The sequence below is a fragment of the Apteryx rowi genome, unplaced genomic scaffold (genome assembly GCF_003343035.1).
Source record: "Apteryx rowi isolate R43461 unplaced genomic scaffold, aptRow1 scaffold_83, whole genome shotgun sequence".
NCBI lineage: Eukaryota > Metazoa > Chordata > Aves > Apterygiformes > Apterygidae > Apteryx > Apteryx rowi.
Window position 1 is genome coordinate 2611880 of NW_020451127.1, and position 71929 is coordinate 2683808.

At 45.6% G+C, this 71929-nt stretch overlaps 1 protein-coding gene across 1 annotated transcript; it reads left to right on the top strand.

The window, feature by feature from the left end:
- Nucleotides 1-8121: 8121 nt before the first annotated feature.
- Nucleotides 8122-46218, top strand: WNT3A (Wnt family member 3A). Its single transcript, XM_026089782.1, has 3 exons — nt 8122-8592; nt 41623-41888; nt 45226-46218. The coding sequence occupies exons 1-3, from the start codon at nt 8466-8468 to the stop codon at nt 45703-45705; spliced, it is 873 nt and encodes a 290-aa protein (XP_025945567.1). The 5' UTR covers nt 8122-8465; the 3' UTR covers nt 45706-46218.
- The last annotated feature ends 25711 nt before the right edge of the window (nt 46219-71929 follow it).

Sequence of the window (71929 nt, forward strand, 5' to 3'; positions counted from 1 at the left end):
CATCTGGCCTATTTCCATCTAAAATGTGTTTCCAATGCCCAAGATATATGAGCATTATTCCGGGTATAAACAGGCAGATTCTCTTCCAGGCCAGCCAATCTTTGCATTGCAAACACACATACATACATACTTTCCATTTGTCATGAAACCCTGACATATTGTAGACTGGGAGAAGTCACAAGTAAGGCAGCAAAGGTGTTTACATGAAACTTTAAATTACTCTTCTTTCATTTGCAAGTAACTGTTGTCCCTCATCCCAGGTAAATTTGTCCATCAGCAATATCATTAGATGAGTTCATTATAACCACGAGATTTACAGCTCTCATAAACTGCAGTGTAGGTGGCAGATTAAAATGTTAAGGCTTATACATCTCTAATACCCTGTACGGAGATCCTGGCAAATTTTACAAGATAAATGGAGATGGATGGAGGCAGCTCTCAGCAGGGAGACCTCCGTGCAGAAGCCCCGGATGTAGGATGTGGTGTGGAAACAATATCAGGGTCTCTGTGTTCTTGAGCCAGGCTTGAAAATAATGGTTTGAGGGGCCATTATTCTGCTGGATGGGTTGTTTTTCTGATGGCATGTGTAACAGAAGAGTTAATTGCCTAGGGTAATTAAAGAGTTCCTGAGACTTTTTGCAAGGAACTGGGTTGTTAATACTCGTATTCTATTCTGTTCTATTCTATTCTGTAGATCCTAGGGGAAGACAAAGTCAAAGAAACTGGTCTTGCACTTAGAGTGGAAGGTGCTGAGTGTTGTGGTGTGCCTTAGTTCCTGTGGGAATTAACTGTCCTGGCCAAAACTCAACTCGGATAATTATACACAGCTGTCTTAGCATCCACTTGAAGTTACCATCAAGTCTGCTATTTTCCAATTCCAGACCCAAACTGTTGCTGTGTGTTGTAAATAAGCTGCCATACTCTTCATTATAGGTAGCTGCCTTCTGCTGCTCAGCAAAGACTTCCTTGGTGCCTTCTTGCCAGCTTTGCAGGGATTTCTGAGATTCAGCTAAAATGGGTGAGATTCCTGGTTCCTAGCTTTAGCTAGCTAAAAACAAGGCATCTAGTTTATGCTCCTCACCCAAGCTTCTCTACAGCCAGTGCAGCCTCCTAGGCATCTCCAGTGATTCAACCCACCTATCTGAGGCACCTATCTTAGGGTAGGCTGAATTGCCCTCTGGAGGTGCTGATCTCGCTCCACGGACTCTAGTAGACAGCTACCTTGGCCAGGATGCCTCACTTTTAAATGGTCAGAGTCGGGTGAGAGGAGTCCCACGCTTAGAGATCCTCTGATGAAAGGTACTAGAGAAATATAATGCTGCATCATCATCAGCAGCATTATTATTAATGCAGGGCAAGGGTGAGGGAATTATACATGGGAGAAGAGTTACTTCCATGCCTGTGTGTTTGCAGGATCAGACCCAGCTACAAAATTATGTGCATACTTTATGGGCTAGAACAGAAAAAGAATTTAAATATAGCTCTTATGCTCTACTTTAGGATGAAAGAACAGATATCTAAGAACAGAAGTGAAAAGAACAGTAAATTTCATAGTTTTCAGTCCTTTTTTCAAGACTTAAAAAAAAAACAATCTGGAAGGACAGACACCTGCACAGTGAATTTTAGCTGACTCACAAGAGACTTAGATTTCTTAGTTCTTTTTGTGGACCTCTTAGAAATAATCTGTGGATATCTAAAAGCTCAGAGACCAGAAGTTGAAGACTCGCTAGAATTAATTGCACAGACACTTATAATTTCTGAACTACAATATGCCACTTCTGGGTTTACTGGTAGAGAGCTAAGGCCTTTACTGGGCAATAGAGAACTAAAAAGTCCAGACTGAAAAATATTTTTTCCTGATAATCAGTTACTTGATTCATGTCTTCTAGAGCTAATCCAATCACTTTATTGATGTGTGTTACGGTGGTTTTCAGTTCTTCAAGATTTCAGCTAAAACATTTTGAACTAAAACAGTAATTAAAATTTTTATTATAGCTCACGTTTTGTGATTGTTTGGGTTTGGGGTATGGTTTTAATGCTACAGAAGAAAATAAAATCCACTTAGTAAGGACATTAGTTAGCAGAATGATTCCATTTTCCATTTAAAAAGATGGGATTTGACATTTTCCCTTCCCTTTCTTTTCCACCCCTTCCCTTCCCTTCTAAAATTTCTCCAGGTTTTATTTTCATTTTATTGTGAAGCTAGAAAAATAATCACAATATATTCTAAAATATTTATATTTTCTGGTAAAAAAAAAAATGCCATTAAGTGAATGCAAATTATTAATTTTTCTAAGTCCACCAACCTGACCTCTGAGCTGGTGGTTCGAGTCTCTGCAGGAGGGTTTCAGGGAGACTGATGTATGTTACGGGAATGGAAAAGAAGACGCAGTAGGCTCAATGACCTCTCCTAAGCATGGTCTCTACCTCTGATGAGGTTGAGATGCTCTGGGATGTCATACCCAGCCTCCAGCTGTCACATCATACCATAGCCACCATGACCATAGTCGAACCATGTCATGGTCTACCATATCTCTTCTGTCATGCATGCCAGCCCTGTGCAGTGTCCTGGGTGCGAGGGGACCAAATCAAGACTGACAGATAGATCCTATCCTGTGAGTCTTTTGAACATTCAGGTGCCGTTGTCCATTCGCAGCAGTTTCCATTTGGAGAAATTTCGCAGCCTTCTAGTAGCTCAGTTTGCCCCAAGCGTGTTCTTACACATGTCCTCAGACGTGTGAAGTTCACTCTGCTTGATCTTAGCAGCCCACAGGAGATTACGGTTAGGGCAATGCAAAGGGCCTAATTCTGGTGCTCTAGAATGGAGTAAGGGCTACCTGCTCATCACCGGCAAGCAACTTTCCTCTGAGCCCTTCTGGCCTAGTACCAGGAGATGTGAGACAATAGTTGCTGGGTTTTGCTTATAGCTTGGCAGGGCTTATGAAGACTTCTCCAAGCCACATTCTTCAACCCCAGAGGCTCCTTCCCATATTTAGTGTCATAATACCAAGGGTGTGTTGTGAATGTACATCTTTTGGATCAACAGCTCTCTTCAAAACTTGCCCCCTTCTTCATAGTAAGGGTGAGATTTGTCTTCAGAAGTTAGGTGTTGCACCATGGGGAGGCAGCAAAAATGAGAGAGAAAGGAAAGGAGTGGGAGGTGAGCCTCTTGAAATCTGAATGGATTATGGGAAAGCATTTGGAGCTGGCATGACATCCTCTTGTAAGGGGTCACCATGCAAAGGGAGCAGCAGAAGAACATAAATGACTTCTACCATAAGGAGGTGGACATCTTTTAACATAAGTCAGCCTCTGCACCAGGACTGACTGCATCTGTGCCTTGCATCTGTGTGAAAAGACAAAAGGAGCAGTGCCACTGCTATTGCTCAGTTCTCAGTATTCAGCAGGAAGTCAAGTATTCTCTGCATCTTAGGCTGGGTCATTGCACAGACGAGCTTCACTCCTGCTGTACAACATTAATAAATGCAATTATTTTACTTGTGTCTGGGACCCCAGAAGGACCTCCACTGAGGAAGCTCTCAGCAGCACTCAGAGCTGGCAAAGGGCCTCTCCAAGATGAATAGCAAAATAGACCTCCTAGAGAGTTCAAGAATAATGGAGTTCAGGAAGAAGCAAGTAGGTGTACGCCCCTGTACATGCTGCTACTGATGTGTCAAGGGCTTTTGACAACCATATTGAGAAGGTAGGAATCTTGAAAAGGCAGTAGAGTGGTGCCAAGAAATTCTGCTGTACAGCAAAGTCATCCAAAACTGAAGTCTTCTCTTTTCCTGAAGAAACTATGAGCATATATTTCTTGCATATTTTTCCTCATAAACTGGCTGTGGTGTCCATTCCAAGAGGGAGGGTACATGTAATTTATTAAGAAAGTGACTGTGCACTTACTTACAACTGCTGTGTTGAAGGAGCAGGTAGACTGAGATAAAGGAAATGAAGAGCTCTCTAGGTGTGTTGGCAAAGAAAAATGCTCACTGAAGGCTGAATTAAACACTTCAGGGCATGCAAGGCTTAAAGATAAGACAAGAACCTTGGCTGTGGACATACAAAATAGTACTTTCATGGTTCCTCCTGAGCTCATGGTAAGAAAAAACTAATTGGTTTGAAAAAACAGCTCTTTGCCCCTTTGTCTTGCTTCAGACTTAAGCAGTACCTGTTGGGCATAAATATTTTTGAAAACTCGAATGCTTCATGAATCCCCAGTGAAAAAGAAGAGGGTGATGGCAATGTGTCCAGGAAGTGTTGGTACTTAAGAAGTTTGAAGGCGATGTCTGCTTACATCACAATAGTTGACACTTGGCCCATTTCTCCACAACACAATTTCAAAATTACCAACATGCAGAAGACAGTTTAGAAGCACATTGCAGGAGAGTGGAAGATGCAAAAGACAGATTTGATCAATGGAAACAGTGAGAGAAATGAATGATGGGAGCTACTAGAAAGTTGAGTAACAGTGAAATGAGATTCTGATCTTTATAGGCTTTCCCAATCTTTTCCAAAGGTTTGAGTTTTGTTTTGGGGTGGGTTTTTTCATATCTCATGATCAATAAAAATAACAGAAGGCTGAAAGAACTTGGTTCTCCTAAAGATAAATTGACTTTAGAGAGAGAGAGAAAGTGTTTTCATCTGGATGCTGGAAGCAAAGTAGAGACCAAAAGAAGGCGCTCCGGTTGATGTTGTTGCACTTTGGAGTCTGCAAGTGAATTAGGAAGAGGACTGCGCTTAGCTGTGTTTAACAGCAGAGGCACTGTTCATGGAGAGATGTTCTGAGATTCCACCCTGTATCTTCAACTGAAAGTCAAGTGACTACACTCTCCTCCATGAAATGCCAAATTTACATTACACTATCTTAGTGCCTGATGACGCCTTGAGAACAAGACTCTTGCTGGAGATTGTCTTTTGCAGATTAAACTTTCCAGACTGTAACACAGATCAAAGCAAGGTGTGACTGTTTCCCTACTGTATTGAGAAGGGAGTTGTGTGAAAAGCAATTAGAAATATTTCTACTTTTTATTTTTTTTTAATCTTAGATGATCTTCCCAGCAATGGAAACGAATGGTTTAGGGCACCAGCTTATAAACTGCTTTTCCTGTGGCTGGTCTTTTTACCATACCTTTGCTAGCCACTGAAAAACATAGACATGGGCATGAGTACGACTGTTCACATAAATTAGAGTTTATGAGACTGGAATCCTAAAACTTCATCCAGGTCCTATTGAAATAGATCTAGAAATTCCTCCTGACTTCACAAGGTGATGGATGGAGCCTACAGCGGGCTGGTTCTACCTCAGTGGAAACTTTGCCTTCAGAGGGAACTGGATGAGGCTCTCTTGAATGTTTTGGAAAGGATGCTGTTGGCTTTAGTTGATGTGGGAATAGGCATTTGAAGTAGCCATCCTAGCCTCCCTCTAATCCCTCCTTCTAGTGGAGGAACTATTCTCTGAAGGATGTCAGAGCAACTAAGTTAGCGCTTATTAACTTAGTTAATGCTTATCTATGGATAGTTCACTGAAGGTATCTATTTCTCCCCAGTGTTTATAGAAGGAGATTAAGACAATCTAATTTTCAAGCCTAAACTTAGCTTCAGTGAATAGCTCCTTGCTCCCAGTCCTCAGGGGGTTTTATGGGCTGAGACTTAAGACTCCACATATGCAGCAAGGCAACACGCAGCAGGTCCTCTGAAGCCCAAAGCAGAACTTTAGACCACTTTCCTTGGTCCAAGAATGTTTTGTATATAACTTACCAGTGAAACAAAAATGTCACAGTGAAGTCAAAGCAGAAGCACCCTTTGGCCTGGCATGGGATGTATTACACAGATGCTTTTCTGTCACTAGTGGTTCCCTTAATCCAAAGCTCAAGAGGACCTGCATCAAGCCACATTCATAAGGAAAACAAGTTAGCTGGTTCCCCTCTTGTGGGCTCCTGCAGGAACTTGCCTGTTTCCTACAACAGAACTGAGCTATTTGCATGGGATCCAACACAGCACTTAGCTATCCTGGGTAGGACTTTTTTCATCCAACTTAGCCACCCCAAATATTAGGTATCATGGCATGATTCATCTGGAGACTTTTGCAGTGCAGACATATCCTACTCAACCAGTCACCCAGGCTGTCTTAAAAGCCAATGACGTCTAGTCAATACGGTCAATGGAGTCAAGTGCATGATTCACCTCATTGTACAGCAGACATCTAAAATAGGGCAGATGAATCGCGCTCTAGAAGTGCCTGTTTCTCTCCACTGATTACAAAAGCAGCCTGGGGTGAGTAGTTCAGCTGGTGATGTCTGTGCTGCAGAGATCTGAAGGTAGGTGAGATGAACAAAATTCCTAGTCAACATGAGCTGCCTGGGTTCCTTTTTTAATGTGATGGAAAGAGAGAGGCACTTCTAGAAGGCAGTTCATGCTACTTGTCTCATACGCCTTCCCTAAGTTAGGATAGATTTTCCTCTAATTTTAGACGAGATGAATTTTTCCCCAGAAGTGCAGCTGATGTGGAATATAGGTGACTAAGTTTAGGAACAGAGCTGAAAACCCTTTGCTTTCCCAGGCACCTTTTGTGTCTGAAGTTCATTTACTGGGCAATGTCTTGAAGGGCACCATCTTGGCGGAGCTGATTATCTGGGTGTCAGTCTACCTAGGAGCATTTGGGATCCAGAACTGGATAATCCCATGTCCCACCTGCCTGGAAAGGACTGATTTGTGAGGCCTAGTCTATGCACACCTAGAAAAGCCACTGAGCTCAGCCTAAAAACCTTTGAAGTGATGCTGGCAGCTGAGCATCTGGATGTCGATCTCCTTTTCACATCTGTACCTTCATGGCAGGGTACCCACCAGGAGGGCAGTTAACTGGCTACAAGTACCTTTCTCCCCATAAAGGGACTGACACTTTCAAACAACTTTTACCCCTGTCAAGAAAAGTTCTAAAGTCAAGTTAATTTTCTTCTGTACTCTAACACTGAGAGAACTCTTCTAATTTTTTTTTAGTTTGTGCAAAACAGAGTAAAGGCATATTCTTTGACTGCCCTGTTGATAATTCAAACACACTAGGCTGCTCCCAAATGAAAACCACACAGCAAACAATTAATGTAAACAAAAACGCGTACTGCCCAAGCAGGTTTGTTTGTCATTAATTCTGAGCAGAAAAGTCAATCAAGAGATTTAATTAGAAGAAAAGGAAATTATATTTTAAATATCCCTTCAGTTTTATTAATCAAGGTTATTATTAGAAGCACCAGGAAAAACACTTTAAAAACTATCTAATTAGTTATATATCTGCTGGTCTGTCTGCATAGCTGTCTTGTCTGTCTCTAAGGCTTCAGCCAACATAGTGGTTCATGGACACTCCATTCAAAGCACATGCCTAAATTAAACATGTATGGAAATACGTTGATAAACAGCAGAAAATCTTTTCCAGACCTTACTTTCAGGGAGGTTACAAATATGCCAGCCATGGCCCCAACTTTCATGCACCCATGCATGAGTATTTCTAGTAACGAGTACCATTTCTGACACAAGGAAATAGCATTGATATTGGACCTGCACTGAGCCACAGAAGAATCTTTCCTCAAATTATTTCCATTCCAGCAGGACTGTATTTCCATCCCTTTTCCTCTATAGCACAGGAAATTTAACTGCTTTTAAAAGTGTCACGGGGTAGTGAATTTACATATCCCTCCTGCAGTATCTGTCTCAGAGCCAGTCTTTTTAAGCTCTTGAGGTCGAAACTGCTTGAATCTTTAGGGGCAGTTTCAGTGCACAGAAGTTACTTGGTAAGCTTAATACACATAGGGCACACTGGTGAATTTTAAGAGAGTTGTTGTTTTTTGGTGTTCCCCTCTCCAAAGACTTGGAGTTTGGTCTCTTCTACTGTTGGTGTTATTACCTTGTGTAGCTCTGAAAGCACTTTTGACTTTCTAATCCCTGGGCTTCCTCATCTGCAAAGATTTTTTTTTTGTAAAGCTCACCTGCTCTTGTACAGATGGGCTTGGCTTTCAAAAAAAAAAAGTATGGTTTCTGCCACCTGTCTGCAAGAGAAACTTACTGTGTGAGCAGAGCGTCTTTGGGAAGACAGAGCACAATGATGGATCAGGGCTTTGAGAGGACGAAGGAAAGGGAAGGAAGGTGTTGAAGGCGGAGTTTCTTGCTAAGCCCGTAGGAGATTTCAGAAGATAGATGATTCTGTTTTGGGGAGGGATGGTGGTGGGAGGGATGCTCTCTGCAGAAAAGGGAGGTACAAACGAACTGAAAATGTGGATTTTCTGTCCTCATAGCTGGGAACCAAGTATGAAGATCAGTCAGCCTGATAGCATCCCTTTTTCCTTGTGTTTTTTTTTTCCAGGTCCTTGGCAATTGGTCACCAGTATTCATCCCTGGGTACTCAGCCCATCCTCTGCGGGAGCATCCCAGGACTGGTCCCCAAGCAGCTGCGCTTTTGTCGGAACTATGTGGAGATCATGCCCAGCGTGGCAGAAGGGGTGAAGATTGGGATCCAGGAGTGCCAGCACCAATTTCGAGGGAGGAGGTGGAACTGCACAACCGTCAATGACAGCTTAGCCATCTTTGGGCCCGTGCTAGACAAAGGTGAGTAAAGTGCTACAGGTCTGGTGGCAGCAATGTCCATGGAGGAGTAACAGCGGAGATCTCTAGAAGTCAACTGTGACTCATGTTTGCTTTTCATAACGTGTGAAAAAGGACCATGTAAAATGGACTAATGAGGGCAAGCGTTGAGCTTGGAGAAATGTGACACAGGCAGGGAAAATTTTGTTCCCCCCGGGACCCCATCCAAGCAATTCAGGCTTGATCTAGAGGGCCTTTTCTAGAGGCAAGGTAACTAAGCCTTCTCATAGAAATAGCTAGTAATTCTGTGCCTCCCCAATGCAGGGAGGGTGGCGACCCACCCCCTCTGTTACAGGGTGAAAATTCAGTCACAGGTAACAACTATTCCAATCTCCAAACCTCTGCTGGGATCGTATGGGTAATGTGGAAAACTGGGTCATCGCTGACCCTGCTTGGAGCAGGAGGTTGGACGAGAGACCTCCTAAGGTCCCTTTCAACATGAATTATCCTGTGATCCTATGACCTGCCCATTGTGAGGAACACAAAGGAACGGGCTGATTGTGTTTTCAGTGGTCAGGCTGGACGTCTGACTTCTTTCCTGACCCCATGGCATTTCGTGCTGCCTTTTTAGGCTCTCTCAGTGACTGCAGAGGGGAAATGATAGGTGGTGACACACTACATTGCAGGTCTAAACTCCGTCCCAGCTGGAGATGGTTCCTAGGGACTGGACTTAGTGTTGACCGTCAGCACATCAGTGTTGATACCATAGTGGGATACAAGGAAGAACAGAGGCCTGAGGAAATCCCCCTCAATTAACAGCTCTGCTTTCACTGGTCTTGAAAGTGGCAAACTAAGACAGGGAGGTAATTCAGGCAACCACCTCTGATCCAGCTCAAACTGAGATAAGTGGGAGATACTAGTGATGTTTTGTCCTAAGCTGTTGAATGCAATAGCATTTAAACACCTGGCTAACTCTGAGTATCTGGTCTTTTTCCCCAGATGTTAGTAGGAGCCTATTTTAGCCCCAAAATACTGTTTTATCCTGCTTTGCTTTTGGAGCCTGACTTTTAAAATCCCGCCTGATCCTGCTGGCTTCAGCATGTCTGGGTCAGGATCTGCACTTCCCACTAGCACAAGTGGGTTCATCTGAGAGACAGACTTGCTTTGCTTTTAATTCCTGCCAAGAAGATAAGTCCAGAGGCCCAATGTAAAACTACAGAGGAATATGGCTGCCTTCTCTTAAGAGAGCGCCAGCAAAGAAGGCTTGGAAATCCTCTCTTTTTTTTTCTTTCTTTTTTCCTTTTGGCTCCAGTTACAGCTCCAGAAACAGTTACGGGTTTCTGATAGGGCTGACACTTGAAATCACTTTGTCTTGAATAGCAAAGTGACACCATTTGACCTTATATGAGGAGAGGAGGGAACGTCTGGGATGCGTTTCAGGGAGCTGATCTCCCACGTTCGCCGCACTCTTCCAGCGCTCGCCGTCAGCAGACAGGGGCTGTTACTGGGGTTTTGTTTGTTTTTCCCCTGCTGCGTTACTCAGAAGAGACTTGGACATTTCCTCCTGCGTGAATTTTAAAAAATACGCCAGAGAGCATCGCGGCAGCCAACGGGGAACAAAGCCTTGATTTGTATCATGGCAGGGCCTATTGTGGTGGGGCTCCAGCAGCCCAAACAGGCATTTTACATGCACGCAGCAGGAGAACTGGTGATTTCAGCTGATGGGCTGATGCTGTTATCCTGTTATAGCTGGGCAGCCGAGACACCGCGCTAACAGTAGCAGCACTATTCTGGTGCATCAGTGAGAGGTCACACCAAAATAAGAACTGCTGAAAGGTCTGCAGTGTGGGGCAGTTAGTTAAACCCATATCAAAGCGTCGTACCAAAACGCTTTGCTTGCAATTAAAGCACCTGTTCTGGGTATCTGACTCTCCGGTGACTATAGCACTTGAATTTGGCCAGTGCAGCAAAACTGAGGACTTTTCTCCCGTAGGCACAAGTCCGAGTGACTTGCCCAAAAAGCATTCGCTGGGTCTGTGGCACAGTGAGTAAATGAACCCAGGTAGCTTGGTGCCTTCACCTTGTCGCAAGACTGGAGGCTTTCATAAGTGACATGTGGAGTGTCTCACGCTGCCAGATGCTCTCCGATCGGATGCTCCACGTCTCCTGTAGCATGAAGGGACGCGTTTACACCTTGTGCAGGAGGAAAACGATCCTCACCTCCTCACTGACCACAGGGTCCCCGATCCAAACAGCCACCAAATGCTCTTGTCTCACAACTGCATTGACATGAAGGGTCTGTCCCTTGCTTGAGGCCCGGAGATTGCAGGTTTTCGGTAGCCCGGCTCAGCAAGGGAAAGGAGGCTGGGACGATTTCATAACTGAAGAATGTTGTTCCTTGAGGGAGAATCAAACCACCCTTCAGTTTTGCTTCACCTACAGCAGGAGGGGGAGAAAAAAACAGCTCAGTCACATTCTTGTGCGGCAGATCCCCCAGGGTAGGAACATATTTGAGCTACTAACCAGAAAGAAAGAAAGAGAGAAAAAGAGGGGAAGAAAGAAAATAAAACTCTATTTTGTAGCTCAAAATTTAAGGCACCTAAGATTGGAGTTTCTCATCTGAGTCAGTAGAGACCCTCAGCACAAATCAGTTGCAGTCACTACAGCAACTCCGCTTTGCCCTAAACACATTATCTGGACTTTTCTGATTGCAAGGGATTGATTTTAATGCCTTCAGGAAACATTTTCTAGACCCAAACCTCACTGAAGCTGCCACAGTGCCTGTGCTGTGCTCACTGCTTTGGTATCTCATTGGTAATTCAGGGCTAGGCTCTCTCTCGCTGTGATTCAGCGGTGCCAAACTGTCACCAGACTGGTGCTGTTAAGAGCCATATTCTGATATCTCGCCTGAAACGGGACTCTTTTTTACTGTGAGCCTGCATGTGGGTGTCCCTATGCAAGCAAGAAACACCACCTGTTTTATCTACAGCTCTATTTATATATACATATATTTTTTTACAGAGTCGTAGTTGGAACAAGTCAAATATTAAATAGCAATGGTATTCATAACAGAGGCTGGCTACTAGGGAATGGTGATGTTCAAGGGGTCGAGACCTGCTGCTATGTGGAGACAACCCTTGGCCAGGCTTGGCTCCATGTTCCTGTAGCTGTACCCAGGCAATATGAAGTTCTGCATCCCATCCGGCTTGGTTACATGGTTTTGTCTGTCCTCGTCAGTGGAATAAATGTTCCCTGTTCAAAGGGAGTCGTGTTCCCCACTGTCCTGTGCTACCTGCGTGGAGAGAGATTTGAGCGTTAGCTGGAGGTGAAGTCACTAAGGGGCTGTTGGAAGAGGGGGTTTTTCCTTCTTTTTTTGGTCTTGGGAGAGTACGAGCAGCTGTGCAGAGCTGGGGAGAGAATTTCAGATAGGTGCCACTGTTGGGCAAAACACTTGGAAATGGGTGGCTTAGACATCCTAAACTATTGGAAATGCAAACAGGACACCTGTATAGGCAAGGGAGTGAGTCTGATCTCCTTCCCTCCTCTCTAAACCTCATTATCTGTCTGTCTAACCATCATATGTAAGGGGCTACGCTTCATGTAATTTCTAATCTCCCAGAAGTCCAAACCTCAACTACTGTTGAGAGAAAAGACCCCTTCGCTTAAACTTTTCTAACAGAGTGATTTATAGGGGAAAAATGCTGTTCCCGTTTGTTTCTTTGTGATTGCTAATGGTATTTCATCCACGCTGCGTTAAGAGCTGGAGCAGAATGTGGATCTAGCTAAGTGACGAAGATAGCCACGGTCTGTGCCCAGCTGCTTGACTAAGAGGTCTGGCCTCTTGTAAGGGAATTTCCTTATCTTTCAGTTTCAAGGAAACTGAAAGGAAATCAAGGAAAGATTTTTGAGCTGTCTTTAAGAATATACAGGGTAAAACTTTGGAGAATGCAGGAGAGGCACACGCCTGCACTGCCAACAGAAAGGGAACTGTGCGACCCAATAGGCATTTTCCGTCTTGAACTTCAGTGACTCTGTTGGGAATTGGGTTTTTCCCCCGTCTCTGGCATTTACAGACCAAAGACACTGACATAGAGACATATTTCAGTCGTGGTGCATTTCCTAGTCTCACAACGCAGCACGAGCTCTCTTTGAATCTCTGGGCAAAAATATGAACCAATCTTAAGAAAAGCAATACAATAAAAGCTTATCATGGTGCTGCCGCTTTAAAAGACCTAAGCACATAATTAAGTCAAAATAAAAGTTTCCTCCCTCTCCTCCCCCTTTCAATAAAAGTAAATTACCTCAAACTATTTAAGCCCCCAGTTCGTTTAAATTTAAAAAGGGAGCCCTTGTCTATCTATTTCTTTCACTCACTCCCACCTCCTTCTGCTAAAGACTGGCTGGGGCTTTAAACCTGCCAGCTGGACTGAGAAATGGTTAATAGTTATTGTGGAGGAGCAGCTTTTAATGAACTATTGAAGAATGATACATTGATGGAGTAATGGGAGTTTAAGTCGCTCTGTAATGAAACAGGTTCTCAGCGCGGACCCATTGTGGTGTAAATACAGCACGTCTCTCCCACTGTTTGGCCAGGGCTAAATAGCAGAGGCCAGAGGGGGGTCAGCTTATGGGGTCTCTGCTTTAGTTAATCAATCTGATTGGATTAGGGTCACCGCGATCCCTAATAATGTCAAAGGTTACGCCAGGCTGGATTAAATGCTTTGTTGAGAAGGGCTCAGATTCTTTCAGCTTTCCCGGCCGGGGCTTGTTTATTAGAGTTTAACACTCATGCCACCTTTGGAAGCCGCGCTGTCCTTTTTTTTTTGGTACGTCAGGGTGTTTGCCGGCGCGCGAGGGGGCTCGAACGAGGTGGGGCGTGCGCGCGGGCGTCTCGCGGCTTTGTCAAGCGTCCGCGCCCGTCGGACGTGCCCTCTAAGGACATATGTCAAATTCCCCACTGGACAAATGAGAAGCTAATAGGTGATGCCGATGTTTGGGGGCATAAATTGTTGGCCGTTGCCCCTGCTAGAATGCAAATGATAAAAGTCATGAAACCAGTGGTGTCACCCACTGGTCATGTACCCCTGGGCTTAACCTCCTGCCTGGCCAGCAAAGAGATGCCCTTTCTGATACATCTCCTGGTTGTGTAGTTGCCTGGATGGGCATGATATGAAACACAGCATATTCAGGACCACATGGTTGCTTCCATATTAGTCTTCTCTTCCAGCAGTTTGGACAAATCAAGGTGGGATGGGGTATGATCCCACTGTAATCTTATCTAGGGAGACCCTGAAACCATGAATGGGCTTCATTCATGATGTTTTTGCAGAGGACACTGTCTTGTAGACATGGCAGAGTATCCTTCAGAAAATGATACCAAATCATCTCCTTGAGGGCCACCTGGCACTGGATAGCGGCAGCAATAATAACATGTACTGATACAACTATCAGATCACTGGATCTCAAAGGCCCCTACCCTCCTCCCCATTTCTTTCCTTCCTGCAGTAGTGTGCACGCTGCATGTGTTAAGGCCCATCAGGACTGTCAGATTAGCCAAGCAGACTTTTTGCATGATGCAGACTGGAGGATTTCACCTCAAGACTTCTGGAATGAAACCAAAATCTGAATTTGACCAGGGCGTCTCTTCGCAAAGGACATCTGTTCTTGATATACCACCAAAAGACAGAGAATCTACTACTCCTCTTAGGAGTCTCCTCATTTCTAACTTGACACTGCTCTGGTGTTGACAACCAGCCACTGGCTCTTCCTATACTTTTCTGTGCTAGATTCAGAAGAACTCTTCTAGAATAGACTGTTTTCTTTCTGTACAGGTACTTGCACATTATAAACAAGTCAGTCTTCGATATCTTTCTGATAAGCTAAACATGTTCCTTGGGAGAATGCCCAGCATTGCTCTCAGCCAAAGGAAATTAAAAAGTTAAAACTGAGGCCTACAGAAGAGCAAACTGTGATGCTGCCTGCAGCACTATACTTTCTCAGTATGTTTGCCAGTGGGTCAGCAAAAGTTTGGGTCCATTATGTCAGATGGTTAGACAGGTTGAGGGAGTTTCTTCTGGTGCTGGGGTCCCCTGGGGCATGATTCGGCCAATGCATTTTAGATATTTAGTATTAAATTGATCACACTGTAAAGTTTCTATGTTTTTCCATCAATTATTGAGGGAATCCAGGGACACTGGCTCATTTGGTCAGAGGACTTCTGCTCACTGGGAGTACATGAGGAGCAGAGCAGGCATTAGTCTAGCTCGCAAGAAATGTAAGATTCAAGTCAAATCTAGTTTCATATGTGATGCCAGGCACTATTACCTTCAAAGCTAGGTTTAATTTGGGCTCTATCTTTCAGCAACCAGCTCCATTCTTCTTCTCTCTCTCACAGAAAGGCCAAGATATAACTATATTCATGAGTTCAGACTCTTTCGTCCCTGTTACCACTGTGAACGAGAAAGCTCATCTTGTGCCTAGTGAAATCCATGTATTTCCCTTGGCTTAGCAGGAACAGAGCAAGGATTTTAAATTCAGTTATAATAACTGGGAGACACAAGTCTCCTCCATATTTTTTTTCTTGCTGTGTTGTAACAATTCTGCTCCACAGGCTCTCAGATAGGGCTGATCTCATCTACCCAAAGTTAGATGTCGAAGTCTGAGCTAGTCACCCCAGGCTCCCTTTGTAGTCAGTGGAGAGCAATCGGCATCTCCAGAGAGCAATTCATCTGACCTATCTTAGACACCTATCTCAGGATAACATGATTCATACCAAGATGTTTATTTCTCTCCATTGACTATAGAGGGAGCCTAGGGCTACAGGCTCAGACTTCAACGTGTACTTCTTAGAGGCCCGATCTGGGGGCAAATATTTCCCACCCCAGTCTCTCTCCTGCTAGAAAGCAGTTCTGACATCTATCCTTGGAGAGGCCATTTTAGGAACATAAGAACACGGCACTGAAAAGCATGTCCTGGACCACTGAATACAGCCAGCCCCTTACTATTTCAGGCATAATCCCATCTCATAATGTCTTGCATGATTTAAAATTAAGATGTTTAGCAGATCTCATTGTATTTTCCTGATGGCATTCTGGCATCTCAGTTGTCTCTGTGCCAAATGCTTTCCCCCTCTTTCCCTGCTCTAGATCAGACTTCTCCACTTCTGCAATAAAGTAAGGCATGAGCAGAAAGCCACAAGATACTGATCCATCCAGGAGGTTAGTTACATGTAGGAGGTACTCTCTGCTCTCTCATGAAACTCTTCCCAAGAGGATCTGATTTCCAACCACACCCCGTCTACCTCTCCGCTAATGGCAATTTGGGCAGCTGCCCTGGTATCAACAACGGAGATCTACAAACTCTACCCTGTAACTATGGGGAAGGAAACTGGAAGGATCAGGATTGAAAATGTGACTATGCAAGCTCCACTCAGCCATCAAGATACATAAATACAGTAGGCCAGAGACTTGCCAGTGCTGCTGAGAAAAAGACTGGCAGCTCTTGGCTCGAAACAGAAGCATCAGTTGTGTTTAGCATTGGTGTAAATTGAGTTTAGAGCTGAGGATTACTCCAGGAGATGAGACAATAATAAGTGCAAGTATATTACTGCACTGCCTGAGTCCATGTTCCAGCTCACAGGTTCAGGACAGCCCATGTTCATGGTTGCAGCATTTCTGAACTGACTTCTCCCTAGCTGGCTCAGTACAGGCAGCAGCAGTGGAGAGGAAAGGCAGTTTGTAGATGGCTGTTTGAGCTGCAGCCACAACTTTTTTGTAGCCCACATCAGTACTGGGAGATTAGCAGCTTCCTCTGAGCCTTGGCAAGAGCAAAGCTGCAACAGCAGAAAACAGAAGATGCTGAGGAAACCTGATGATGCGTTGGTCCTTCAGCCTCTGGGAGAGGGATACCAACGAGATGGTAGAGGAGCTCCCTTCTTTTACTGCAAGGGCTGCACAAGGGCCAGGTGACCATCAAAAGAGATCAGTTTGGTCTCTTGTGACTTCAGTGGAGTTCAAGGATGAGTGTCTGGCAGTCTTCTGGGGTAAAATGATAGGACAGGCTGCCCAGCAGCTCTCAGAAGAATATGGTTAGCATCACATCTGGCTGCATTTGACTCTCCCGCCCAAATGACTAGGTGTGTTGACAGAGAGCTGCCTTTGGCTTGTGCTTGATGGGCAAAACAAGGCTGTATTTCTTAGCAAGTCTTGACCTTATCACCTGTCCACCTGCAAAGTGATCTCAGGAAGAGGACCTGGCTCTTGTGCATCTGTAGAGTCCCCTGGAGATTAGACAGCCCATGTAAACAGCTCTTTCTGTAACCAGCCCCCAGACGCAGGCTGCAAATCTGAGAAAGCAGTAATGGTAAAAAGGAAAAGCAGCAGCCAAGCCAGGAGTTGATCCTGTTTTGCTCTCTGTGCTTCATCTGCCTTCCGCTCCATCAACCCCCAGCGGCCAGCCCTGACATGGAGATTTTTCTGGCGACTAAAACATTAGCTGGGGGATCAAGGAGGGGAGAGGGAACAAGACAGCCCGTGGCTAGAAAACTGGTGGCGTTCTTCCCGGCGGCGGGAGGCGCTGGAAACTTCTGCCTCGGGTGGCTTGCACAATGCGATGGGCTGGCAGGCAGCGAGCTGCGCCGGGTTATAGATTTATTTCCTTCCCCCCCCCCTCCTTTCCCTGCTGGGTACATTACATTGCCCAACTGGGCTAAGGCTGGTTGCAACAAGGAGCTCCCTCTGCCGCATCCCAGAGTGCCAAGTCCAAGCGTGGGAGCTAGTCCTAGACAAAAGGGAACAGTAGAGGGAGCTGATTAGCATCCCTTTGTCCTGGGAGAATCCCGGCCCCGAATGGGCCCTCTGCACACAACAGGCTGCACAAACACACACGCATGGACAGGAGCCAGGGAGGGAAGAGGGGACGGGGGAGGCCTGGTTGCGTCCCTCTGCAGCGGCGACCGCAGCGGGCGCTGGGGGAAGGGGACGCGGCGGATCGCACTGCTCAGCGCCGCTATAACCGCCGGCGCGGCGGGCTGGATCCCGAGCCAGGGTAAAACGGGCTGTCGTCCGCGAGGGTGCTTTCCGCCAGCTGAGGAGGAGCTAGCCCAGCATCTGCCCACGCTCATCTGTGCAAAACAACCAAAGCCTTCTGACAAAGATGCCCAGGGATCCGAATCCGTGCATCTGGCTTTTCTTGCCTGTGAGATGTGTTGTGAGCTGGCAGTGGTGAACAGACGCAGGGATTTTAAGGCCAGAAGGGGCTGCAAGAGAAAAGGAAAAAAGAAAAAAAAATAAACAGAGCAGTTAAGACTTTCCTGCATAGTTCTTTCTGCCCCGTTTGCCTGCGTGGTGGAGGAGTGGATGTGACACATGCCTGACAGGGTTTCTTGGAGCACAGTGGTTATAGACACGGCCTGTCTCCCACATGCACACCCCTCCTTGGCAAAAACCAGGACAGGGCAAGCAGCTGGTGCGAGGGGCTGCAGAGCGGGGACAGCCAAGGGACTTTTTGCTGAGACAGAGGGTAGCTCCCTGCAAAGGTGTGCTGCAGAGGAAGATTAACTTGTCTCATTCCCTGCTCCCTCAGCCCCGTCTTTCTGGGAGCACATCCTGCAAAGGAAAGACTCCCTTGCCGTCTAGGAAGATCCATAGAATTAACAAATGGAGGTCAACAATCAGGGAAAAGGAATGGTTAAAAAGGATTGTTATGGCTTTGTGTCTGAGTTTCAGCTGTGTGTATGAATGATGTGCTCATATGAGTGACTAGGGCCCTGTTACGCTGGGTGCTGCACAAACAGATGGCAGAAGATTGTGAGCACTGAAGACAAAGCAAGACTGGAAGAGGAAAGCAGGCTTTGGAGGGGCTCCAAAGTCTTGGGAGAGCCAAAGTCATGGAATCAGAGTGACTTGCGGGAGGAAGCACCCAGCAGAAATAGGCAAGGACTTCCACCAAGCCAGAGCAGGCAGAGATGCTGAACAGAAGAGACGTTTGCTTGACAAATAGCAAGAGGTGGATGAAGCCGAGGTAGCTGAGGACTGTGTGAAATGGGTCCCAAGACATTAATCAGGGAGGTGTATGGTTCACCTTCTCCTGCTCAACTTCAGCACGCTCCTATTTGTCACTGAGACACTTCTGGAGAGGGTAGCCAGCAGGTCACCATAAGAGGGAACCTCTGCTACCCTCTGGCTTTTCAGGTCGCGGGGGACTGCCTTGCCCAGATTTACTCCTGCTTTTGTATTGCCAGGCACAGCAACGCACCGGCTCATGAGAACGGCAGCAGCTCCCCTTGAGCTCCTAGCAGGGGCAATGCTGGTTGTTGTACAAGTGCACAGAAGGAAAAGACAGCCCCATCACAAAGCACTCTTGCATTTATCGCCCTGCACTATGGGCGTTTTACTGAGGGTTTTAACTTCAGAGCCTAGATGCTGTACTTCTATTCATAGATGGCTTTTATAAGGAGCACCTCTGGAGTGTGCTTCACCTCATCTGAGGTCTGAGCAACCTTCTGGAGGTGCCTCTCTGACTTCACTAACTACAGAGGGTGGCTAAAGCAACCAGCCTCAAATTAAGGCACTGTAAGAGTTATAAACACATCACAGCATGGATATGCTTTAGGGAAGGACTTGAAGGAGAATGTGGTGGCTTTGTTCTGTTTTTTGGAGGGGCTTTCACAGTCATGCTCTTTTAGGAAATAGGATAAGGCATGGTGAACCTCAAAGAGGCTGTGGAGCTTTGGCTGTAGATGACCCTAAAGTTTGAAGGCAAAGAGCAGACAGAAAGCCAGAGTGTCCACCAGTTCCTTGGGAAACACAGAGCTGTCCACAGGGCTTGAGGTGAACAATCAGCAGTAGGTATAGGTTATGAGTGGAGGAATGGAGAGGGTCTTTCACTTTTATTTCATCTCAACTCATCTCACCTTTCCTGGAAAAGAAAAACAGAAAGCATACTTATTTGGCTGGCTTCTCCAGACCCAGCCCAGGCCAGTGACAGGGGGCAAGGCAGCAGTTCTGGTTCTGGCTTTACTGTTGGCATTGGCGAAGACAGCGGACCAAATCCTCTTTCTTCTGTATCTCCATTTCCCACGGAGTGCACCAAAGAGATGACTGGATACTTCAAAGACAGTGATACCAAAGTAGGTCATATGTAGGGCCCTGCAGCCCTTGCAACATAATTTAAGTAGTTTTATTGGCCTATTTATGACTGTTGCTCTCAAGTTTGATCGACAAGGCAGTACTGCTTCATGGAACACTTCCTGGTAGGCTGCAGTTTGTTGACTAAGCATCTGGCACAGTTTCCTCTCCTTTATTTCCAGGTGCTAAATCACATTAAATGATAGCTAATAATTATGGTTTATCCTTTCCTAATCATGCTACTTTCCCAGGGAAGCTGTTGCCACAGGGATGTTGTGGGAGTGTGAACGGGTGGGGAGGGCACAAGAAGATGTTTCTGTTCACCCGGAGCCATAAAAAAGTTGGAGACCCCTTAGGCTAAGCATGCAGGATCCAGCCTAGGAGATATTATATCTTGTCCAAAATGCATTTATTTATTTATTTTCCAGGCCAATTTTCCATCAGAAAAAGCAGCTGCATCAAATTGGGGATGTTTTGCAGGACCCCTCAATTTCAAGGCAAAAATGTGCAAGACATGGTTTAAAAAATGCTTTCTCCTTCTTGTCTTGTTTTGTATGTTTCAAAGAGTTTCATCTGAATTCATGAAAAGAGATTTTCTTCAAACCCATTTTACTTCTTTTCATTTGGAATGTGATCTTATATCAAAATAGCAAGCCATTAAACTATTGAAGAAGCACATTGCTGCATCTTTAATATTTTATAGAATATTGAACTGTTTTGATATTATTGAAATAGAATGTTTTTATCTTGTAAAAAATAAAATTCCAACATTAACAAGATAAAATGCATCAACAGCCTAAAATAGATATATTTTCAGTCTTTTATAACATGGACAAAATCAGAATCTCATATTTTCTGTCTGCTTTTCAACTCTTAAAAAAAAAAAAAAAGAATTTTCTATAATATAGAAATTTGATTTTCTGGACCTCTTTACCAGCCTTAGGCATGATGTACTCTCCAAATGACTCCTTCATCCTGACAAGCTGGCTAAATCTGGATTCTCTGAGAGTGAAGTATCAGAAATGTTCTCATGAGGACCCCCTAAATTAATAAAGCAGCCTTACAGCTCTGTAAAATGAGGGCTGTGACAGATAAGCACCAAATCCATGACTCATTCTCCCCCATGATAAAACATGGAGTTCCATCATGAAAAGACTCCAACAGGAAACTGCACTTCTCTTTTTAGAGAAGAAGCAAAAGGTGGCAAAATATTCTAGTCGTGTTGACTTTTGGTGGAGGAAAGGTGTTTGTGTTCATACAGTCTTTTCTACCAGCTTTCCTAACTGCATTTTGATGTAGCTTCTGAGACAGCTGAGGTTGAATATGTAAGTGTACCTGGAGAGTAATAGATGGGAGCTCTGTGGAGCACGTGCAGTCTCTGTTGGATGTTCAGTGAGCGTCCAGCACAGCAAGGCTCTAGCAAGTTTTGTAATACAAGTAGCATTTTTGTCCAGCATCTGAAATGAAGCATATTGTCTATGTTTAGCTCTCCTGAGCACTGTGTCTTCTCAATCAGAAGTGACAGTGCACATCACTTGCGTCTGAACACATCAGAGAGGGCTTGGTGAGCTCCTGAAGGCAAGACCCTGGCAAATAACGGGTTTTGCAAAATTCTCCGTATGTCTTCATTAATAACATCCCTGGTCCAGACATATCCCTATATGATGTCATTGATCCAATGACACTGATGTCATTAACCAGGAAAGAGCTGAAAAGGCTACGGATGTCTTACTGTAAAATACCTCATACATCCATTGACCAACACAATGCCATCCCTCCTTCTTGCTTTGGTTCAGAAGAGGACAAATGGATGCTGTAGCTATTGAACTTCCCAGTCAACAGAAAGGCACCGTTTTGGTTTTCAGTTTCATTTTTCCAAAGTTTGTCCTAAGGTATCAGGAACTAATAATCAAATGAAAGAGTTAAAAACTCTCCCTAAAACCTCCCACCTTCAACGCAAGCCAACTGTTAACCTTCAGAAAATTTCTGTCCCATCAGTCATTAATACATTTCTTAATTATACATGTTAAGACTATGTGGACTTCCCTGAAATCTTTAAGTCAGCCTAACATAAGACCAGTGTTTTCCAAAGCACAGAGAAGGAATAGTGAACTAAGGAATCCAAACATATCTCCATGTTTAACCTGACTTTTGAAGTAGGTATTTTAGAAATGGATGATACTCTGCTCTAACAGCCAGGGTCACCATTGGAGCTCTGGTACAAGTCTCATACGCCAGTGCTGGCTACTAAAAAATATTGACTCAAAGTCTGCAAAGGAGTAAAGATGCAATTTAAAAATATATGTATCAGCGTTACAGCTCCACTGGAAAAGAGTCTGTAATCATCAGTGTTGCAACTCAATGAGGTCACTGCATCAAGCACCCGGAACTATTAACTACACACATTCACTTATTTTATGGGGCTGACCACTAACTTGTTTGACCAATAGCTGAAAGTATATTAGGCTTGTCTTGCTAGGGTGGGGTCTTCTGATTTTTGTGACGCGGTGTGGCTGACTGCTAGCTTGTTAATCAGTGCCTGCACCTTTTCTCATTATGGTCACACCTGCTGATGTTTAGACTTTCGTTTGGTTCCATCTATACTGCCAAGAGAAGGGTGTCCTTAATTCAGATTGGGCAACTGAATGAGGCAACCTGACTTAAAATGGCAGAAGAGCTAAGCTTGACCCTGATTGGGGTCAGACAGCTTGGTACAGCCCCATGCAAGATAGCTGGTCTTCTTGACTCTACAAGCTGCATATGACATGTATCAGAGAGTCCAGGGCTACCAGTGTACCACAGTACCTCAGATGGTGATGATGGCTCCCTGGAGCCACCATACCCTGTTGCTGCACAGGACCAGCCCAGGCAAGCAAGCTACATCTCAGAGTAATAGCAATACTGCGCTTTCTAACCCTCATGCAACATAGCCCTCCTGCTAACCACACAGTGGTGAAGAACTGTACGACAACCCTGGAGAGCCAATGTGATTCAGGAGCCACTGGGGAGCCACTCCTGCCCTACCAGCTTGAACTTAAACTACTCACCCAAGCTAATACCCAAACCTGCCTTAAATGCTGTTTTAACCCAACTTAGCTAACTGAGGTTAACCAACCTAGGTGAAGAATGTGTCTTCTATGTGTAGGGCTTACTGTCCAGGAGCACTTCATTACTGTGTTTGGTCTCTAAGCAACTTTTCTGACAGTGAGAATCCATAGATGACAGGCACTTTGTTTTTCTTATATCAAATGCATTTATTAAACAGGACTTGGGCCTTCAGAAGCTGACATGCTGCAGTTTTCTTTAAAACAAGGGCAGATGCAAGCCCTGAAATTTGAAGAATAGCTATGGCTTCTCACCAAATTCTCTCCTCTCTGGAGGAGACCACATCTCCATGGCGAAGTGGAATCCCAGTCTCAGCTCTGCTTGGTTCCTAACCTCTCTGGTAAAACTTCCTCCAGTGCCCCCAATTAGCACCAGTGTTGATGATGCCTGTAACACCTAGGCCCATCCAGTCTAGGAGGCCAAAAACGCAGACCAGAAGAAGAGCATACCAAAATCTTCACCACAGCTGAGAGACATGCCAGAAAAATAGCACATACTCAAGAAAGCCAAGAGGAAGGGGAGACCCAAGAGTGATTTACAGGCAGGGGATAGCAATTCTTTCTGGCATTGGCCTTGCTCCACTGCAGGATAGGATAGGGCAGGGTGTGCTGGGTGACAGCACCAACTGGCTGACTTCTCCTTGCATCAGGAGGTCCAGCAGCCTCTGCAACAGCTAAGCCCTGGTCACTGGTGACAGACCAAACGTAGAAGCCATGCCTGAGTTTCTGAAGAGTAACGCTCAGGTCAGGAGCTACAGCGTGGTCAGTTATAAGGCAGGAATCAATCCTGATTTCATATAGCCCACTGACAGCTTGCCACCCTCCCCAGCTCGTATCCATTGTGAGCAAATGCAAAGACGCCATATCCCATTGCCCGTTGCTTAATCCATTCCTTCCTGCCCCACTATCAATACAATAATGAGGAGACCCACCCACCGGGAAATCCCCCTTTAACACCCTGCAAAGGAACAGCCAGATTTATCTCTATTGCTGTTCTGGAAAAGTAAATGAGGACTCATCTGCTGTAATCCCCCCTTAAGACTTCAAGATGAGGCCTGTGTTAGCATATTAGCATATATAGCAGCTCCTACGTGTGAAGTGCCGAGCTGTTCCTCCACGGAGGTAAATCACCTACCAGCACATTCTTCAGGTACCCTACTATCTCTCCCTGAAGACATAAATGACTGAGTCTTTGCAATGACTTGATAAAAATGCCTAAAATGAAGACATGGGCTTGAGGATCTCCCCGAAGAACGAATCTCATGAGTCACTGACAGCCTCCAGCTAGGGAGTTTGAGGCCCCTCCTTAAATGTAGTGACACACATCATTTCCATTGGCCTTGTTTTCTCCATGGCAGCTATGACTTCCTCGGTGTGGCTAGGAAATAGGTTTCCAGTCTGAGGAAAATTCTGAGATTTCTGCAACTGCTTGGGGCCTGCACTGGAATGATAAGGAGACCTTCCAAGACTTTCACGAGAAAACCCTGTGGACAGATGCCATCCCTAGAGCAGCTGAGGGCTCGGGGTGAAGGTGTTTGCTTGGCGGTCACTGCTGTTCTTGAGGCTTTGCTGCTCCACACTGGAAGTCTTAAAATTTCTTAGGGAGCATTGGGAGGTGTTTTTGTGGCTTGTGGTGCACAGTGGGGGCTAGAAAGGAGTAGGGAGGCCACTGTCAGCACTGACTGGTGTGGCACCCTCTTCTGAGTCACACAACACTTTTGTGTCCTCGCTCTTATACCACCCATTGCGCACAACACACCCTGCCTTGCTGTGGAGAGCTGCTCTGGGCAGACTTTTGAACTAAACCACTATTACACAGTTACTTGAAATTGCTGGAGACCCGACTTTCTGACCCAGGTTGTGAATCAGATCTGGATGATGCCAAACTAAAGACTGGGTGATTTGATCTCAGCCTTTTCCCAAGACCCAAACCAAGCTGGTCTTCTTAGCAGAAACAAAGTCCAGATAACGTTTGCTCTGCTTTTTTGACCACTATTTCTGTGTGTTTCCTTTATTTTGGTAGTCCCTGCCCATCAGGGAGCAGGAAATACTGAGGCATCTGTTAAGCTCCTGAATCAGATTGTCCACTATAGAAACTTGTTGTGCCCTGCAATTTGCAAACCCCAGACTTTTTACCCCTCCCAGCTAACTTTGAACACACATCCATTTAGGGGGATGCATTTTCAGGCCCATAACCATCAGAAACTTCATTCTGCCAGCACAAATCTCACTGTTTCCATACTCAGTCCTGCAAGTCTTTTGCTGGCAAGTCTGGAACTGCACTGAAGAAGTGAGCCATTTGCATGATTAAAGGTTGCAGGACCAAGCTGATTAGAAAGTTTCAGCAAATTCTCCAGTCGGAGCATTAGCACAGATCCACTAGGTGAGGAGCTGGCTCTAGGTACGTAGTTGGCTTCTCCTCAGAGACGTGGAGTAACTTCCACTGGTTTCCACCGAGAGCTGGAAGTTCTCAGCTTCTCTCGGGATTGATCTCTGCACCTGCAGAACAAATGCCTGTAAATATTGTTGTGGTTTTGGTGGCTTTTTATTTATAATATCAAAACTTGCTGCTTTGATTAGAGATGGTGGGGGGAGGGGGAATCTGACAGTGTTTTCTGGCATTTAGTCCCTAATTGGAATATTCCCTTTGGGTATTTAAAAAAATATTAAATTGGCCCAGATTTTTTTTTATGAATAACACTTTAATTAAATTTTTACATATTAAATGTACATCAATCGAAATACTTAGACAAATAGCACAAGTGTTAGTCATGTATAAGCAGAAGGATGAATCAGTCTAAGACTGTGTATGTTAAAACACCCTCTCCCTCCGCTGGCGCATGCGAGAGGCTGAAAGGCAATGGAAATGAACATGAGAGATGGAAACCAGTGAGAAGAGATAGCATAGGAAAAGGCCAGGAGAAAGGAGGGGTACCCAGTGGGATTAGTAAGGTATGGGATCCCTTGTTCATGCAGTGACTCGGGCACAAGACACGGAGTCAAAGGACCCGAGCTCGGTTCCCAACTCTGCCACTGACCTGCTGGGCAACTTCACGACGTTACTTCGTTCTCCTATCCTTCTTTCATTTCCACCTCCTTCTTTGCTTTGCCCGGGTTAGTTGGACAAGTTCTTCTCCGTGTCCACTGGGGACAGAGCAAGAAGCCATAGGCTTAAACTGCAGCCGGGGGATTTTGGTTAGACCTTAGGAAGAATGGTCTAACGGTAAGGGTAGTGGAGCATGAGAAGAGATTGCCTGGGGAAGGGGTGGAAGCACCAACCTGGGAGGTTTTTAAGAACAGGTTAGACAAACATCTGTCAGGGATCGTTTAGGCAGAGTGGATTCTGCCTGTGGGCAGAGGGGTGCAAGGTCCATGTCTGATTTTTGTGATTTGAAGTTTTTCCGGAGCAGGGGCTGAGCCTGCGTGTGGGTTAGCGCAGTGTCTCCCTCTCAGAGCAAAGTGCTGACTTCAGTGGGAGAGTCTAGACATCAGTTTCATACAACATAACAAGAAGCAAGGTGTCTCAGTAGAAAAAGTAAGGGGGTTTTTTTGTGAAAAAATTATGCCTATACCTAGATGCAGCCCTAATAATGATGGTTTGATTATTCTGCCATTTCCACTGAATCAGATAAAGGATTTTTCTAATTTACACCAGGCCAAGAGGAGAGACAGGCCCAATGTTGTTCTGCTGATGGCCAAAATACATTTTTTACTTTACCTGAATTATTCAGGAACTGATTTTCAAAGGCTTTTCCTAAGGGTTGGTGGTTGTTCTTTTTCTTTTTTTTTTTCTTTTTTTTTTTTGCACTTTGGGTATCACCTATCTCCACTCATTACATAGGGCAGCAGCAGTGTTACCACCATGGGAGCTTGTATTTAATAGCAAGAGAAGAATCTTTAGCAGCTCCCATCCCAGGAGATCGCCAAATGCACAGCTTTGATTTTGTTGCTGTAAGACAGGCAGGGATGAAAGTGATGTGCACTGTTAGTAAGCCCTTAACATACTGGGTTCCTCCAGCAGTTTGGTGAATGCTTTCCACTCCCATTAAAGTCACTGACAGCAGTGTATGCAGAACAGGTCATCACCCTTCCCCTCCACCCCAAGTTAATATGTTGGATAAGGAGTCATGCGTCGTTCCCACCAAAACTGGAGAGCACACACCCATAGCCGTGGGGTGTGGATGTTGTTTAACAACCCGAAGCAGAATTACACCAGCATTTAGGGTGCAACGTCAAGCACAACGTTGTTTCCAGTTGTCAGATACGAAGGCAGGGCTGACATAAGAGCAAGAAGGCATTTAGTGAATTAAAAACAGCAAGAATGAGAAGTGCAGGCTGGCAGGCTTAAGGTTTCTTGCTGTCGGAGTGGTGAAGTTCTGGAACAGCTTCACAAAACCAAGCAGAAGAAGCAAAAATACCCTGATGGCATATAGCCTGAGGAAGGGAAAGCTTCGTCAAAGCAAATGTTATCATTTGGCTTATGACGGGTTAATATAGACGAATACAGAGACAGAGGCAGAAACAGGAACTCTGCATTTCTATGAAACAAAACCCACAGCACCTGCCTCTTCTTCCACTGGTTCGCTACCCCCATCTCCCTTCAGAGAAGCTTTAATCACCACCTGGAAGTTATTCACATTCTGGGTGCCCATCGTTTTCCTTGCCTTGGAGGGTGAAACCCATGTGTAGTTCAGAGTGGAAGAGATCGTCTCCATAGGAAAGAGCCTCCATAGTCTGCACATGTACGACTCCTCTAGCCAAGAGAGCTGACAAGTGCATGACACGGGGCTGGGCAAGAAAACTGCATCTCTGTAATTAAGTAGGTGGGCGTTATGCAAACTTAAGAATCCTGGGCAAAATATGGCAAGCATAAGATTAATGAAACTGGCTCATTTTATGAATACAAATGATGACTGGTTGAGAAAGAGTTGTCTGGAGGCGTTTGGTATCCTTTGCTTCTACAGCAATTCTGTTTTGAGGTCAAGTAGCTACCTCATGCTGCAACAACTGCACTCTAGCTCTGACTTGGGAAGGGATCATGTAGTAGGGGACTGAGGCTTGACAGTCCTGGCATCAGTCCACAATTTTGAAGTTGTTTTGGGGGTCACTGGTTCAGAAATCTGCGTGGCTTGGTGAGGAGCAGAAACTGCCATGTCTGAGAGCTTCTTTGTGGGCATCAAAAACTCAGACCATTCTCTTAATCCAGGTTGAAAGATGGTTCCTTGTCCCATCACTAAGAGTATGTGGCACTTGTCTGCATCGTGAGATGAGACCTGTGTGTCACCCGCATCAGTGGTGTGGGCACAGGCACACAGGTGGACAGTCATCCGCAACAAGTAGCCCATCCACAGTAGTGGGGGGAAGGTAGACAAGCAGAAACTGGGTGGGTTTTATGAATAGTGGAGTGGCTGTTAGGGATCAGAAGAAAAAAGGAAGGTTTTGGTACTGTACTAATATAAAAACAATTATTTGGGTAAACACTGAGTGTAATTTCATTCCACATCTATGATCCAAAATAGTTTGTTTCAGTGTTTTAAATCACAACTAGATACAAGTCAGGCGTTATTATTATTATTATTATTATTATTATTATTATTTAACTCCTATCTATAACTTGAAGATGAAGATGAAGGAAATGTTTCCATTTATTGAGTTTCTGTAGTCTTACATTCACCGAGAGCCCAAGCTCTTTGCCTTATCCTTAGGGCAACAGATCACCAGGTGGTCTCCTCACCAAGCATTAACCAGGCATGCTTTTCTCAGCCACCCAAATCAAACAGAAGACCCATTTTTAGTCCACCAGGATGACAGGCTAACTCTTTGTGGTTGCTAGTGTTGCTATTCTGATTTTGTCTTCCTAGAACTGAAAGATTTAAGGGAATGTCTCTCAGAACATGACTGTTAGTCCTAAGAGTTTCTGCAAAGGCTTGGTTGTGAGATTTATGCACTGCAAAGCTTGGGATCTGCACCAACTTGGCCCCAGTTGTGTTTATGGGGAAGGCCAAATATCCCTGGAAGGGCATAGCTATTTCCTCCAGAAAGGACGGTGTAGTGCAGGTCTTGTGGTTACTTTTTTGGTTGATTCAGCTGATAAATTTGATAGGTTGCCCACACCTAGAAGATATGCTCCATCCTGTAATGTCCTCACATGCACTCATTTTATGACGGGCAAGGACACAGCTGAGTGCAGCGTTAGACAAGTGCTCAATACATTTAGCTCCCTTTTCCGCTTGCAAATTATACAAGAGCTTCAACCGTAATCAGAATATCTGTCATCCAAAGCTTATCTCTTGACATATAATTGCCTGTAAATCATCCAGTTTGTGTCCGGTCCTTTTCAAATTTCTTATTCCTCTCTGTCTAAGTAGGATTGCAGTCCCCATTGCTTCACCAGCTGGCTTCATCCTTGAGCACTTGGGATCAGACAGCAGGAAAAGGATGATTGCTCTCTATTTCACAGGTGGGCAACTGAGGCAGAGGCAAAGACAGGGCAGAGGAGCTGCTCCAAAGCCATGCTGCTTAGTCCTGCCCAGAACTGAGCCCCTTATCCCTCAGGAACCACAGATACAGCCTCCAAACCATGCTTCCTCTCAAGGGCTATTTATAAAGTGGCTTTTGTGCTCTGGGAGTTGCATAAACTTTTCTGCCTCCTCAACTGGCTGAAACTGAAACCCACAAAAAAAAAAAAAAAAAAAAAGGCCAAAGCCTACTCCAGGAGGGTGAACAGTTCCCCTGCAATTCCACCAGCACCCCAAATCCACTCCCTTTCCCAAATCGAGCCTGTAAAGCAAAAACTTTTGCAAGCAGAAAAATTGCTTAATTGCCTCAAATTGATTCCATGGTTTTATTAAGATATTTGCCCAGCTCTATTATGGTTAATTATTTGTATTACAGTAGACTCTGAGGCCCCAAGCAGAGATCAGGGCCCCATTGTGCTAAATACTGTACAAGCACATAATAACAAAATCACTCCTTGCCCCAGATAGCTTACAATTACATGGAGAATTGCAGTGGAAACATACCACAGTTGTAACGCTCGTGTGAACACCCTTCCAGAAAGGCAAACGTGCATTTTGAAAGCCAAAAGGGACCTTCATGAGGGTCTGGGTTGCTTTCATTGTGCATGCACCTTGCAGCCCCTCTTTTCTTGTCGAGCTCCGGTGGGAAAAATACGGGAAGAATATTGACATATAACCAGCGCAGGAAGGTTTTGTGGTGGATAGGCAGGGCAAAACAGAGAAGAGGAAAGAAAAGAAGGAAAAAAGAAAAGTTCCTGTGCTGTTTTCCCCCTCGTGTTTTACTTCTGTGAGCCTCCGAGCTCTCAGCTTGGAAGCTGGGCTGCGGGAGGCTCATGAGGGAGCTTGTTTCCCTGGGGATTTCCAGCCTCATTTTGCAGACTCAAAGTATTTCTCTGCTTAGGTGAATGTTAAGAGGAGCACACAGCTTTTAACCAACCTCTTGGAGACCCTGCACCTGCCGCCGCCGCTGCTGTCCTCCACTTCCATGCGGAGGCACGGAAGAGGAGCAAAAATGCAAAAGGGGAAACCTACCCTTCACCTTCCCCCTCGCCTGCTTGTCTCCAGAGTCGAAGCTCTGCGGCTGAATCCGTGCACGGGAAACCTCGCAACTTGAGGGGTCCAAATTAGGGGAGCTTTCCCACACCTGCACACTGCCAGGATGGGGCGAGTTTTGAGGCCTTTTTAGCTTTGCTGGAGATAGTCTCCAGGGCTGGGAACGTGGCAGTTTTGGGATGACTCAGGGTCTTCCTTGCACCCGAGCCACTGCTGAGCACTGGATGCCCCTCTGGGCTGCTCGGGAGGCACCTTGTAGAGAGACGCACGTCCCCGTACCACCAAACTGCTGTGCTTTCTGCTGCGTTGCAGCCCAGTTCTGGTGGGAGTCTAGGGCTGAGAGGACGTGAAAGGCAGCAAATTGTACCCAAAAACAAGGGGAAAATCCAATTGTTCCCAAACACTAAACTCAGGCCTCAAGCGGAGCGGGAAACTCCGGAGATAACTCAGTGTGTGTGTGTCTGTGTGTCTGTGTGTAAAAACGGCCTTGCAGAATACCCCAGCTTTAGCAGGGCTTTGAAAAAGATCTGGGTGGTGATTCAAAATCCAGGTTATGACCTGTGACCTTTGGATGAGAAATTGTTGCCATTTAGGATGTGTTAGGAGGTCCATCCTTTTCATCAAATGCGTGTTTCTTCTTGCTGCGGGAGGCAATCACACCGGTATATCATTAACTCGCAGAAAAGGAGGCTGTAAAAGAAGTTGATGGGGGACCTTAGCCCACACCCTGCTGGGGTCTGCTCAGAGCACAATATCCCAGCGACCATGAGATTAAGCTAAAGAGAAAAGTGAAAATGCTTTTCACGATTCACACGCCCTTTAGATTGTTTTATTAAACCATTTGAATAGGGATTTCCCTTTCGGCCGACAACGGGGCCCGGCCAATGCATAGTTCTAGGTTGCTATGACTTAGTTGGTGCTGGCTAATCACAAGTGAGGGCAAATTTCATATAAAATATCTCGGGCCATTGTCAACCTAATGCGGCGTGACAGTGGCAGCACAAAGGGGGATTCATTCACCCCAGCAGGTAATAAGGACGATTTGCCATACCAACCAGGCAGTCTCGAGGGGGGCTGTCAAATACGATCAGAGCAGCGAAATGGAGCCTCACATTCCTTTCTCAGGTGGGCGAAGGCGATCCTTTTGTTCGGCGATGTTGCTTCTGATAACAGAATACAATTATTTTTTTTTCTTCCCCGTATCCTATTGACCGGCGGGGCTGTTTTGCATAGCGGTCTTTGGCGCTTGCCTTTTTCTCTCCCGTGCCTTTTTTTTTAACAGGCAGAAGGGACCCTGATGATCCTTTAACCTGATCGCCTCTGGATCGCGCCCCGGAGAGTTTCACCCTGGTCCTTCCCCGCTCCTTTTCCGCCTTCCCCTTTCATTAAGGAATCGGGATTGCCGCAATGAGCGCGCTGTAGCTCATCTAATAACCTCCGATTGGCACACAGCTTCCTTTTGTCTACAGCCTTCCAGGGACATCAGGCCATTGGGGAGACCAGGGGTCGGGATAATTCAGGGAAGTTTGACGGGCTAAGAGAGCTCGGCCATTTCGGGACTCAGGGCAGAGATGCAATATTCAGAATAAGGCACTTAAGGGGAAGGGGGGGAGGGGTCAGGCGGAGAGCGTTTCACGCATGACCAAACCAGCAGAAAGACAGATAAAACGTGCTTGCATTAAGCAGGGTAGGTAAGGAGACATACATGGCAATGATTAGATAGACAGAGAGATAGGGCGATAGAGAGCGAGATAGAGGGATGTTTGCTTTGCAGGTATCAGGCTTGGGTTGCTGATACCAGACTGTCCCTCCTGATTTGCCTATCTTGGGGGTCTGGTTACCTACGATCACCTGGGGTTATTTTGACAGTAGCTAATTAGCGAGAGCATTCCAGCCCTCAACCTACCCTGCCTCCACCGGGCCCTGCCGGCTCGTCGTGTGCACTGGGCCCTGCTCCCAGTGCCACGCACGAGACTCCCGGGCTGCTCCGGCATTGGACAATCTGGCTCTACCTGTTCCGGGGGCCGCGAACGCTTGGAAGAGCCAGTGCCGTGCCGGAGTTTGCAGCGTGGCTGCTCCATGCAACAATAGCAATAAGCAACCACCGCCAACAACAACAACAACAACAAAAAACCCACCGTTCAGATGTTTTAGGGGAACTTGGCCTCCAGGATTTTACAAGCCATGTTAATCCGACCTCCTTCAATCCAACATTCCCTCTTATCTGTATTGCCTTCATGTTCCCTGGCAGGAATTGCCCACTTAATAATTTCCCTCCGATGATCTGAAACACAGTTAATCTGATCAAATGTCTTTTCAGAGCCTTTCATCTTCCCAGGGATGTGTTGACACTAGCACATTGGTTCAGAGGAAACAAGAACTCAATCAGAACTTCATTCAAAACACAGATGGGACCCAAAGCTAACCTTTCCTTTAAGATATGCAAAAGTGTGGTTAGCTTCTTGTTATTATGTTCTGCATTTGCATAAGTCTTTGCATTTGGGGGCCTGATTTTTAAAAGGATAAAAAAGTCAGACAAACCCTGGAGCTGGATTTTGATGAGAAAGAGAACAGAATCAGCTGGGCATGGAGTTGGCAAGGCTCTTGGTGAAGAAGGGCAGAGACTGTGGCGTCACACAGAGCCAGGCATGGGGTTTGGGGGGAGCTCCTAGCTGACATCACTTGCTGCAGTATATGTGTGCTGAATCCTGGCGTGAGGGAACTACATTTCTCCCACCACCGCTGCCTCTGCCTTGGAGCCTCCACCACTGCATTTCATGGTCAGATCTAAAGTCTCAATYACCTGCAGCCCCCTGGGCTTGGGGTTTTGCAAAGCAGGCTTCCCCAAACTTATGAATCCACTTGGGAAACGCTGCTAAAGATGAAGGGACAGACGCGAGACAAGCGTGCGTGCCAGACAAAGGCTGCAGGTATTTGGGTCTCACCAATGTATGGCTCCGAGCCATTCAAGTCATAGTCTGTAAGGCTATGCTGAGATTTCAGTCTTACAAAGGGATCTTAGGGGAACGGACTCAGTGCTCTTTCTGCGTTCAAGGGATCCCGTGCAATCATTTAGGCCCTGCTAATATGGAAGAGATTGATGGGGCTTGCATAGCTCTGGGCACATCTTCTCTGTGCAATGCAGAGCTGCTCTGGAAACTCCTGTAGCTACTGTCAAGACCTGCAGTGGCTATCATGTCAGAGGAGGTGCTGATAAGAAGGTAGCCCTATCCACATAGCACAGCACACAGGCAGATTTAGGTACTGATATTGTCCTGGAAGGCCCTACTCAGAAAGAGTGAGCATCACTCCTGGGGTAATAAGGCACCATGCTCTGCTGGGTGAAATGTCCTCCCTTTTGTCCCTCTCCTTTGTAATGTTGTAGACGGGAAGAAGACTCAGAGCTCAGGCTGTAGGTGGTAAATTCATCTTTTTCCCTCTGTCCTGTATGGACAGTATGCCAGATCTGGTCCGTGGTGTGAACCAGTAGTGATATAGATGGATTGTGAGCCTGAAAAGCCTACAGCAATTGCCATTTTGAATGAATCCATGAACATTCCTTGATATATGTGTTTAGTGCATTTTTGCAAAGAGAGAAACTGAGGCAGAGTTGCAGAGTTGCCCATGTCTTTGCTTAGTGGCTGTTGCCACTTCCCAAAGCCTTCCTAAACCCCCCAGAGCCATCTCACCCTTCACTAGCCGCCTTCCTGAGTGACGCTGCTGTGATTGAGCAGAAAATCAGAGCCAGGGCACTCAGCTACTTTGTGTTTAGACTTGGAGGGACACCAAGTAAAGAAATTAAAGCTTTTAACAAGCTCAGGTTCTCTTCCTACCACTCTCACTCTGGGAAGCATTTTATAGTCAGTATAAATATAGCACGTGCTGTTGAATTTGGGAATGCGCTCAGCGCAATGATTTACCCTCCCACCAGGAAGCCTGACTTCTCCCCTCCTTTCTATAGCCCTTCTGTTGAACACATTCAAGGCCACAGCTCCCTCCCCTCCACCTTCCCTAGTGGGTGGAAGGTGCATCTTTAAAAATAAACAGCGAGCCCTGCTCAAAGATCCCCAAATCAGCTCCCCAAAGATTTTGAGGATCCTTCGGTACCAGGACAGGAGATGCTGTTCCATGAGTAAAGGCGCCCAGGTTGGCAAGGCTGGGTTGGGGGAAGTATGAACGCGGGAAACAGGGGTCTCTTTGGAGTGGAGCTAAAGCAAGGTTGAAGCTGAGCCAGCCAGCTTATGTAAAACCCTTTCAGTTGGTTTATCTGAGATGGGATCCTCTATTGCTACAATCGAGAGGAATGTGGTGAAACTGAAGCTCGCCTGCCTCCGAGGCCGCAAGAGCCAATATTTTGTTTCCAACGTTCCCAGTATTTTCCCCACAAGCAATGTCAGGCTCACAGCAGCCGTGACACCTCTGTGATCCTCCTCCTCCTCCCTTTTTACGATGGGAACGACTCCTGTTCCCCTCCAGCGCTTGGGCACTGTCTCTGCGGCATGGATGGATCTGTCAGCCGGCATGTGCTAAGGGGTTCCTTGTCTGCTACAGTGTTCTGGGCTGTTCTCCATATTTGCCTGGTGCTGTGCCAATACTTAGTAATTCTGATTGGCAAATGATATGTGTCTTTGTGATCATAAAAAAGTCTTTAACATTTTTTTCCCCCGTCCCTCCTCCCTTCCCTGGGGAGAAATGTGTCCTGCACTCTGAGATATGACCCCTACTTCCGTTCTTTGTCACGTTTTCCTGAGGAAATTGGTCTAGTGAGAGCATCGTAAGTCAGGACATCATTCCTATGTCCTGAACCCCTGGTTCTTGCTTCTGAGGGACCTGCTTGTTGGCAGGTTTAGCAGAGAGGCCAGCTGGGATGAGGGACGAAAGTATCCTCTTTCTCCTGATATCTGGGACAGGCAAGGCTGCATTGCTGCAGGTGGGACTTGTCTATCCTGCACACAAATTTTGGGGTCTTCAGGCAATGCCATTCATGTTAGTGCAAGCCAATATCCATCTCTGTGTGTATTTTTGCAGCTCCTGTGATCTCTGACTCACCAGCCCTGCTGTATTTCACTTCTGCCATTTAGAAAGTATCTGCACTTCCAAGGCTGTCAGTGTGGGCCTAAAGAAACCCCACTTCACCAGGGTGTCACAGTTTACTGAACTTCCAATGAGGATTTGGCTCAAGGGACCTCTGAAAGGTGTCCTTCAGAGCTGAGATCTTCCTTCAACCTTGTCTTCAGTGCAGTTGCAAGCAAGAAAGTGGCACTGACTTTTTTTTACGTTCATCAGTACTTCAGCTCTTGCATCCATGGTCAGGAGCATTTGGTATTAACCCCTCCTGGCATCCTCTTTTTCCATTCAAAGTGGTGCAACATGGCCTTTCGTTCAAGCCCTTCTGGTTTAGCTTTTATCACGGAGGTGTTTATGGGTGAACCTCCCCACGAGGGAAGGATGTAGCTTGAGTCACTCGGCTTCTCAGACTCTCAAAGCCTTCTTCACTAATTCCTCATTGTCTTCTTCTGCTAGACAATGCTCTCCTCCCATTGTAACCCCCTGATCTCTAACCTGAGAGAAGGACCCCTGGCCACATTAATCAGGAGGGAAATGAGCCATTAGGACAGGTCTCCAGTGTGAGAGGTCATGCTGCCTCCAGATACACTTACCCCAGAACCACAAGCGATAACGTGCCCCCAGTTTTGCTTCCAGTTTCTTGCCTCTTAGAATTTGTTTATTTTTTGTGCATTTGTCTGTTTGTTTCAATCCAGATCCTATGTGATGATTTGCAGTCACCCCACTGCAGTATCTTTCCTATTGTAGGCCTAGTAGTAGGATCCTTTATTCAGAATAAAGATGCTAATGAAGGCTGGGAGGAGTGGCTAAGGTCTGGGGTGAGTTGTTTTCTCACTCTTTCCTTCGCTATCAGCATCCCCAGAAACAATCTGGGCCAATTCTTTTCTTTTTTCATGGTGTTTATACATCATCCAGCCCAAAGAGGCCCCAACTAAGTGTTTCACTACAAGGGCCATCTTTTTAAAAGGATGGTGATAAACTGAAGTAATCACCAAAAACATGCGGGGAGAAGAAAACTGCTAGCAGAGCCATGATTACCCACTGAATGGGCATGGCAGGTTCTCCCATGTGTGAAGTCTTTAAATTAAGACTGGAGGTTGAAATCTCCAGAGTCCATATATCATGTAGGAGTCTAAGTTCCACCAAAATCAAGAAAATTAAGATTGCCCATAAAGGCTCCAGCCAGTTTAGGAGTGTAGCTGGCATCAGAGGTTTGGCTCTGTGGCCAGTGGGAAACCATTAGAGCAAGGCCCATCTATGCTGCTTGGCTATGTGTCCTCCAGGCTGCTGAGGTCAGCTTCTTACAGGCCAGAACCACCTCAGGCAAGACACCCTTCTTTCTTTCTTTCTTTCTTTCTTTCTTTCTAAAACCATACGGGTCTCGCGGCTTTCTTTTAAAATGTGGTCAGTGGAAACAGTGGTGACCCCTTTCTAAAAAATTGCTTAGTGCTTAGAGCTGTGGTCCAGGACGCAAGAGTTGCAACTTTTGCAACTACTGCGGCTCCCAATGCATCTGAGAGTGGGTTGCATTGCCCCATCCCAGAAGCCTGTTGTAACCACCAGGCAACTGCACAGAGAGGCAAGACTTCAGGGGCCAAGAGTGGAGAGAATAGCGCTCAGAACTATGGTGCAAAGGTGGTAAGAAAAGGACTGTAGGTTTTTAAGACCAAAATATACCATTATGTTCCTTCTTCTGCTTCACCACTGTCCTTCTTCCCTCATATCTGGGACATCTGCCTGATGTAGGGTTAGTCATTCAGAGAAAGATTCAAGGAAAATAAGTCACTGTCTGAGCAGCCAAACCCACGAGGCCAGTTTTCGTATATTAGACAGTACAGATATTTGTGTAGTTATTCATTTGCCTTCCTCATTCCTCATCTTGATGACCCATTGTTCTGCTCCAACACCTTCTAGCCACAATTCTGAAGACATCACTGATTTTAGCATTGCAGACTCCTGGGCAGATAAGTAGGATTGTCTTCAGGTATATGGATAAGGAAGTAGAGGCACAGACTGACTAAAGGATTTATGTATCAAAGATACATAAGAAATCTCTGTAAAAACAGGAACTCAAACCTTAGGACCTCATCCTCTGGCCTCTGAATTCTCATTATGGTACTGCCCAGCCATGACTTTTCACATCCTGAGATGTCTCTGCTGCTGAGACAGGGTGCTCAGAAGTGCTCTGCATGGGATGTTCATGCTCCCAGTTTTGCAGACCAGGCACTTAGGAAACTACACCCCCAATTTCCAGAAGTGACTAGTGACTTGGAGACATCTCCTTGTGGGCGCATCTATAAATAATGCATTCTGCATTGCAGAAGGCCCTCTTTAAATCTCAACACCCTTTTCACTGATAGTCAACCCCTCTAAAAGGGCACAAAATTGGATACCTCAGAGTGCCAGCCATCCAGATCTCTAGGCCTTAAGGGAAACTTGGGGGCAGGCAGATATTAGACAAGCTGAAGCCAGAGCTTTGGTGACCTTGTGCTGCACTAAAAACAAAGTGGTTAAAATGCTCTTAAGTCAACATCCCCATGAGGTATTAGTCTCCATTAACCTTCTCTTGCCAGATGACTTTCCAGAAGGTCTCTTCAAGTCATAACGAGCTGCTTGTCTCCTGCTACCAGAACCACCCAGAGAGGAATGAGGCGACCTGACAAATATACTGCACTTTCTTGTTATCTTTGCTAAGTCTCTTGCATTTTTATATGGCACCTTAATAACCCCTCATTTCCATTACAAGTGCATGCTTTCCTTCTGCTTATCTGTATCTCTATACACTCCTTCTCCATTCCTGCAGCCACACCGCCTCCGGCTACAACCTGGGGAGCACTCCAGAGCTCAACAGGGTCAGGTCTGCTTAGTAATCAGAGGGACAGTCCTATAACTTAGGTGGCAGGACGTGATTCACGCGATGGCGCTCTTCCATCTGCGTCAATATTGAACCCGGTGCCGTAAGTTAGGGGCAGGAGATGTAAACCCAGTGCCCTAATTTCATGAAGTCATTAAGAGATCGACGGCAACTTTCTCAAGAGACAAACTCCTAACCTCGGTGCCGGAGGCCAGATTTCAGCTTCTTTCTGCCTGCCTACATTCCCCAGGTAGTTACAATCAGATACAGCGCTATTTGCTTCCTGTTGTGTGCTGTTAAGTGGTGGCTGCACTCCACCCCAGGGGTGGCTGCATTTCAAAAGCGGAGTGATTACTGCATATACAGGCTGTAAAAGCCATTGGGCTCTTTCTGGGAAGAGGAGCGCCAGGTATAATCGGTGCTTCTTAAGGAAAATCATATCAAAACCCTCCTGGAGCTGAAGGCTGTCACTATGGGCTAGCTCCAGCAGAGAATTTAAGTAACGGACTTGGGATTTAGGGAGAAATTGGGTACCTGCGTCCCAAGCTGTGATCCTGTAATCCTCCGTTCAGCTGTTACCAAGTCCTGGAAACACTGAAATTCTGCAGACCCTCTGGCTGAGTGCACTAAAGCTCCCTGGGGTTCGGTGCCGAAACACCTCCACTGTGAATTCCTGGGTCCTGCTGAAGCCCAGGGGAATCCTAACCCAGGGCCACCCCTCTCATGCACACGCAGGACAGGGCTTTCTGCAAAACACTGTAGGTGCAGCTGCTTTCTTTTTGTTCATAGCATGGCAAGGCTCTGGGGCTCTGTCCCTGGCCTTGGCAAACTTCAGTTCAGTGGCTACAACGCCTACCCAGGTGGCCTGGGATCAGGTCTCTCCTCCTGAGGGGAGGATACCCCAGCAATGGGAGCTAACCTACACAAGCAATGTGAGCTAGCCAGCACAGCTATTGGGTAGAAGGGGGGAAGAAGAGGAAGAAGCATTGTCTTCCTCTTCTGTTCGTGGCAAAGCACCATGTCCAAGCACTCACCGATTGCCTGTATAGGCACTATACCCTCCACCTCCCTACAGAGGGCAAAGGGATTCATCCCACTGACTTATCCAGCTGGTTTCTGTGAGAAGTCTTTGCCTTTTACGGACCCCAGGGCTGATCATAGACATCCTTGGAGAACACCATACCAAGCCCCCACCCCAGAGGCTTAGTTTGTGGATCCCACCTGGGCAAGAGCAAGGTGCCAAGTCCCCAGTCCTTTTAGAACTGGGGCACATCTGGTCATGCTCAAAAGCTGAGCTTTCAGGCAACTCAGGAACTGTATGGTCACCAGCTGCAGGACACTGGGTTCCTCCAGGCTGGTCAGATGCTGAACAAGGGTTTTTCAAAATCACATTGTGGAACTGAGGGTTCCTACATTTTCCTTTTTTGGTTCTAGCCCTCAGTGACTTGCTAACCTCACGATGCACATTGACATTATGTTCCAGGACATTGCTCATACCTTCAGCTTGTAAGTTCATGCACATTATTTGATTTGCATATTGTTGTATTTGGTAGTCTTCCCAAAGTGAAGCTGTGATGCACAAGTTCTTGCTTAAACCTTCAATCCAGTTGGGACTGCTCTGCAAGCATGCAGTTTTGATTTCTCCCCAAGAACAATGTCGGCTTTTTGGCTTGGCATATTAAACTCTCCTCATGTTAGTAAAAGCTGGAAGCATCTAGAAGGTAAAGGTTAAGCCAAAATGCCCAGGGAAAGCTAAGATCAGCAAAATATAGTGCAGGGAAGGTTTAAGTGGATTTGTGGAGGCACCTCATGAGCTGATGCAAAGATCAGTTGAAGTCAGTAAAGTTGCATCAACTGAAAAACTGACCCTCTGCCTTCATGGCTCCATTTGTTCTAGCCCAACCACCAAAAGGTTTCAGAGACAACATGCTTTCTTAGCTGAATGACCTATGGACAAGAGGGGAGCTTGTGAGGGGGAGGAAACAGGATGTTCAGGGAGGCAGGTTATCAGATTCATTCTGTCTTCTTTGAGATGCCTCTAGGGGTTGAGAATAGCCCTTTTCATCATAAAAATGTCATGTGGCTGAGGCCAAAAAGCATTACACTGGTGTTTTCTGAAGTATGATGTTGAACTCTGAGGTCATTTCCAGCAAGCGAAGAAATAGAATGAGACTGAAACTGAAAACCAAAACCTGATGCTTGCATATATTTCCCATCTGCAAAGTGTTTTCAAAGGTTTGGGTTTCATTTCAGCACTGTGTGGAAAGAGCATAGGAAACCAGGAAGCTATGCTAACACTGAGCTGTCCTTCCACACCCAGGTTGAGCTAGGATGAAAGGGTGTGAAGGAGGTTTTCCACGGAGATCAAACCCCCTCACTCTCTAATCATGAAATCTTTTGGCTGATCTTATCCAGCATCCTGAGGTGGTGGGCAGAAAAGGAAAACAGTCCCCTTGGCAGAGGCCTCAATTGGGCAAGTGAGCAAAGCCTTGAATAGATGCAAGATGCCATATATTGAACACTGTCTCCAAGTGAGTCAGACAGCCTAGGAAAAAGAAGGTGGCTTCAGGATGGATGATGGGGGTCAAAGTTTATTTTACATAGTGAGGACCAGGGACTGTCTGGCCATCCTAACATTTTCCTACCTTCCAGCCATCAGCAGCTCTCCCATTCAAGAAGGAGTAAGTGCTTTACCTGCTGCCAGTCACACAACCAAGGGTGGAGACTGGCATTCACTGGAGATCGGCACTTTCCAAGTTATGTGAATGTGGCCCAGTTTCTGTTATCTGAAGCAAAGGCTTCAGCTCTGGGAATGGCTAAGTGCTGCAATTCAGGCAGATGCAGCTGCTGCCTTCTGCCCAGCCAGCTGGACAGAAGGCAGCCCTAACTAGGGGCTGTGTGATCTTAGTTGTCCAGAACTGTTAACTTCTGACTCTCTGCAAGATGCAGTCAGCTGATCTCAGCACCATTCTGATTTGACTACATTATTTCTGGATGGCTTGCTAAAACCAGGACAAGGTCCTGATTGCCTACAAAGTACCGTATACCATAGACCTATAGATCCGCTGAAACCCATTTCTCCACTGTTTTTTGTTTTGCCCTGGCCCCATCCTAAGACCTTAGTCAAAACTTCTTAGATGACCTCAGTGGGCTTGAATCAAGCCTTATTTCCTAGTGTAAGAAAATGTCCCTGGAGTAGGTGGAAGTCAGTCCACAAGGAAGAAAAGTCCCTGGCGTACTGCCATGTCCTCGAGAGAAGGTGTTCACAGTGCTGATCGTGGCCACACATGATCCCTTCACTGACAGCTATTCGTGGTTTCTCTCTTTCACAGCTACCAGGGAATCAGCCTTTGTCCATGCCATTGCCTCTGCTGGAGTGGCTTTCGCAGTGACCAGATCCTGTGCTGAGGGCTCAGCCACCATCTGCGGCTGTGACACACGCCACAAGGGCTCTCCAGGAGAAGGCTGGAAATGGGGAGGCTGCAGCGAGGACGTGGAGTTTGGGAGCATGGTGTCTCGGGAGTTTGCTGATGCCCGGGAGAACAGACCAGACGCTCGGTCGGCCATGAACAGGCACAACAACGAAGCTGGAAGGACCGTAAGGCCATTTAGTTTTACCTTACTCAATCTCCCCTTACTCATTTCCTACCTGCCACTTTAGAAACCTGTAATGAATAGTGGGAGGGACCTGAGGGGAATAAACAAACCTAAATCTGGACTGTTATCCATCAGAGAACAATGTTATGTGCCCTATGATAGTTCTGGACAGGGAGTTTATCAGTGGTTCTCTGTGCCTGATCTAAGGAGCCTAAAAGTAAATTCACCCACCCAGATGCTAACGAGTACCTCTGAGTCAGTTGCCCATACCCCTTTGTAGTGAATGTATCAAAACAGACAGTGGTAGGATGGGATTTCATCCCACCTTAAAGTAGACATTTAAAATAGCTCAGCTGAATGAAGCCCTAACTGAGCCTGTTCCTCTCCCTTGGCTGCAAGAAGGGGGTGCGTCGTTCAGGCAGAGATGTCTGTGCTGCAGACACCTGAAGTTAAAACAGATGGGCTGGAGTTTATGGGCAGGATTCAGCAGCTTAAACACAGGCATTTAGTGTAATGCGAGGTATCCTAAAGTATCCAGCCTGCCCTCAGCTGCTACTGTGAAAGTCGGTGGGTCTCCTGTAGGTCCTCTGCCAGCCCTGAGCTGGTGCCTTGGACTCCCCTGGAGCTCACAAACGTCATTAGATGCCTGTCCTTGGGCAACTGAGTCCTACTTTGAGTCTTCTGCAACTTGCAGGCAGGAGACATGGACCCAGAACTATAAAAGGACTTGGCTGCCTGAAGTGGGACTTAAGTACCCAAGTGTACAACTGCAATATCCTTGATTAATTACACAGACCCATACAATCTGCATCCATCTCTGGTTTTACATCAGAAATCCCCAAGTGTCCATACCACACTCTGGCTACATGTTGTCCAAAGGCTGTGCAGGGTGGAGAAGGCTGAATTGCTGATGTCTGAGGAGTGTAATACCATAGCTGCCCTTGCAGCCTTGCCCTTGCCCTTGGAACCTGCTGGATCAGGCTGTATCCCCCTGGAAGCACCACCCTGCTCTGTAGGCTTGAAGGTGATGAAGAGCAGGAGACCATTTCCCACCCCTCTTCTTGACACTGTTCCCAGGTTGTATTTAAAGAAAATGAGAGGGAATGTGACTCCGGTGCCTTCTGATTAAACCTGGACTCAAATCCATGCCCCAAAGCTGGTTAATGTTTTTTTCACTTTAGTCATTTGACAAAACAGATAAAGAGCTCCTTAAGCAGGAACTGAAAATACAAAGTCTTACCCACATCGTGGTGACTGCCTCATAAGACAGTGAATCTTTTCTGTAAGGTAGAACAATCCCTATAAGGGGGTGGAAATTGACTTTTTCATCACAAGAATAGCCCATAAATGCCAGCAGAGCATGCACTCTGGGAAACAATTTGTGAAATTCAGTCACAAAACTCTTGCTAATGAAGACCATGCTGCAGCTCCTGTGAGATAGCATTTTTTCTCCAGTGGTAAACTAAAGATATTTTATCCCTCAGTGAAAGAAAGGTACCTCACTACAACCAAAAGAGATTAATATCATCTCATTCCCTTAGGAGCAGGCCTTACACATGCCTAGGAGGACACACGACTGTGCAGTGAGCCATAACAAAGCCACCACAGTTGCATTGTGCTGGGAGACCACTGTCCACAGACAGGCTAGGACTTCAGCATGAGCTCCTCAGATGGACATGGTCAGAACCCTGTGGAATTTTTCCACCTCACACCTCTGGAGAGCTGGTCTGAAAGGGGGGATACCAACCTTTGAAATGGAAAACCACCAGAAACAAGAAATGAAGATGAATATAAGAAATAATGTGATTTCCTAAAACACTGGCCCATATTGTCCCAGGTCCCACAAGGTATTGTGCATTTCTGGCGGCAGTTACTGGGCAAGACTGCTGAGGTAAAGAGGACTGTGGGGAAGTTGGATAGAGTGGGAAGCAGGGATTTGCCTTAGATTGAGAATCCCCGGAAAAATCAAACTGTGAGTAAACATCCCTGGGATGTCAACCCTGCAGAGGTCTTTTTGCAGCAAGTCTTTTCACTTGGCGCTGAGTTATTTTTGGACATTTTGCAGATGTCAAAGATTAGAGAGTAAATGTTGCAGCATTATCTGAAATCCTACTGTTTTATAAGGTACTGGTATTTTCCATTCTCCCCATACCAGCATTCATGGGAGAGGTATTTCAGGTCTCCATGCTCAAGTGTTTCCAGCTAAACCTGAGCCATAGGCAATGTTGCATATTAGCTCCCATATGAACTCAAACCCTACCACCAGGCCAGAAGCTTTGATTAAGTTCAGCATGATTATATGAACCAAACATTTTGTGGTTCTCTCTCATCACTAATTACAACCTCCTTTGCGGCATGTGATACTCCGTAAATAACACAGGAAAGCACCTGGTGAACACCAAGGTGCTGATTCATGTCAAAACTTTTGGACTCAGGCTGGCACTAGTCTGTTCACGCACCCAGAAATTTGCTGATCAGTCTGAAAATGCAGATTATCGAATAATTTGCATAAAGCTGTCTCCCACCTCAGAATACTGGAGGGCAACCCCCTCTAGAAAACTTTGGAATAATTTAACAAGAGGTGAAAGCAAATAGCTGTCTTTTGAGATCAATAATCATGTTTCCATTTATCCCAAGACAGAATTTTATCTTGGAGCTTAAGTCTTTTAAAATCAAAAGTTGGACTTCTAAATTTTTCTTTGAAATGGTTTTAGAAAAATTGTAAAATTGGCTTAAAAATATGAATACATTACTTTTCTGTCTTCTGAACATAGCCACCAGCAAGGCTGGAAGTTTGTTTGCTTAAATAAGCACAAAAACATATGTTAAGGATGGAATACTGGGCTAGATGGTTAGGACATTTCTTATTTCTTTCATTTGCAGTGGAATAGCTGTATATTCTGCTTATCATAGTTCTGTTATTGTTTTAGCTGGCTTTTGTGTTCTTTGCTTCTCTACCTAGATGTGTCTCAATTGCATTCTTGGGTGAAAATACTGCAATATTCACACATGAGCATTGATAAGATAAAAATTAATATGTACAGAAATCACTTCAGCCCTCAGTGAAAGCACTTTATAGATGCTTAAACTTGGAGAGGGAGTGAGAAATAGTTACTGAAAACAACAACACTACCGAAGTTTATATCTGCCTGAGACCCAGCATCCATGCGGTGCATTGGCTGAGGGATAAGGTGATTCTTGTTCACGGGTATGTGAACATATCTATAAAAACACTACAGTTCTTTAAGAAATCCTTGATAAATAGCAGAATTCGATATATGTTTTGATTACAGGCTAATATCTTCCTTCTTCTTTGTCTTTCCTTTCCTTTTTTTCAGTCCATTATTGAACTCATGCACCTAAAGTGCAAATGTCATGGCCTCTCCGGCAGCTGTGAAGTAAAGACCTGCTGGTGGTCTCAGCCGGACTTCCGGGTCATCGGTGACTACCTCAAGGACAAGTACGATAGCGCCTCTGAAATGGTAGTGGAAAAACACCGGGAATCCCGTGGCTGGGTCGAGACCCTCAGGCCCAAATACAACTTCTTCAAGGCTCCAACTGAGAAAGACCTGGTTTACTACGAGAACTCACCAAACTTTTGTGAGCCCAACCCTGAGACAGGTTCTTTCGGGACCCGTGACAGGATCTGTAACGTCACTTCCCATGGGATTGATGGTTGCGACCTTTTGTGCTGCGGCCGCGGACACAACACGAGGACTGAGAAACGGAAAGAGAAGTGCCACTGTATCTTCCACTGGTGCTGCTATGTCCGCTGCCAGGAATGCATACGAGTCTACGATGTCCACACGTGCAAATAAAGCAGGCAAAATCCTTCCCTGGGCTCCAAGTGGAGAAACAGATTTGAGCCTACTTCCTCTGAGGTTGCAGACATGAGAGAAGTCTACTTTTTTTGATATTAAAGAATAAAAAATTTAAAAAAGGCTAAAACTGGTTGGATAGAATAGGTCTAATGACTTCTGGGCTATCCCAAGGTACATCTGGCAGTCATAAAGGTATGCCCCAATTATGCCTCCTGTAGGAGACAGCGGTTTCTTTAACTAGCTGATGATACAGACCTGGAAAGAAGAGAATCAGCAAGAGCATGGATTTGCCCTGCTCTCACCCACCTGAAGTGACTCATGTGATTAAGTGTCCTTTGAAAGACTTGCATCTTCCTAAAAATCTCCTTTTCCCTCAGCTAGGGAGAGGTTATGTTGGACAACAGCACTAAGCTTTCTGAGATCTATCTACATATCCAAATGGCCAGATTCTGTGTATAATATGAGCAACAACAACAACAACAAAAGAAATACAAACAGATAAGTTAATGAATTAAAAAAAAATGCAAATCCTCCTTTGTTTTTGCCCTGGAACCAGAGAAGTCTACAGATATGTTACAGAGCTGTAGAGTGGGCAGGCTCTTCGCATGAACTTTTTAGCATGGTAGCTTCTGCCAGATTTGACATAGGATGCAGTGACACCTGTAGAGATGGAGGGAGAGAGAAGGAGAGGGAGAGAGAGAACTGCTGATGGTTTCCTACAGATGCCCTATTGGCACACACGTGATGTGCATGCTACAGAAAAGGTCTTGTGCCTGATATGTGAAGTGAAGAGGACTCAGCATATGCAATGAGAAGGAGACAGTCCCATGACAAGAGACATTGCTCCGGCTGTGGCTTGATAGGTGACAGCCCATGAGCCTTTTTCTGAAACATGCAGTGCAAAACGAGTCTCCTGGGGCTGAATGCTCGCTGCTGGGAGTAGGACGCCTGGCTTCTCAGCATCCCAGCTCATTCCAGCAGAGGAGGAAAGGGAAAGTGTCCACCCTTCCCATCTCATTGGAGAACACCATAACTAACAGTGGAAAGTGCACTTAGTCCACTCCATCCACTCTCCGCACCTCGTGCAGGCTTCCCCCCGGGCACTTAGCAAAACCCTTAGACCACAAGTCTGCCTGGAATATCACTCTGAAGGACTGTTTGTCACCCATTAATTTACACGACCTTGAACAAGCTCCCCCTACAAGTTGGAACAGTTTCAGACTCTAGCCAAATTTGGATCCACATCTAATTTCTACAACCATTCCGGTCTATAAAACTGGCACAGGTTAAAATACACAAAACTCCAGACTCTGTACCAGCCAAGTTTAGGCAAGTTTGGATGCAGAGCCAAATCCCAACTTTTCAGCGCAGCCCCATCTCTGCTGTTCACCTCTGTCTCCCCTTCTTTGCGTGCAGCTCTACTTCTGATTTCAGTTCAGGATTGCCAGTTTACACATCTTAGCTCCTCTGGGGGAATCAGTGCTTCCTTCAGCTACACAGGTGTCCAGGCCTGAACCTCAGCCCGTCTCCTTCGGTATTTACAGCACTGTAACTCTACTCGTTGCTTGAGTTACTCCTGAATGATACAGGCATAAACAAGTAGTAACTCAAGCACGGAGCCTTAGCCTGTCCAGCCTCTGACACACTTGGCTCTTGTCCTCTTTGCCATATCCAAATCTTTGGGTTCCCATCTTAGGAACCCAATTATCCAGTCTTAGGATATTGATGGACATTTTTTTGTTTCCCTTTAGTACAGGAAGGGAAATGGGGCATGATATAACTCCAGTAACCCATAAGAGTGTTTTCATGGGTGGCAGGGCAATATGATCGGGGCTGTTGGCCAGTTAACATCTGGACATCAATGCAGTAAGCAGTAAGAGTGCTCTTCTCTCCCTGTCAGCTTATTCCCTGGAACCAAAGAAAGGAGTATGCAGAAGAGGCAGGGAGCAAACAGAGCTTAATCCCATCAGCGAGAAAACAGGAGGAAATGATGCCTCCAAGGTCTGACTCTGAGTCACGGCGTCTCCCAGGACTACTCCTAGGCTGGTGCAGTTCATGCATCATCATTTGTCTCAGGGCTGTGCCCAAGGGTGCAAGCAAGTTTTGCGTGTTGATGGAGGCACTTCTATCAACGCGCAGCAAAACAGCTGCAATGAAATGAGAGGAGAGACACAGAAGGGAGGGAAGGAGACAGGGAGAGACCAAGGGAGAAAAAGAAAGAAATGGGGAGAAAAACAATAGTATCCGTACATATTATCATTGCACCCAATAAATGGCCACACTCCTACTTGGTAGAAAGCAGTGGATTACTAAAAGCTCAGAGGAAGATGCACCAATGGGTGAATTCACAGCTGTTTTTATAATACAATCTGGGGGAGGGGAAAATCTGGTCATTTTGGCAAATAGAGAAGGAAACCACTGCAGGGGAAAACTGCCTCAGTAACCAATATTCAATCACAAGCTGTCAAGAAAGAAAACGCTGAAGAAAGCCACGTATGAGGTGGAAGGCATTGATAAATTGCAAAAGACGGGACAAGGGAAGTCCAGTTTATTTAATATGATTCTGTGCCAGCAGTCACAGCACCAGATGTTAGATGCATCCAAGCATGGACTTCTGTCAGTGACTGGTACCCCAACAATAAGGATGCAAATCATTACAGGTCACATTCTCTATCAACCCATTGACTTCACCAGGGTCACACCCACAACTAACTTTATCCTAATACTTTTGAGCAAGGTTGTTTCAAACTCCTCCTTTTATGCCATAGCAGTGAAGAAATGGATTGAAGGGTTTGGCTTTCTGTCATGCGAGCTGGATTCTGGCCCCAGCCCATTCCACAGCTCACTAACATCAACAATTTCTTCTTTTGCACCAGCATCAATGCCAACATCACTACCAGGTGAAGTTTTTTAGGAAGCACAGAAAAAAAAAAAAGAAAAAAATACACAAAACAAGGTGTTTGCTGAGCAATGGCTTATTAAGGTGAACAAACAGACTTTGACTGCGGTAGTGGAACTTATTTCACCTGACTATGTCAAAGTTAGGCATCTAGTCTCAGCTATTTATCTGTTTTCTTCTGCTAAGATCAACAGCAAGAAACAGCTCCAGAAGGTGATTCATCATAGCCTAGGATGGTATCTTAGCTACTCTCTGGATGTAATTCTGTGTTTCCTCTGACCTTAGCTGATGAGCTCATACTAGATGTTGAACTTTTAGATGGGTGCACTCTGATGACGTGAAGTCTACCATGACTCAAGGAGGTGAAGCTAGAATCTGATCATCAGCTGAGATGGGCTGGAAGTTGTATTCCTTCAATGCTGGGGTCAGATTTGAAACAGCTCAGTGGTCGGGGACTTCCACCCTATTCAAGGGATTTTTAATGAGGCCTATGCATATTTGTTGGTTTTATTATGTAATTAGTCATCCGCCAAGATGATATAGTGTGAGGGGCTGAGCAACTACTACTAAAGGCAATGAAAAACACCTGTGTGAATTCTGTTACTCACACCAAGTGCATCTGAGGGTCCTAGTCCTGGGTATGATCTTCCTACCCATGTGGAGGGGAGAATGAGATCCTGCTAGAGGTCTGGGAGCAAAGGACTCCTGAGTGCACACTTGAGCCCTGAGTCTGACTCCATGGCTTTGGATGAGGCACTTGGGCCATCACTAGCTAATAAACATGAAATCAGGAAGCGTATGTGGAAAACTAGGGTCCCGCTCCAGTGCCTACTCGAGGTGTCTCACTTAAAGGTTGCAACTGCAGTGGTATCAAAGATCAAGTCAGTGACGAGTGAGGTGCTGTCCCTCCCTACACATCATGATGCCTACATAAGGTATCATTTAGGAGGTGGTCTAAATACAACCCAAAACCTTTCTCTGCCTCAGATTCTCCAAATCTGTGAAAATGGTAGCACCTTTCTCATGGAGAGGACACATTCATTGCTTAGGATTTGACTCAGTCATGCAGGTATCTAGTGACATTTTAGGTGCCCTATAATATCCTTTTGGATCCAGTTGTTTCAGAAACTTAGGACTCCCAGAGGTTCTGTGTCAGACATACTAAATCTGGGCAGATATGTCAGAGACTGTAGGGTGTCCAAAATGGCACAAGATACTTATATGTAGACAGCTGAATTGTCCACTTCCTGTCTGGAAATGGTTTGCTGTAAAATTTCCCCTCCAGCTCAGTTTAGCTGGGTAATGCACTACTCTTTACTAAAAAGACACAAGATCATCCATTTCCCATAAATGGGACCTAGTTTACTCAACCTCCCAGACCCGTCGGTGCCCTCCCCTTGAGTCTTCACTTGTGACTAGGTTTGTCCTCAGGCAGATGGCTTGTATCATATGTCTGGCAGTACCAGGGAGAAAGGAGAAGGTATCATCCAGCCAAGTAACACAAATGTAAAAAGGAAAATAAGAAAGAAAGGAACATAATTTCTTTCCTCTTACATGCTGCTATCCAGCCTTTCCTTTAGCTGAATGGATGAGTTTGATAGGCCCCATCATTTCCACATTTCCATATCCAATCCCATTAAAGTCAGTGGAGTTATATGCAAGGGGTGAATTTGGCCTGATGTCTTTTCTTTCTATGAAGGAAATGGAAAGTTTAGGAGTTGTTGTTGTTGTTTTGGTTTAGTTTTAGGATTTGGGTTTTTTCTTTTTAAGAGAAAAGAAAAACATGGGGAGGGAAATGCATAACATTTCCTATTACTTGATCCCTAATGTACCTCTTTTAACTGAGAGTATTATGCCAAGCACTGAAAGTCTTCTCCAAAGCATTTTGAAGTCTCCAGAATTGTTTCCACTCCTGACACGGGGCTTCATGTGCAGAATTGCAACAGTCAGGATTTGATCTTGGAAGGGGACTGCAGTGACATCCACACCGCAAAATGCAATATGAAAGAGAAATCTCTGACCAGAAATCCCTGTCGCTGATAGCACCAACAACATTATCTCTGCAGAAAGAAGTGCTATAGTCTTAGCTGTGCGTTGCAGGACTTTTCTGTTAACCTCTGAGAGCAATTTCTTTTGCCACACCATCTAAAGTCCTTTTTGTGCTGCACAGTTCGTTCAGATCTAGATGTAGTTATCGGCTGGTGTGTTGCATATTGCCACAGAAATGTCCATGGAGTACAATACCTTTGTCACGTGTATTCATCTGTTTGTCATGCCCCCATCCTTCAATTCACATACAGGAGAACAACTTACTCGTCTTACCAGCTCCAGGTCACTTTTTTAGCTTCAAGGAGAGCTTTCAGTGCTGACAGCCTGGGACTTGGTGCTCCTGGGGATATTCAGGTTATGGCATGAGCACTCTGCAGAAGCTGGGAGTTGTGAATCCACTCCTGGGTTTTGTGCTATGGAAATTACTCTGGGCTTCTCTTGATGCCTCAATGATATGCTTCAGGAATTAAAAACAGGGGCCACTAAAAAGCACGAAGTCAAAATGACCTGCAGACACCAGCTGTTGCACCCAGTTAAAACTGATAAGCAGTTATCAGCTGCCTATAGGAAAAAGACGCCTGGCTCTTCCAGACACCCCCAGAACTGAGGCTGCCGAGAGGGCAACGCTCTTCAGTCAGTGGAGTGGTGAGGGAGACAAAAGGTTCTCTGAGATCCTTCAGTTGTGTGGCCAATTGGCTGTTTGTGAGAGGAGCTATAGAGAGCATTAGACGATGGTGAGAAGGTGGGCTGGGTGGGAGGATGCCCTTTCTGCTCTGCTGAGCTGCATTTCTCTCAGTCACTACCTCCCTCCAGGCTAAATCTTGGCTCTTGTAGTAGAGACTTCTTAGTACTGGAGAACATCTCTTCTAGATTTCCCTTTCTCTCACTGGGCAGCAGCAGTGGGATCTGGCTAGCTTTTTGCTGAATTATTTTCTTTACAGCTTAGCCCTCCGTGCTCATGTTTCCTGCCCTCTCTCATATGCTCCAGCTACTGATCTGTGCTTTGTCACTGCTAAGCAAGGGGACACGTCTGCTGCCTGGGGCCTTTGTTAGCCACTGCAGGGTGCACATGTTTGCATTTCATTGGAAACAGAGGCTCTTTGGCCTCCATTTTGGGAAAGAGATGTTTAGTCCTAGTTCCTGACACTGCCAGTGGCTGCATGGACCTGGGCAAGTCAGTCTACTCCCACTTTGCTGCAGTTTCCAGAGGTGTCTTTGATGCATCTCCACTTTGGAGGGGGAGATTTTCTAAAGCGCAAATAAGAAGCCATGCAGTGGTACCTGGGGGTGGGATTCAGGACACAGAGTGAGACACTTAAATGTAGGTAKCAACATGTGAGCGTGTGCCTAAACTCCCATACCGTCGATGACGATGGGATCCATTTGCCTAAATGTAGTGTCTAGGGCTGGATTGAACTAGTGAAGATAAGTGTCTAGAGCTATTTGGGATGTCCCAGGGTACCCCACTGGCTTCTAGCAGCTGCTCTGGAAGACTGTGGGTTTCCCTTAAGTCCCACACCATATCTGCCAGCCCCATGCAGATGCCTCAGAAACCCCGGGGCATCTCAGATGGAACTAGATGCATGTGCATGTGCAACTTACTCGAGCTGCTAGTCAATAGGCAGTGGAGGCTGGAGACCAATTCAGATGGCCAAATGTAGGTGTCTGCTATAGAGCAAGCTGAACCAAACTCTGGGCCCCACTGACTATGTTGACTAGGTCTCCATCAGATATGGGAGCACATAATGAAAATGGACAAGTCCCACCATGTTCATCTACAGGCAAAATCCTGCTGTTATGAGAATATCATCCAGACAGAGAGATCTCCTGAGGCACAACAGTCACAGGGTCTTCTCCACATGACTTTGTCTCCTCCTCTAGACCTTGCTTTCCTTATTCATGTTCTGTGGATCAAGGGAGGTCTTGGACAGCCCTGAGTGGAAGTGGAGAGTGGGAAAGGTGTGAGGAGATGCTTTCCTCATTGTCCTTTCTTTTTCCGAGTTTCTTCTCCTTATTTATTAGTATTTATTTATTTCTTACCACTCACTCCTCTCCACCAAAAAGCCTGAAGGCACATCTGCTACAGACATAGGCTAGCAAGCAGCCAAGTATCACCCGTGTTTTTGAGGGAAGGCACCATTTTGCCAGGGCTCCTTCCCAACATGCACTTGTCACCCGCTGCTGCTACTTGGAAAGCACAAGAGGCCCAAGCCTTTCCAAGGCAGACTCCCAAAACCTCCCGCATGTGATGAAATCCTCCCCCCTGAAACCCTGGTTCCCACTGACGTGCGTGCCTCCGGACCTGCTTACCCCACTGCCAGACTGTCCCCGACTGATCACAGTTCAGCTTTACACCTCTTATTCTCGGTGGAGCCCCACTTGATCTAGCTGCCTTACAGCATCACTTTCTGTCACTCCAGACTGTGCTCTGCCCAAACAGGACCTCTCGTTGCTTTGGACTATCTGACAAGCCCACCAGCAGTGTGGAAGGGATAAAACACAGCCCCGTAACACCCCGCGGAATCCCCCATGAGGCAAAACAGGCTTGTCCAGCCATCAAGGACAAGCATCTTCTTGTGGGTGGGTTTTTCACCATTGCCTTCCCTTCCCACATACTGTCTGCCTGATGACTTCACCCTGTTCGAAGCTACATCACTGTCTGTAACCCTTCCCCAGCCTGTCCCTGCCCTCACCCCACCTGAATACCCCTTTGTACAGAATGCATGTATGATACAACCTGAAATTCCAAAGCTATTGTACAAAGTAGGATTGTCACCTTTTTTTTTCTCAGTATTTTGTTAAGTCTGATGATTTTTTTATGATTATTTATTTTATGAATAAATGTATATATTAGTAAGAGTATATATTTGCGGAAATAACTCATCGGGACAGTGTTGTTGCTCTGCTGTTGTGCTTGTGACCTCATTGGCTTTTACCCTATTTTCTACTGACAGCACACTAGCGATGTCTTGTAACTGTTTTTTGTTACCCGTTAAGTTTGATAGATGTGTTAACTTTATAATGAAAATTAAAAAAAAAAAAAGCATTAATTTTAACCTGTGTCAGATATATTTTTCCCACCACTCCGCAGTTTCAATGAGATAATATTGCATATCATAGCCTGAAATACCACTGGGGAGACGTAGTGAAGAAACGCATCTTCCCCTTGCAGGGCAGAAGCTGTGTGCCTAGGGGCAGAGACACACAGCAGAGCCCACTTGAGTCAGTGCCATTTAACACATGCCCCGCTGCTGCGGTGGGTGACAACCCAGTTGCGAGTAAAACACATTCACTTAAATCCCCATGAATACATTTCCCAGCTGAGCACCACTGGGACAGGGAGAGCCAGTTTTCCTCCCAGAGTCCAGGTGCAATGTGGAGAAAGGCGGCCAAAAGAAAGACACCTTGCTTCGGATGTGGGGTGGACAAAGAGCAACCACGTAGGCAGGGACACTGAGAGCTGCTAACATGGTGAGACACTGCTACCTCGGCTTCTGACTGCTACAAAGAAATACTCCTTCCACAGAACAAGAAAAGACTGACATGGGCAAAACACTCACCATTTTGCATAACGGCTCTGGAAGTCTGTAATAAGTTTTGTGTTTGTTCTTCTCATTTTCTGCCATTTTCCTCCTCCATCAGTACCTTAGTTTGGGAGCTTGTTGGGTGTAGTGGTTCAACCACCAAGTCTGTAATCATGACAGAAACACGACCGGATTGCAGGGACTGAGCAGCAGGATGCAATTAGGTGGAGGCATTGCTGGCAGGCAAGAGGGGCACCCCATGTCCTTCCTTCCATTGAGGTCTGCACCATGGCTGGCCATGGACTGCAGAGAGAGAAATCTGCCTCCAGAAGAAACYCTGCAAGAGCCTTTCCCATTGCTCTGTCCTCGGTAAGGGAAGGCAGTCCCGTGAAACGGGCTCATTTGACTCAGGGAGCTGCACAGACTCTCTTTAAGGCTTTCAGTTTAGCTGAGTTGGCTGCAGAGGTGATGGCTGCTGGCACAGGGGGCAACATCTCCAGCAGGTCTCCTCTCCACATTCGTACAGACAGAAATCAGCCAGGCTCTGCTCTCAGATGCCAGGTTACCGACTGCAGGGGTAGAGAGCCGGCTATCCTGTCCTCTGCGGTATTGGGGTAGTCATGTCCTGCAGGTAGGCAAGCCAGACAGCGGGAGGCAACAGTGCTCAAATCAGTGCACCTCACCCCAACAGGGCAATGGATCAGACCCCATAAGTATTTTTGTAACCTTGGCCATTCACGAAGGAGAGGTTCAAACCAGCCAGCTTTATCCATCGCAGACTATGCATCTCCTCTAAGCTCGTCCTGGCTGATTCCTTTTTAGCCAACGGAGGGAGTGGGAAACATCCCAACATTCATCCAACTTGTTGAAAACACAGAGCCTAGGTGGGTTAAATAACTTTCTGGAGATGTTTGGTTTTCTACAGTGACTGTAAATGAGCACATCTATAAATAGAAAATGCACCTTTCCTGTGGGAATGCACAGAGAGGCAAATATCAAACTGTGCTGCCCCAGACAAAATATTCCTCCCACATACACCCACACCTTGCTTCAAACAACATAGGTCAAACACCACAGAGAGCTTTCAGCATACCGGACCCAGCATATTTTTCAGAAATAAATGATAAACATTCTTATCAAAGAGCCCTTGAGATAAGCTTATTTGTCAAGCTGTGTTGCCTGGTTTACCAGGTTCAAGCAAGTAATCTTTTTTGGATTAAATAGAAAAAAAAAAGAAATATGTGGACATCCCAGTCTCCCTTACCTTCTCCATGAAACCGTATGTATTCTTAACCCATATGGGACTAAAAAAGAAAATCTGGCATTGATAAGTCATTGTTTGCCCCATGACCTGGACTTTTCACCATCAGCTGAACTACGGAGGTTCTCTCTTTTGCAGAGCAGTCCCTTTCCTCTCTACAGTTAGTCAACATAGCAGAAGGTCACATTTAAACATGGCAGTGGACTTTGCTCGTGATAACCTAACCCACGGAAGTCACCTAAAAGTCATTCCACTACCAAGCAGCAGGTATTTAATACTCAAAGCCAAGAGTCTAACCCTGCCAGATACTGCATACCCAGAGCATAATTTCAGGACTGATGTGCACAGGGAATTAGGCACTTAACTTCCTTGTAATCGGCAGAGTTGAGAGATTAACATCTCTTTAAGAAATAGGACACTGCACTTGGGAGAAGGATCATTTCCCAGCAAATCGTCTGTACTKGGCTGACTGGAGCACTCCTCCTAAGCGAAACCAGAGCATGTGCACATGCCACACTGCTGATAGTACTGCTAGTGCTGATAGTACTACACTGCCTCTCATGAGTGTTTGTCATGCACAAGCAACCTTGTCACATATGAACAGTAACTCAAACCAGTCTGGGATGTGTCAGGCCTGTAGCACTCATGCAAATTGATCTGTACATGCACGGTGAGCCCAAGGCTTCTGAGAGTCCCCACAGCCTTCGTGCCTGTGCAGATCGCATGCCGAGGACCAGTCTGGTGGGAATAAACCATCTATGATCAGACGAATCTGCGTGTGAACAAAGCATCCAAAGCCTCCAGACTTGCCACACAGGCTTCACTGATCACAAGGGGTGGGATTCAACTCGCAGATTCAAACACACAAATGTAGGTGCCCACAGAGCCACAAATAGGCATCTTGATCCACAGTAGGTGCTCTAGAGTGTCCTGCAGGTACTGTTCCAGAACTTCATGGGTCTCCTGTAGGTCCACGTCATGTCTGGCAGCTCCATCTAGATGTCTCAGATACTCCAAGACATCTCAAAAGGCACTAGACTCATTTAGGCAAGTGAATTCAGCCCCATGTCCATGCATTTGAGCTCTGAGTTTCAAGTTCCCATTAGTATCAGTAAAGTCTAGAGAGGGATTAATTTCACCATAATGGAAGCACACACATCAGTGAATCACTCTCTAGACTCCACCAACTGGTAGACCAGAGGATCAGTCAGTTGCCTCATTCATTCACCTACAGCTGCCTGAGATCACTTAGGACATCTGTGATATCTCATGGGCTTGGCACATATAATGCAATAGACCCTTTTGGAGATCCTTGCCTTTCTGGATTGGCAGGTGGGTACCACGAGGAATCACCTTAGATGGTACTGGACACCTATGTTTAGGCAAGTGCACAGAGACTTAGATTTACACTGGATGTAATGGGAGTTTAGATTCTCCAAGCACATGTAGAGCTCACCTACACACTGCTGCCTAAATTTAGGAGTCTTAATCAGCAAGTTGAATCCCGCTTGAGCAATCAATCCAATGCAGCATCCTTTGAAGCTGCAAAAACCAGCAGAATGCAATTACTGACCAGCAGCTAACCAGGCCATGAAGAAAGAAGCTGTGACCCAGTGTAATTTGAAAGCTTTGCCATTTCATTTCTACCCAGCCTGGCTTTGGAATTTGCTTACTGATCTCTTTTATTTGCAGGTGTGGATTTTTTTTCCCCATCATACAGTCATTTGGAGGCACATAGCCAGATTTGCATTCCACAGGGCTACAATCCGGTCTGGGATTTGCCTGCGAGTGTCAACAGGTGAAGTGTTAACTAATGAACTTGGTGGTAGTGTTAAGGTGAGGTCAGCTCAGTTTTTCTGCAAGTTGGTTTCGTGAAAGGACAGCAGAGTTAAATAGATTTTAACAGTGATCTAAAATAGACCTGTGCTCTGGCCCTGACCCTTTGAAACCTTGTTCAATGGTCTCTGGTTCATGCACATCCTGACACCCTAGACTGCCTGCTCTTCCATCAAAGATGAGGTATTGCAAGGCTGTGGTGAATATCCCTTGTGCAGCACCTGACCTCCAGGAAAGAAACTGGCTCTATAATATTTTTTTCCTGGGACACATGAAACCACGGTTGTTCCCAATTCTGCTGTGCTGGTGTGTGTGGGCAACAGTGGTGGTAGTGGTGGGGTGCCACCTTGTTATGGTGAGAATTTCTTTCATGCAAGCATCCAAGGACGGTCTTGAACCTGTTTTTCCTGCCCTAATCAATGCTGTTGGGTTATGCAGACAGTGTCTTTCATCCAAGGAATATCAAGGAATGGAATAGCCTCAGTGGGAAACCCATCCCAGAACGGCTAAGCACTGAGGACAACTGGCGGCATATGGAAATCCAAGTGCAAGCCTCCCCTCCCTATCAGGCAGAGTATAGACTTGAACCTAGAGCCAATATCCTGGCTGAGTCACCAACAGTGTCTGAGTGACTGATAACTCTGGCCCAGTCTTGAACAACCTCGCTGGAATTTTGGTTTCAACAAACTGGTGCTTTCCAGAGTAAAAATGCTTCCTCCAAAATTGCTGCTCCCTCTGTTTCTCACGCTGCTCCCTCACAAATGATACACCTGAATTCCAAGTGCTTTCAAAAATAAAGAATTAGCTTGGGTCCCACCCAAAACTCACAGCAGAGATTGCAGATAAGAGTTTGGSTAGCTGATGTGAATGGAAACGGGTGGATTTTCTGACAAGGACTTTCCCCTGTCCACTTGGACTGAAATGACACACAGCCCATTCAAACACCTAGCAGATGGTTTTATCTTCCATATTGCTAACCGGGGCCAGAACAGCAGACCGGATTTTGCAGATTTCTCTCAGGCACGGTTTCTGCAGTGTCAGCCGGGACAGTAGAGTGTCTCAACTGAGTGGAGAGGGCAGGACAAGCAAATAGCTCTGAAGTGGGTAAGCAAAGGACTTTGGCTGATATGAAGAGCTAAACCAATAAGCGCCCTTGTTACTGGTTCAACCATGGAGTGGGAACACCATCCCCCAAGCTTTCCATGAGTGGCAGTCACCGGGGAGGAGTTTGGCACATGGAGGGCTGGCAAGGAGCTTACTTGTTAATGAATGATAATTGAGTGGTCCTCGAGAGCTCTGAATAAGTTCTCCAGCTGCCACTTGCTGTTACAGACTGGCAGGGACTGCTCGACACACCTCGCCTCAGCAGCAGAGGTTGTTCCTGCTGAGGAGAGGAAGGTTATACATTAAAAGGCAGCAGATGCTTCAGATTAGTATGGAATAAAATGCAACCCACAGGCTGACTGTGCAACTTCATTGAGTTATTTCTTCCTCCCCTTTAATTAGGATGTTCTGGTATCAGAGGAACACAATAAGATCCAGGTGTTGTTATTGTTATGATAGTCTCTATCCTAATCACACTTGTGACAATCTTGTGATATACTTGTAACCATATTGTGATGGTTTCTGTGGTGCTCAGTCATGGTTGAAGACCACCCTTAGTGCTAGGTGATGTACAAATACAGAACAAAGTGGTGGACCATGTCTTAAAGAAATTCCAGCCCAAGTGGTCTGTTTTTACCTAACACTGTTTTAATCAAGCAGGGATGCTGACAAGTCAAAATAGCTTCTATCCATCACTGTTGGCTGCCCTGGCCCGTTTGCATGTAGACACAGCAGCCATACCCAAGGAGGCCACAAAGCTGTACATATCACAAGCAGATGTCTTGCAAGTCATCTGAGTGCAAAAATAACATCAAGTTAGTGACAATATCTGACTTAGCTAGAAAGAAAATGAGGTCTATCCTTTAGTGTCATTTGTCAAACATGTCATGTTGAGGAAATTATTTTTTTCACTTATAGCTTGGCATTAACACAAGCCAATAAAAAAATAACAGTTCTGCTAGCTCACCAAGCATGTGGCAAGTTGTACCTGGCTAGCAGAAAGAAGGTGGGAACTGCTCTGTAAGCGGAGGACATAGGGTGAGAGCTGACATGAACTGCAAAAGAAATCTTAGGAGAAGCCAGGCCTGGGGAGTTGATATGGCTGAGAGGTAAACAGAGAACAACTACCAACCATTTCTCATAATATTAAAACTAGAAGTTAACAGGTCAAAAACATCAAAAAAAGAGTGTTTCTTCARCTGGGGCATACTTAAACAGTGAAACTCACTGCAACAGGAAGCTGTAGATATTTAAGTTTACCTGGGCTTAAAAAGCAATTAGACAAATTCACAGAAGAAAAATACAGATTTTTTTTTTTTAATTCAGAGATACAGCTACTCAGTCAGAAACCTATGAGCCAGATATGGCTGGGAGTTGGGTCTATGCCAGTGGAAGTATCGCCTTATGTTTGTCCTGTTCTGCTCTTCCCCAGGCACCTACTCTTGGCCTGTCAGAGACAAGATACTGGTTCAAAACAACCTGCTGTCTCATCCAGCACAGCTGATCTTATATTCACTGGGATGCAAAAGTCCATGAGACAAACTTGTGGACAGCCTAATATTCTTCCTGCATTTCAGAGGGGATTAACTTCAGRAACAAGGTGATTTATTCTTTCAGCTTGGGAAGAGAATCTGAAGATGGAAATCATTTCATCCAATTTAAAAGGTTTAAAAGTTCAATAAATCTGTCTGAGCTAGTCCCTGAGGCTCCTTCACAGTCAGGGAAGAGAACAAGACACGTCCAGGAGGTGATTTGCATGATCAACCTTAGGTGCTTGTTTTAAGAAGAGATGAATCTCCCTCTAGGGGTGACTCTTCTCTCCCTTGACTACAAAGCAAGCCTGGGCTGACTAATGCCAACCCGGGCATCTAACTTTTACAGGCCTAAGTTAAGACAGGCAAAGCCCTCCCAAAACTGAAAGCCCAGCTTCAAATTTGCAGGATTCCCAACTGTGAAGAGAAAATGGAAAAAGTGCAAACAAAGTGTTAAGTGTTATGGAAAACACCCATATATTTCAAAATCTGTTTGGATGGGCCAACTAAATTTTGATACCAAAAACTTCTTTTGGGCTCCTTAAGCGTACATGTCAGCTCCCAGCCCAACAATAGTCTCACCTGAGAATTTTAGACGTCTACAATGTTTTCATAGAAAGGAAAAGCTCTTGATAGCCATAGGAGCTGAAAAGTGAAGGCCACTTCTAACCAGGGAGAAACATGTAGAGGAAGATACCAAAGCAAATTCCATTTCTGACCAAAAAATGGCCTTAATGTCCATCCAGACCATGAAACAAAATAACCCTAATGGGAGTAAACTGAACGGACTCTACTCAGCTGCTGAAGAAGCACAAAAGGTTTGAGTTGAGTCAGCTGGATTTTGACTCTGTGGTTTCAAGGAATCTAGGTAGTTCAAACCTAGCACTCGGGTTGCTAAGCCTTCCTGTCGTAAGGAGTCTTTCAGAGCATGCCAGCAGTGGTGAGTGGACTCCTTTTTCAGGTGCAAAGTCATAAGAGCTGTGCTGTCTTTTCATTTCCACAAGAGAAGGGCTCCTTGTCAGATTAAGGTGCCAGCTGTAAATCCAATTTTGGGGGAAATTTTGAAGAGTAAATTTAGAGGGCTGTAACCCTGCAAGTGCCACAAACTCAACTCAAACTAGAGTTCTTAAAGAAAAACATGACTGCAGTGTAGAAAAAGAGAGAAAATGCTTTGGGACTTTCCATTCCTAGCCTCCAGTATACTGACTAATAATAATAAAACAATCTATTCCCTTGGGAATCAAAGTCATTCACAATTTGTGAGGATGTAGGAAGTTGTGTTTATTTATTCCAGGTCCATGATCTCTTAGTGACAGAAATGTACAGTTGTCCCTTCCTTTCAGAATGTTCTGAAATGTCATGCTGACATGATGAGCTTTTTAACTGTCAAATTCTCAAAATAAATACAAGGGGCAAGTTGCTTCAGACTCCAGACCATTTGAATATAGGGTACTTGAAGGATGCAAAGCTTGAAAATCAGCAGTTTGGAAAAACAGTGCATGCTGAAAATGATCCTCTCTTGGCTTGTTCTCCATGCTCTAAATTCATGATGTTCCTCTTTGACTGCTCCACTTCGTCATAAATAGTGTAAGTAACAACAATACTTTTTACCATAKCTCACCTTTCATATTTACTTAGAGGCTCTGGGCTACCAAATGACTTGCACTCTCCATTCTTAAATCCCTTCATTAAAAGCCATCTCTTCTATAAAGCCCCTCCACTTCTGTCCTCCCCTGTGACTTTCTTGTTGCTAATCTTTCAACACTGCTGTCATGTATTGCCAGGGGCAGACAAAATTCTTTAATTTACAAAGCTCCGAAGAATATTTATTCTAGTCTCATCAACCCAGGGAGATGCATCAGAACCCACCCCGGAAGCAAASTGTCTCTTGAGATGGTGCACAGTCCATTCCCAGCAGAAGATGTTTAATAAAGACAACAGTTACAAATGATCAATGAGCATTTTTCCATATGACTTGAGTTCCAGTTTTGTCGTCCTTGTTCACCAGGGAAGCATGCAGAGACATCTGCTGGCTGAATAATTTTCTGCAAGCAAACACATCCTCTCGGGATGTGTCTTTGCTAGGTGGGTGCTTCAAGAGCAAGGCAGAACCCAAAACGTGTATCTTCAGTGACACCATGCCGCTCAGTTCACCTTGAAGAGCTATCATCCACTGTCACATCTCTCACTTAATGACGAAGCTGCCATCAGTTCAGTGGGGCAAAATGTGCCAAAAATATGTCCATCAAGAAAACAGCTCTCTCYTTGATGTCTCAAATAGTGGATTTCCCTGGAATTTGCCTTCAGAACTGAAATGAGTTAGACATAGTTCTCACCGCTCACTCCACTGAGAAAACAGTAGAATGACTGCATATTTCACAGGGACGGATATAAATCTGTGACATCTGTATAAACAGTCTCTCATAATCATCATATTCAATTCCTTTTGTTCTAAAAATACTATCATCTCCTGCCATCTGAGCTAAATAGTAAATACCCTGAGCAACGCACATGAGTAGCTACACTCTGCCCAGCAGAGGACAATGACCAGCAGGTGCATATTGTCCCCTACAGTTAGTTAGTATTAAGGAGTCTTCTTGCTGCAATGGTCTCAAGAAAATCCTTTTTTATTTCTGTTATGACAGAACCAAGGGCTGGGTACTGTGCCTGCACTCAATGATAGGCAGTCTGTGCCCAATAAATATTAAAAAGAGATGGGAAGGATAAATTATGTGAAACTGTTTTACAGAAGAATGAAATGATCTCAGAAGCAGTTTACAACAAAGCAAGGAATGCAAGCAAAATCTTATGAAATCCATTCCTGGCTTCAAGCCCATATCTCTCATCCTAGCCCTCTCTCTTCCCTCTCTCATTTCACCTCAGAGGAAGTCCAGAAGGTGATGATCAGTAAGGTCTTGATTTCTACTTTTCTCCTGAAGAGAAGAAACAAAATATTAGCAGAAAGAATATTTCTCCCACCAGGCTTCATAAGAACCTTTTCTGCACTGGAGAACAGAAGATCAGTGATGCTGAGGGCTGGTGAATGCCTGCAGACCTCCAAAGCAAAAGCTGACTAAAGAGAAGAGCTACAGTTGCCAAACCAGCAGCCAGAGAGTAATCCAACAGACGCGCTGTCAATAATTCCCCCTAATCCTCCACTTCATGACTAGTGTGCGGAACCCTTCTCAGGATCTTTAGATGTTAGGCCTGGGGCACAGCTGGAGAAGACACATCTTTTCTGCTTGTTAATCTCTCCAGACATTCAGCCTGAAGACTCACAGGCATAGGAATTTGGTCAGGAATTGTCTTCTCATGGGAGGAAATAAAAAGCAAGAAAGAATTGACTAAAACAAGCTTCCTTCTGCACTGCTCCCACACATTACGTTGTCTTCCCATGGTTCCTGGCATCCCAAGGACTGAAGTACTGTGCAGAGCTGGATGAGTATTGCTAACCCTGTTTTGCTGTGGGATTCACTAAGCTGCAGGGAAATGTAATGCCTGTTGTAGGCTGTGAAGTACCCAGCAGCACAAGTGGTTCAGTAGCAACATACACTGTATGCCCATCTGTGCCGGACAAGGCTTTTAGATCAGTTATTATTTCAGTCACATTCAGTAAGTCAAGATGAAGAAGATGCAGAGAAGGTGGTCAAATTCCATCTCCAAGTCTCCAACAGTAAAAGGTCTTTTATTACGACTTTTAATTCTTTTTTCTTTCATCTTGGCAGCATTACATTGTTTTGCATAAGCAACAATTTCCCCTTTACAAGTCCTCCCCCATCACTGATAACTGCTAACAGAGGAGAATAAGTAGCAAGGCAACATGAGAGAGACTTCAACCTCTCCTTACACAAGGAACATTAAACCCTAACCCAGATATGTGCTTTGGTTGCCACTCACCTTGACAATGTGCCTCTGGCGTTGATAAAAAGGAATGACTCTTCATACCCTTAAATGTAGTATGATTTCAGGTTGATCAAAGACCAATAACCCCTAGCATCCTAGCTCTGCCAAAGTCCTTTAGCCAAGGCCTTCCACTTCATTTGCTTGTTCCTTTCAGCCCACAGGGCTGAGCACAGAAAGGACCCACAGTGACAGTACAATGTCGGGCCATCAGCAGTAAAACTGTGACGGCAGTTCTCCATGGTTTTCCAGCACTATCCCTTTTGATGAAGAATCTACATCTACAAAAATTTCCCAAGTCAATTTTGTTTCAGACAAGTTGGAGTGCTTCCTCATCCAAAAGTTTCTTCACTAACCATAGCCCAACTCATGAGTGTAACTGAAACTCTCTCCCGCCAGTGATGCCTCCCAGTGGTGACATTTGGTTTTGGCTACTTAGCATACCAAAATAGGGATGAGGTTTACTGCTTAAGCTGTTTTCTCTGAACTGCACACCTTCCTTCACTGTCCATCAAAGCAAATGCTGGGATAATTAACCTACGCTGCCCTTACAGCTTTGTGACCACAGCATACAAACCCCTCGTGGTCTCCAAAATACTTCTCCCCACACCTTCTCTCTGATGCAGTGGAGTGCAGTTGTCTTTATTTTGCAAATGAGGAGCAGAGGCACAAAGAAACCAAGAGAACAGTCATTTCACCTGACTTTGGTCCTTTCAAATTTAGGTGTCAAGTCTCTGCCTCACTCAGGAGAGTCAGATGGGCACTAAGGGCCAGACTTTCCAATTAACCCTTTTAAGGCCCCTTTTCAGCAACAGGGGGAAGCGTTTGAGCCACGTGTTGAGTAAGGAGTTGGTCTTGCAACAGACTGGCCTTGCAACCCATATTCTCCAGAGCTGTTCACTGACATCATTAGGAACTTTCTCTCAAATAAGCCCAACCTGTACAAATGAGTATAGCTGGAAAAGGCCCCCAAGCTTCATTCTGCGCATAGCTCAATGAGGTAAGGCTCTGCCTATGTCACAGCTAGGAGGCTGAAAACCATTTACCACCACAGGGCACAATATAATCTACCTACTTCATTTGTCTGATCTCTCCTAATTTTGACTAATCTAGATGAGGAAAAAATCTTCTGTACCTGGAAGCGTGTCTGCTTATTCCAGCTGTATCAGGTGGCCTAATAAAAGATATTTTCCTACCAGCTGTGAGTGGCTTATATCCATTATAGCATTGATTTTCCCATGAATTTATAGAGCATCTTTCATTGTAAGGTTGAGGGTCTGATGGTTTTCCCTAGCAATAGTTTCCTAGAGGAAAATATCCCCCACTCTCCTTCCCCAAAAAGCTACTAAGATCCCTCATTTTTCATCAAAGTGGTAGAAAACATGTAGGCATGTCTCCTCTGGGGTAGCTGGTAGGGAGACCCTGTGGCTCAGAGATGCTTTCTGACACTGTCCAAACATGATGTGTCAAAGGATGGAGGTTATAATACAACAGTGTCGTACCTCCTTGTTCTTCCTCTAAAGAATTGCTCACCAGACTGCCTGTCCTTTCTACCCATTCAGTGACCTACAAAAATAAATATATCTTTTGGGTCTGTGTGATGAAAAAGCCACTATGCCATTTTTGTTTCATCATCTCCTATGGGTCACACATGGTTAACGAAACAGAAGCATCATCTCCACCAGGGGTAGATGAATGTTTATGCAGGAAGGTCGCTGGCCACCAGCAGAGGCCAGTTTCTCAGCTGGAACCAAGGACCAATTGATTCTTTTAAAAACGTATTAAATTGAACACAGAATATGCAGGCAGCTAAGCCACACAAAAGACACTAGCTGGCAAGAGGAATGGTGTGGGGAAATGTGTGAAAAAGTGGTAACTTCTGAGAAGCCCAGCTGTGCAACCAAACTCAGGTGCAAAGATTTTGGATATGGGGGACTTAATGGCRGTTTAAACTGCTGTTATAGGGACTGTAACAACTTTTATCTTGGAAAAGCAATGTGTGATCTGATCTGATCTGATCTGAAGTGGTAGGCTGAATCCCACCCCCTATTTCAAATATAAGTCACCTGAGGAAGGATTTGTTTCATCACCTTTCTTGCAAGTCTATGCCCAGATTAAGCTCAATATTTTGTTTTCCTTTCTGATCAACAGAAGCAAATACCTCCAGCAAGCAATTYGCCTACCCTCAGATACCTGCCTAAGCTAGGTGAGACTTTTTGAGGAGCCTCTCTCACCCCATTATCCATAGAGAGAGGCATGGTGTCCAGCTCACACTGGACAACATACTTTTAGGCAATTACATTTTAACGAGGAAAGCCCGATTTTCGCTGGGTGCATGCAATTGCACAACACTGCGGATAAGAGTAGGATCTGAGTACTGCATTAATGTGGCTTCATTGCTTCTGATCCTCATTAGAGCAGGTACCTCTGTGCATTACCATATGCTGTTCTACACACATGGATTTCTGCTGCAAAATAACAAGTGCTTTCCTAAACAGGATAATTCATCTGGAATAAAATCTCTTTCCCCTGGAATAGTGGCCCCATAGAAAGCTAAGTCTAAAATAGCTATTCTGGTCACATTTGCTATGAAGACAAGTCCTAAGGAGATGTAAAACTGGCACCACAGACCTTAGCTTCATATCCCCTGTAGTGAATTTCTCAAAGAATGTCTATTGTCTCGCTCGCCTCTGACTGAGAGATGATAAAACCCAGGAGCTGAGGGGCGCGTAGAAAGGAAAAGCTCTGCTGTGCAGAAAGTATTGCACATTGCATGGGAAATCTGGGCTCTTTTCTGGCAAATGTATTTTAATTACCTCCTTTTGTTTGCAGGGCCAGTTCATGTACCATACCACAACACTACCCTTGCCAAGCTGCCCAACCTCTCCGGTCATTCCCTCACCCTCCAAATTATCAGGTCTATTTGAAAATCAAGAGATTTTAGAAATAATTCATGCTAGATTCATGTTATTTGCCATCTGTTTTCTGACTCTTTCTGTGGATTATTCTCAAGCCTGCTTCTGAGTACTAGAAATACAGGGAAGATGTTTTGTTTCTTTTCAACAAATTTATCAYGTGGCCAAGAAAGGGAAGATGAGGAAAAGTATATAGTATTGCTGTATAATTATGAAATACAATAAGCAACAAAAAACATTTAAAAGATAGTAATAATTCAACATTGCACACAGAGATATATACAAAATGTKCCACAAGGGACATATTCGTAATCATATTTGTCCATCCTGATGTTGGTGTTGGTAAAAGAGGCACCATTTATAACTCACATCCACTGAACACTGCAAACAAACCTAAGTGTGAGTGCTTTTGAATAAAACTGTTAAATTTGATCTAAAGTTATACACGGTATTTTTTTGTACATTTCAAACAGCAATCTGCAAGCAAAATATGCTTCACAGCAATGTCCGTGGAGGCTCTGCAAGCTCCCACATTAATGATTATTTGCGCCAAAAATGTTTGTTTGTCAAATTATCAACTGCAAATTGTCATCCTTAACCAGAATGCAAAAGCTCCAGTGTGTACTTTAGGGAAAGTAGTCGCTCAGTGCAAAGAACACACAGTGAAAAGTAATTTATTCCAGCAAATTCAGAAGCCATCCACAATGGAAAACACATTTGTGTGAACGAACAGCTGAATATTTTCCAGTTGGGAATTGCTTTCTCTTTGTAGACGATTCACAAGTGAAAAAGAATGAGCTAATTTGTTCAATTGTTTTCTGCCACAAGCTGTGTTGGCTCTGCCAAAAACCTCTTACAGTCCTTGCAATTTTCCCATCATCTTTGCCATTATAGTCTATGTTTATCCAGGGCAATCGTTATGCGTGTGAGTAGCTCTGTCAATTTTAGTAGGAACCTTGTGTCAGCAAGGATTACTTGTGGGCAAGGCAGCCAGCAAAAGGTCTGATCCTTCAGTCATCTCCAGGCAGGGACCTTTCATTTTTAAATCGTTAATAAAGGGACGTGCGCACCACCGACAACCACCACCCATCTATTTAACAAACTTAACTGTGAAATTGGATCCTTCCCATTTAGCCTGGTTTTTGCCTTTGATGCAGTTCCAGAGCTTAGGTTGCCTTATTTGCCTTTAATTTCTAATCCAGGCATATAGCCAAGTTTAGGACACRTTGTCTCCAGTGTTACAATATGCTCAGCACCGGCTTTAGCAGCTATATGAGCATCCTACAACTAGAGAACAGCCCCAATGGATCAAGCCAAAAGCCCCTCAAGTCCCAAATCCTGTGTCCAAGATTGGCCAGTAGAGGGTGGTTAGGGATGACCAGGAGAAACAGGACACGGTAAGAAGGATCCCTTCCTCTGCTGACCCTCCTTGTGGAAGTTCACACTTGTGAACAGGAAGTCTGGGTGTCCCCAGGAGAAGACATGTCCTCAAGAAGGTTTTGCTCCACCAACCACGACCATGCTGGACGTCCCTGTTCAGGCCTGGCTGGGTGTTCCCTCTTCAGCCTGATCCAGATGTCCCAAAAGGGGGTGCAGAAGAGTGGCTGGGTGGCCAGGAGGGGGGATCTCAGGATGAGCAGTGGGGAAAACCGTGAGCACTATGGGGTAGGCTGAGTGGGGTGCTCTCTCCTGCATTTGCAGAGGAGCTGGCAGTTCAGCGAGGTCTCAGGTGATATTTCTCTAGGATGCCTCAAAGTGAGCAGAGAAGGATCCAGGACGTCAGCTGCCTGTTTGTAGTAATGTAGGTGAGGTTTTGCTAAGTAGGAAAATAGATATTAGGCCATGAGCCTAATCCCTATGGGACCTCGAGGTCTGGGTAATGATATTCCTTAGAGGGAAATATTCGTGTCACCTACCTTTAAAGGTCCAAGGGTATTTTCACACTGGAAAAAGGGCAGAATTGCAAAAAGGTGGTGCATTGCACCAATGACCTCARACAGGGAACATCATGCTTTTGCTGTCCTTCCCCATAGTAAAAACAGCTGAAGAGGAAGCATCCTCAGGCTGGATGGGGAATAAACATCTTCGCCAAGGGAAGATAATCAGCAGCTTTTCTGTGTCTGGATCATCATGAGACAATTTAGTGTCTTGGCCTGTAGTGTAACATCCACCTACACCGGCAGTGACTCACCTGTGAGATCCCTCACCACGAGCAATCTCAACACGCATCCTCTGTTCTTCTCCTGCCGTTGTAGGTGATTCAAGCAAGCAGGGGTGGACTTGTCCTCTTGAGGAGTGCCAGGAGAAAAAAAAAAAAAATCCTTGTGCACCTCCCTCCCAAGCCAGCCTTATGCCACAGATACGGAGAGACAACTCTATCCCCGGGACCGCGCGAAAGAAAGACCCAACTTAAGAAAACAACAAAATAATCCAACGTCTCCCTTCTCCTAGCTGGCAAGGCAGCCCTGGATCCTCCCCGCCTTCCCCTACCCCCAGTTTAAAACATCTCAGGCTTCCTGACTGGACTTGGCTGAGGGCTAAAAACATGAATAAGCTTCCCCTGTCTGAAAGCCAACTGGCAAGGCCAGCTTGGATGGGACCCTCCATTTGTCGCGAGGAAAATGTCTGGTCCAGTTCTCCTTGTCAAGCGGCGCGCTGCTGGTCGGGAAATAAAGACAGAAGGTCTGTTTGTAGCACTGAACGCACAAGCCCTTCCAGCCTCAAAGACACTGAGGCGGCAGAAAATCCACCCTATTCACCAGGATGACCTAGTTCTGTTGTCAATAGGTTAGAGCGGAGCAAAGTTGAGGGAGAATATCCTGATYAGAGGGATCTCCTACAACGGGACAGCGAGTACCTTTTTGTCCCCCAATTTTCTCCCCGTGCCCTAATACCGGACTTGCTATCGGTGTGTAACTCGGTGAGTTACGGATGTGTCCGGTTGGCCTCTGCCTGGCTCTGCTGGCATCGAAGCGGCGGCAGTAGGTTACTCCAAGGGGCAGATCCGGCCTTGCGCTTTGTGTCGCGCCATCCCCGGTGCCGGCCAGTTGGTATGGAGAGGGTTTGTTTTGACTTTTTTTTTTCCCCCCTTCTCCTCCTCCTCTTCTCCATCCTGAGAAAGCCTGGAAAAGGCRGCAGCAGCTCGGCCGTTGGTGCATAAAAGGAGCCGCGGGCTTTCGTCCTCYCGCACAAAGCCAGGGCACGGGGAGCATCCCGCGTCTTGGCGCTTTGCAGCCCGGAGAGCCCCGTGGACGAGCCCCTCGGGGCCAGGTTCAGCATCCGCACCGCGGCCCCGACGCCTTTGCCGCCGAGCACCAAGACGGAGGCAACTCAGCAGCGTGTGTCACATCGGTGCATGCAGCAGAGAAAGTGCTGAGAAAAGCTACAGCTCGCGACTCGAACGCAGCTTAGTGCCTCAATAAAAAAGGAGGAGAGAGATTAAATTGCTTGCCTGGATCTACTCCAATGGATGGAGGTCGGACAGATAGACAGACATTAACTTTTTGTCTGCTAATCGCATTATAACATCTCAATGGAAAATTTTTCAGAAATCATTGATAGACATTGCAGACACGTGACAGACATCATATAACCTACATAAACATCAATAATGATTTATTAGCCATTAACAAAGGTGAAAAACAGAAGCTTGAAAGAAAGAGTTTCCCTTTCCACTTCCCTTTTCTGGCRGTGACTGTTAGTAAAGGATTTAATCACCCATTTTACATCCTGTTTAAAAAAGGAGGGGGCTTYCCCGATAACAGATGCCCCTCTGGCCAACTGGCAAGGAAAAGGCGAATGTATGAGGTCTATAAATCCATTTCTGAGGAGGGTCAACAAAATGAGGGAGAGGGGGAGAGGGAAAGAGAGGGAGGGAGGGAAAGGAAGAGGAGGGGGGAAAAAAAAAAAAAAAGAACCCGAAAGGATTAGAAATGAAAAAGAAGGTATTTTGTGCTGAGCTAAATATTATTTTGTTTCCATTGAAAGGGTTAAGAAAACAAAGACAGAGTTGACAATTTCTCCCGACTGGAAGCTGGGAATGGCCCAYGGTGGCACAATGCTATTATTCTTGCATGGGCCCATTCTCACTGGATTTTCCACAAAATCTTTAATAATTTGATTCTTTTCAGCCGCAGCGGCCAGCTGAGCTCTTTAAGAAACAGTAACAAAAACCCAGAGAAAAACCCACTACTGAGAGGGGAGCTTTGGCGGAGAGCTGAGCTGAAGCCGATTAGTTTGGCCTGAATAGAGCCAGCCGGGTCCTCGAGCTCTTGCTCAGCCTGAAGTCCTCTGTCTCATTCATTGCAGTACAATATCACCACCAGAGCCCGGGCCTAGGCACTAAATTACACTATTATAAAACTAGATTGATACACAAACTTTCCCTCCCAGGCTGAGTGGGGACTTTTTTCAACAATGTTGGGTGGTGGGGGTTTTTTTCCTCCCTTCCTCTTCTTCTTCTTCTTCTTCTTCTTTTTGGGGGCTCGGGGCTCTATTCAGGCATTTTGAAGTATCCCATTCATATCGAGCATATCAAGCCGTAATTGTGCCACACACACCAATTGCAACCCCGGGGACGCGTCCCGCCGGGGGGAGGGCGGCGGGCGCGCGGGGAGGCTGGCGAGGGGTTTTGTTTGTTTGTTTTGGTTGGGTTTTTTTTGTTTTTTCAGGGTTATCTCCCAGAAGGCTCAGCYGGACAGGATGGTTTCGCGAGCGCCGGGCGGTGCTCTTTGTCCCCCGGGAACCGGCATCAGAGCRATGCCAGCTCTCGCGGATGCAGGGGGAAGCGCGGGCATTCGACCCTTATCTCGCACCTGGGCATCCCCACCTTTCCCTAACAGCCCCAGCTCCTCATTTCCCTCAACCCTTTGGGCTGCAGGAAAGCAACGGATGCACTTTTTAACCATTTCTTTTTTAGAAGAAGAGAGAAAAAAAAATTCTTCCAGGTTTCTTGCAGCATAGCTCCTTCCCTTTCATTTTAAAGGCTTTAAATAGGTGTTTTCCACACATTCCTCAATAGGATTTGAAAGACATCCATTCCCCAGATAAGTATGGCAAAGCTCACATTGGGCTCTTCCAGTGCACGGGCGTCCAACATGCCTTTTAACCACACCAAAATTCAGGAACTCGAGACGGCAAAGTCTAATTAGATCATATAGCCCTCTCCTGCCCAGGCAGAATCATTCCTAACACTCTTTTTT

Bases quoted from the DNA above. Each gene is read 5' to 3' on its own strand.
- WNT3A (XM_026089782.1), top strand. From the start codon at position 8,466: ATGCCCAGCGTGGCAGAAGGGGTGAAGATTGGGATCCAGGAGTGCCAG. The intron at 8,593-41,622 runs GTGAGTAAAGTG...TCTCTTTCACAG, and splicing joins TGGGCCCGTGCTAGACAAAG to CTACCAGGGAATCAGCCTTT. The intron at 41,889-45,225 runs GTAAGGCCATTT...CCTTTTTTTCAG, and splicing joins ACAACGAAGCTGGAAGGACC to TCCATTATTGAACTCATGCA.